Below are 72,089 nucleotides of genomic sequence, written 5' to 3'. Positions count from 1 at the left end.
ATTAAAAGGGTGATAGAATGCAAAACCGATTTTACCCTGTCATAGTTAATAACGACAGTTCAGTGGGTAAAAAGGACATACATATGAGCTCAAAATCCCATTGACACCCCTTTACTATGAAAATCTCATATTTTTAAACTGCCGCTGAAAACGGGCGAATCTCAACAAAGCTAGTTGCTTACGTAAGCATCTCAAAATCCGGAACCTTTGTCACAGCCGTGGGTGTATTAAGAGAACGGTCACGCCCCAACATTTACATAGGCTACACAACTGACCTGAGATCAGGTAGTCTTCTGAATCTAGGTCACGCAGATCTCTGCTATTCCATTACAAAATTCACTTCTGAAACTTTTTTATGCGATAAATCAACGAACATCAATCAATGTAAAGCTCAATAATGGGCCGTTTTACAAAAATGTATGTCTAATTGCACATTTTGTCCGACTGTGTGTGTTCAACGGCCAGTGCTGCCTGGGTTACTGCCTCGCCGCCCGGCCTGCCTTCCTTCACAGACCCCTGCCTGCTGTGAGCTCCGTTACGGCTGGCAACCCACGGCACTTCATACCCGCGCAAAGTCACCGTTTTGTGGGCTAATGGACTACTAAACACCGGTGCTCTGACAGAGCTCCAGGGCCTGCAGTTCCCCTCTTCCTAATGCCAGGTGTGTGTGTGTGTGTGTGTGTGTGAGCGCGGGTCAGCGAGCTTGTCACGCCAGCAATCTCGTACAACAGGTTCCAGTTAATCTTATAATGTGTGTAATTATAACGTGTTGAGTTATTTAAACAAACGATCGGTGAAATACGCCTCTTGTCCGCGAGTCTCATTGATAGAGCCTGCGGCTGGATGTGAAATCAGACACCGTTGTTAGCTTTATAAGACATTTAGTTAGATGTTGTATAACTGGCGTGACAAAATTCAAACTGTAAATATACTCGGAATTACGCCGAAAATGAAGCTAACTATCCGTGATTTGTAGCTACACACAGCTAGGATTGAAGGGACAGTCGCAGCTAACGAAAACCTTAGAGTTCCCAAATATTCATTAACTTGAAATCGGACACCGTTGTTAGCTTTATAAAACATTTAGTTAGATGTTGTATAGGTGGCATGACGAAATTCAAACTGTAAATATACTCGAATTACGACCAAAAATAAAGCTAACTAGCCGCAATCTGTACACATAGGATTGAAGGGACAGTCGCAACGAAACCCTTACAGCTCACAAATATTCATTAACTTGAAATCGGACACCATTGTTAGCTTTATAAGACATTTAGGTATATGTTGTATAGCTAAGTGGCGTGACATTGTGTGTCACATGTGGTAAGAGATTGCTGGTGTAACAAGCTCGCTGACCGCGCTCTCACTCTCACACAACGGGCCATTTGGCTAGCAGGAAGAGGGGAGTTACAGGCCCTGGAGCTGCCATCTCCAGCCGTAACGGAGCTGACAGCAGGCCGGGCTCTGTGAAGGAAAGCAGGCCGGGCGGCGAGGCAGCAGCACCGCCGCTGAAGTCCGACACACAGTCTTACCATATTTGCAATTAGCCATCAATTTTCGTAAAATGGCCCATATTTGAGCTTTATATAGTTGATTTCTCACATAAAAAAGTCTCAGAAGTGAATTTGGTAATGAAACATTGCAGTGTCTGGAATATGAGATTCTGTCGCTTCTCTAATGTGTGTGTATTGGGGATTCGCTCAACCAATCAGCGCGCATCTCTAATGTCTGCGTACCGCAATTCGCTCAACCAATCAGCGTGCAGCTCATCTTAAATATTCACGAGCATACCATATTTGGATGAAAAGCTCTTGTTACAAATAGGGCCAAAACACAGGGATGCATAAGGGCCAATAAAATATCAACCAGGCCATTTTCAGCCCAACCAATGTTACATACCCCATTAGGAGACCATAAGGAACAGTGTGAAATACCCTATATAATCATTCTATCACCCCTTTAAGTTTAGTAACAATTCCCTAGTGTTTTTGATATTGCAGCTTTTTATGACTGAATTGTTAGAAATGTCCAAGTAATGTGTTCAAATTGCTAATAAACTAAGTGGTCGATTCATTATATGTAACTGAAGAAAGAATTGGCAGTTTGTAATCCGTAACCATCTATTCCTTGCTACAGTAAATGGCAATCATCAAAATTGTCATCAAGCAAACTCTAAATGATCAATCAGCGTCTTTTGTTGTTGACGGGTCTCTTATGCTGGTAATAATCATGCGCTCCTGTTTGTCTCTCAGGTATGTGACCCACCTGATGAAGCGCATTCAGCGCGGCCCAGTCCGAGGCATCTCCATCAAGCTGCAGGAGGAGGAGAGAGAGAGGAGGGACAACTACGTCCCAGAGGTCTGTTCACACGCTTTTCTTTCTTGTTTGTGACTTTGTTTCATGAGGCATTAAATACATCACACGCATCTTGCTGTTTTTATCAGTCTGATAATGAATGGTGGAGCCGACAGCGAGAACCCAACACCTTTTTAACTTTCCAAGTTTAATTGAACTTGTTGGAAAAGACACAATTCAGACAGCTAATGTTTTATTTGTTTCTCTCGTCTTTCAGATTTCTGCACTGGACCAGGAGCTAATCGAGGTGGATCCAGACACAAAGGAAATGCTCAAAATGCTGGTAAGTGTATAACACATGTATTTTGCTGCTTTTATTAGTGACAAATACCTTTTCAGTTTTTTTGTTCTAGACCTGAAGATTCTCATTACATGTTAAACATTCTGACTTTATTTAGCACATTCACATATTACATTCAGATAAAACATAACAGGTGTATTGCACAGGGAATTCCATGTGTAACTTATGACATTAATGATGACATGATTCCAGTTACATAAAAGTTCATTTGCTCACCCTCTCTGAAAGCAGAGCAGTACCTATTCTCATTTAAATATATATGAATTAAAGTGGCTAAATGTAACTTTCCGTTTGTGTTGATTCTAGCGGCCGCTTTGGACAAAAGCGGTAGTGTTTTTACCACACCTGCTGTCGTAAAGGTGCTGTGTTGCCCACCGAGTTAGCGTCACGGGGAGGTCATACAGTTGCGATGAATGTTTTGCTCCGACAGAAAATCATTCATTTACAATAAAAGAATAAGTTACAGATGCATCGTTGCATTTCAAGTGTTGGATATTAGTCTACTTTGGATGTCTTGTGAGCTGAACCGGGTAATGTTATCACTGTCACTTAGAGATGCACCAATTATAACTTTCTAGGCCGATTCCGATTTTCTTTGAGTTAGGCCAGCCGATACCAATTTTAGCCGATTCCAATTTCATTTTTTTCTAACCACTTTACAGCACACAAATATTTTTTCTATTTTTTCTTTAATAGAACATTTTGCACAGAACATAGAACATTTTTTGAACAGATAATGGATCACTATGAAATAGAACTATATAAATTACTCCTGGTGTGGGAAATTCACACACATCTAAACTGCAATTTTAGCACCATTTCCTTCTTTTTACATCTGATATCCAACAAAAAAAATGTGATTTTGGTTTTTGGGGTCGTCCCTCCACGCCCTACTTTTTCCATGCAGGTGTTGCATATTGCAAACGTGTTACCTTCTGCACACACGCTGAATTAACATGTTGCAGGTTAATTCACGAGGTTCCCTACATGTGCGAGAATACACCGCGAGTGGGTACGCGCGACACACGGCGGAGAAGTTGAGAGAAAGGAAAAAGAGACTGTGCTGTCGCGTCCGTGTGTGTGCGCGTCCTTGAGAACTGTAACTCGTATAACTTATGTTGTCAGGTGTTACGCCCCAGTCTAGGGGTGCCTAGGACGCAACATGGAAAGGCCCCATCTTCCCCGTCTCCCAAGTAGCCACAAACCCTTACGAGGTTAGATCAACAAATGAATTTATTTTAATAGACAAAAGATATATATGTAACAAATGTATAAAGCTTCAGGGTGGCCTACCATAAAAGTAACAAACAAAACAATCCTAACTGAGAGATAAGCAACTAACCTAACAAACAAATGGGCAAAACAAAAGACAAAAGACTTACCTCCCTAAACTAACAAAAACATGAGAAAACAAGATCGACACACCTGGAGGTCCACCCTTACTTAACAAACAAACAAAACGATATCCAATCTAAACCAAAGAGTACAAAAAGAGTGGCCGGTTGGGAGATCAGGAGGATGAGGAAATGTCTGCTGCCCGCTTACAGCCGCCATCTTGGCTCCTTATATGATAGTGTCCTCAGCTGCAGCCAATCACTGGGTTGGGCCTGAACTTCTCCACCAATAACCTCCGGGCAATGGCACACCTATTTGCATACGAAATTGAAAGACAAGACAAACACAGGACACACACACACACAGGGCACACACACACAGCAGACCAACCAAAATATGACCACGGTCATAACACAGTTAATTGTAGCGTTGACCTGCATGAAATCGGCATATGTCAAACTGACCTGCCGGTCGCCGGTCATGGCCGAGCACGTGAAAAGCGGCCAATTCCGGTCACCGGCCGGTCTATCGGTGCATCTCTACTGTCACTGTGTCGCAACCAAAACATTAAGAGTTTGTTGTAGCAACCAATGTAATGATAACTTAGATTAATATAGCGCATTTCATGAAACCCACGGACGCTTTACAGAAGTAACGTTACAGGGGGACAAGGGAAATGAAAATAGTAAGCCAACACGGACTAAAAGGGTCTGCGCTAAATGGAAAGGGGGTGTAATTTAATGTTGGCTACTGACGTACAACCACATCGCTCATTTTAAAGTTATTTTATGTATGAAATAGACATATTACATACTTGAGGGCCAATTCGGGGTGGGTTTTGAATAATTTACAATCCCATAATTCTCTCATCTCTCATCATCTGTTGACAGCCCAATCGGCTCACGTTATCGCCTCTTCACTTTCCCTTTTCTTGCTTCCTTTTACCTGGTTCAAAAGGCTGGTTACGCTAACAGAGGCTTTCTGGTGTTAGAAAGAAATCTGTGACCCGTCAGAATGTGTTACTGTAACGCCGTTTACCTGCCGCAAACCATTCTGTGACTGCGCGGGGAAAAATCAAACCCGGACAGAGGTCTTACTAAAAACTATATAAAAATAGCGTTCTTTTTACTGTTAGTCTCATTTGCTGTTACAGGTCATTTCAGATCATTGTATGAAAAATGACAGGGCTTCAGAAAAATTAAAACGGTGCATATTGTCACTTTAAGGTATTAACTAGGGGTGTGACGAGACATTCAGCTCACGAGACGATACACGGATATTGCTGCCGGTACCTAACGATACCTTTTTCTTGTTCTTTCCCTCTGTAATAACAAAATAATTTATTTCAGTTGTAAAAAATTATTACCATCCTATTTACTTAGAACATTTTGGTATTTTATTTTACACACCGCACAAAATAAAACCCATCCCTACAACCTATTAAGTCCTTATAAAGTGTTACCAAAATAAATAACCATGACTAATGACTAATGTTCCTTTTTATTTACCTGAATAATTCATTATTTTTCTTCCTCTTGTAGGATTTCAGTGGCCTATCCAACCTTCAAGTCACTCAGCCAACTATTGGAATGAACTTCAAAACACCAAGAGGACTGTAAAATCATGTGTAATAATTCTTCTAATAAAGAGACATAATTATTAATAAGAAGTGTTATTTTTCTTTACTTTTTACCCAGGAAGTGAATTTTTTTTTCCTGAATGATACATTACAGTCGTTACATGAGCCTTCCACAATGTGGTCTCAACCAACCTTGCTCGTTGTCACCTGACAGGCTACCTGTGTAACCTTGACAGACCACAGCGAATCCCACTACATTTTCACAATCACTGTCCCAGCTTCCCAGGTTTCTAAAACTTAAATTGGAACAGAAGGTATGGCTGTAATGAAAAAAATAATTTCATCATTGTATACAGACTGACATTTATGCACCAAATTGAAGAGCTTTGGAAAGGGACAGTTTGATTTGGCAGGAAACTATGGAGCAGTGTTAAACTAATCATTTCTGAAGAATTTAGAAAAGGAAATCTATTTCTTTCTGTCGTTAATTATACATTGTTTAACTGTCTTTGCTTTGCCTGTGATTTCACAGCTATTGTCATTAAATCATGCATTAATAAAAAGAATATAGATAATTTATGCCAATAAAAAAAAGGATTCCTGAAGTTAGGTTTATGGTCATAGTTTAGTATTCTGTGAAAAAGTCCTAGTATAGTATGTCCAAAAACACAAAATGTAGTATGTTGAGAAAAAGTCATACTATATGGTATGTTTAAAAAAATCCTTAAAAAGTCATAGTATAGTATGCTGAAAAAAAAGTCAGAATAGTATGTTGAAGAAAAAGTCATTAAAAATGCATAGTAAAGAATGTCAAAAAAGTCAGAAACAAGTTACTAGTACTAAAAAAAGTCATAATATAGTATGTCGAAAAAATTCACAGTATAATATGTCGGAAAAAAATTGTATGTCGAAAAAAGTTAGAAACAAGTAACTGTATAGTATGTCCAAAAAGTCACAGTAAAGTATATCGAAAAAAAATCATTAAAAACTCATATGTCGAAAAAGTCAGAAACAAGTAATAAAATGTTGAAAAAGTCCTTAAAAAGTAAAAAATACAGTATAGGATGTGGAGAAAAAAAATCATAGTATAGTATGTCAAAGAAGTCACAGTATATTATGTTGAAAAAAGTCAAAGTATAATATGTCAAAAAAATCAAAAAATAAGTCATGGTATAGTATGTTGAAAAACGCCATAGTATTGTATGTCGATAAAAAGTCATAATATAATATAATATGTTGAAAAAGTCATGGTATAGTATGTCGAAGTGATAAAAAACCATAGTATAGTATGTCAAAAAATGAAATAGTATAGTATGTTTAAATAAAAGCCATAGTATGTAGTATGTCGAAAAAAGTGATAAAAACCCATAGTATAGTATTTGGAAAAACGCCATAGTATTATGTCGATAAAAAGTCATAATATAATATGTTGAAAAAGTCATAGTATAGTATGTCGAAAAACGCCATAGTATTGTATGTTGATAAAAAGTCATAATATTATATAATATGTTGTAAAAGTCATAGTATAGTATGTTGAAAAAAGTGATAAAAAGCCATAGTATAGTATGTTGAAAAACGTCATAGTATAGTATGTTTTAAAAAAAGGCATAGTATAGTATGTTGAAAAAAGTCAAAGTATAATATGTCGAAAAAAATCAAAAAATAAGTCATAGTATAGTATGTTGAAAAATGTCCTGAAAAAGACATAGTATAGGATGTCGAAAAAGTCGGAAACAAGTTATAGTATAGTATCAAAAAAAGTACAAAAAAAGTGTGTTGAAATACTATGACTTTTTTTTTCAAAAACTATACCATGACTTTTTAAAATACTATACTATGACTTTTTTCACATACTATACTATGAAATTTTTCTGTTTTTTGTCGACTACTATAGGATGACTTTTTCGACATACTATACTATGACTTTTTATGACTTTTTTCAACATAAAATACTATGACTTTTTTGACATACTATAATATGACTTTTTTTAGGATTGTTTTCAACATACATACTAGGACTTTTTAAATTATTTTTTTCAACTAGTATAAGATGACTTTTTCGACATGCTATCCTATTACTTTTTATGACTTGTCAACTTACTGTACTATGACTTTTTTAGGACATACTATACTATGACTTTTTTGTCATACTATACTATGACTTTTTTATATTAGTATATATAGTATAGTATATACTCCACCGTCGAGAGCATCCTAACGTACTGCATCACGGTGTGGTTCTCACACTGCACCGAGGCAGAATGGAAGAAGCTCCAGAGAGTGGTCAACACCGCTCAGAGGATCATCAGCTGCACCCTCCCCTCCCTGAAGGACAGCAATTCATGCTGCTGCCTCAGCAGAGCTAAGACTGCTCCATCCCTCTGGCAGGCGCTACAGGTCAATCAGGACCAGGACAGACAGACTCAGGAACAGCTTCTTTCCACAAGCCATCACTACACTGAACACACACACTCACTAGCACACCGATCACATGTGCAATAACTAGTTCTTTTAGTGTGTAGCCTATGGTGTTTTTCGACATACTATGGCTTTTTTTAATCACTTTTTTAACATACTATGGCTTTTTTAAAACATACTAAACTATGACTTTTTTTGACATACTATACTATTGCTTGTTTCTGACTTTTTTCGACAATATATTGTATGCCTTTTTTTTTTATAATTTTTTTCGACATATTATACTATGGTATTATTAATACTTTTTTACCACATACTATGTTATGGCTTTTTTTATCACCTTTTTTCGACATACTATACTATGGCTTTTTTTTATAATTATTTAAAAAAAAAACAGAGTATAGTATGTTGAAAAAAGTGATAAAAAGCCATAGTATAGTATGTTGAAAAAAGCGATAAAAAGTCGTATAGTATGTAGAAAAAAAGGGATTAAAAAGCTATGGTATAGTATGTCGAAGAAAGCGATAAAAAGTCGTAGTATAGTATGTAGAAAAAAAGGGATTAAAAAGCTATGGTATAGTATGTCGAAGAAAGCGATAAAAAGTCGTAGTATAGTATGTAGAAAAAAGGCATTGTATAGTATGTCGGGAAAAGTGATAAAAAAAAGCTATAGTATGTCATAAAAAAAGTGATTAAAAAGCCATAGTATAGTATGTCAAAGTAAGTGATAAAAAGCCATAGTATAGTATGTTGAAAAACGCCATAGTATTGTATGTCGATAAAAGTCATAATATAATATGTTGAAAAAGTCATAGTATAGTATGTCGGAAAATGCCATAGTATTGTATGTTGATAAAAAGTTATAATATTATATAATATGTTGTAAAAGTCATAGTATAGTATGTTGAAAAACGTCGTAGTATAGTATGTTTAAAAAAAAGGCACAGTATAGTATGTCAAAAAAAGTGATTAAAAAGCCATGGTATAGTATGTAGAAAAAAGTGATTAAAAAGCCATGGTATAGTATGTCGAAGAAAGCGATAAAAAGTCATAGTATAGTATGTAGAAAAAAAGGGATTAAAAAGCCATAGTATATTAGTTCGAAAAAAGTGATTAAAAAGCCATGGTATAGTATGTCGGGAAAAGTGATAAAAAAGCTATAGTATAGTATGTCTAAAAAGCTATAGTATAGTATGTGTAAAAAAGTCATAGTATAGTATATGTTGATAAAAAGTCATAGTATAGTATGTTGAAAAAAATAGTATTGTATGTATAAAAAGTCATAATATTATATGTTGTAAAAGTCATAGTATAGTAGGTTGAAAAAATGATATATAGTAGTTTAAAAAAAAACGCCATATTATAGTATGTTTAAAAAAAAGGCATAGTATAGTATGTCGAATTAAAAAGCCATAGTATATTAGGTCGAAAAAAAAGTGATAAAAAGTCGTAGTATAATATGTAGAAAAAGGCATTGTATAGTATGTCGGGAAAAGTGATAAAAAAGCTATAGTATAGTATGTCATAAAAAAGGGATTAAAAAGCCATAGTATATTAGGTCGAAAAAAGTGATAAAAAAGCCATAGTATAGTATGTCGAAGTAAGTGATAAAAAGCCATAGTATAGTATGTAGAAAAAAGGCATTATTTAGTATGTTGGGAAAAGTGATAGTATGTAATAAAAAAGGGATTAAAAAGCCATAGTATAATAGTATGTCGAAAAACGCCATAGTATAGTATGTTTTAAAAAAACATTGTATAGTATGTTGAAAAAAGTGATAAAAAGCCATAGTATGTTGAAAAACGCCATAGTATTATATGTCAATAAAAAGTCATAATATAATATAATATGTTGAAAAAGTCATAGTATAGTATGTTGAAAAACGTCATAGTATAGTATGTTTAAAAAAAAGGCATAGTATAGTATGTCAAAAAAAGTGATTAAAAAGCCATGGTATAGTATGTCGAAAAAAGTGATTAAAAAGCCATGGTATAGTATGTCGAAGAAAGCGATAAAAAGTCGTAGTATAGTATGTAGAAAAAAAAGGGATTAAAAAGCCATAGTGTATTAGTTCGAAAAAATTGATAAAAAAGTCATAGTATAGTATGTCAAAAAATGAAATAGTATAGTATGTTTAAATAAAAGCCATAGTATAGTATGTCGAAAAAAGTGATAAAAACCCATAGTATAGTATGTGGAAAAACGCCATAGTATTATATGTCGATAAAAAGTCATAATATAATATGTTGAAAAAGTCATAGTATAGTATGTTTTAAAAAAACATTGTATAGTATGTTGAAAAAAGTGATAAAAAGCATAGTATGTTGAAAAACGCCATAGTATTGTATGTCGATAAAAAGTCATAATATTATATAATATGTTGTAAAAGTCATAGTATAGTATGTTGAAAAACGCCATAGTATTGTATGTCGATAAAAAGTCATAATATTATATAATATGTTGTAAAAGTCATAGTATAGTATGTCGAAAAACGCCATAGTATTGTATGTCGATAAAAAGTCATAATATAATATGTTGAAAAAGTCATGGTATAGTATGTCGAAGTGATAAAAAACCATAGTATAGTATGTCAAAAAATGAAATAGTATAGTATGTTTAAATAAAAGCCATAGTATGTAGTATGTCGAAAAAAGTGATAAAAACCCATAGTATAGTATTTGGAAAAACGCCATAGTATTATATGTCGATAAAAAGTCATAATATAATATGTTGAAAAAGTCATAGTATAGTATGTCGAAAAACGCCATAGTATTGTATGTTGATAAAAAGTCATAATATTATATAATATGTTGTAAAAGTCATAGTATAGTATGTTGAAAAAAGTGATAAAAAGCCATAGTATAGTATGTTTTAAAAAAAGGCATAGTATAGTATGTCGAAAAAAGTGTTTAAAAAGCCATGGTATAGTATGTCGAAAAAAGTGATTAAAAAGCCATGGTATAGTATGTCGAAGAAAGCGATAAAAAGTCGTAGTATAGTATGTAGAAAAAAAAGGGATTAAAAAGCCATAGTATATTAGTTCGAAAAAATTGATAAAAAAGTCATAGTATAGTATGTCGAAGTAAGTGATAAAAAGCCATAGTATAGTATGTGGAAAAACGTTATAGTATTGTTGATAAAAAGTCATAATATAGTATGTTGAAAAACGCCATAGTATGCATGTTTAATAAAAAGAAATAGTATAGTATGTCGAAAAAAAGTGATAAGAAGCCATGGTATAGTATGTCGAAATAAGTGATTAAAAAGCCATGGCATAGTATGTCAAAGAAAGTGATAAAAAGTCGTAGTAAAGTATGTAGAAAAAAGGCATTGTATAGTATGTCGGGAAAAGTGATAAAAAAGCTATAGTATAGTATGTCATAAAAAAGGGATTAAAAAGCCATAGTATAGTATGTCGAAGTAAGTGATAAAAAGTCATAGTATAGTATGTCAAAAAAAAAGACATAGTATAGTATTGTATGTCGATAAAAAGTCATAATATTATATAATATGTTGTAAAAGTCATAGTATAGTATGTTGAAAAAAAATGATATATAAGCCATAGTATAGTATGTTGAAAAACGCCATAGTATAGTATGTTTAAAAAAAAGGCATAGTATAGTATGTCGAAAAAAGTGATTAAAAAGCCATAGTATATTAGGTCGAAAAAAGTGATAAAAAGTCGTAGTATAATATGTAGAAAAAGGCATTGTATAGTATGTCGGGAAAAGTGATAAAAAAGCTATAGTATAGTATGTCATAAAAAAGGGATTAAAAAGCCATAGTATAGTATGTCGAAGTAAGTGATAAAAAGCCATAGTATAGTATGTAGAAAAAAGGCATTATTTAGTATGTTGGGAAAAGTGATAGTATGTAATAAAAAAGGGATTAAAAAGCCATAGTATAATAGTATGTCGAAAAACGCCATAGTATAGTATGTTTTAAAAAAACATTGTATAGTATGTTGAAAAAAGTGATAAAAAGCCATAGTATGTTGAAAAACGCCATAGTATTATATGTCAATAAAAAGTCATAATATAATATAATATGTTGAAAAAGTCGTAGTATAGTATGTTGAAAAACGTCATAGTATAGTATGTTTAAAAAAAAGGCATAGTATAGTATGTCAAAAAAACTGATTAAAAAGCCATGGTATAGTATGTCAAAAAAAGTGATTAAAAAGCCATGGTATAGTATGTCGAAGAAAGCGATAAAAAGTCGTAGTATAGTATGTAGAAAAAAAAGGGATTAAAAAGCCATAGTGTATTAGTTCGAAAAAATTGATAAAAAAGTCATAGTATAGTATGTCAAAAAATGAAATAGTATAGTATGTTTAAATAAAAGCCATAGTATAGTATGTCGAAAAAAGTGATAAAAACCCATAGTATAGTATGTGGAAAAACGCCATAGTATTATATGTCGATAAAAAGTCATAATATAATATGTTGAAAAAGTCATAGTATAGTATGTTTTAAAAAAACATTGTATAGTATGTTGAAAAAAGTGATAAAAAGCATAGTATGTTGAAAAACGCCATAGTATTGTATGTCGATAAAAAGTCATAATATTATATAATATGTTGTAAAAGTCATAGTATAGTATGTTGAAAAACGCCATAGTATTGTATGTCGATAAAAAGTCATAATATTATATAATATGTTGTAAAAGTCATAGTATAGTATGTCGAAAAACGCCATAGTATTGTATGTCGATAAAAAGTCATAATATAATATGTTGAAAAAGTCATGGTATAGTATGTCGAAGTGATAAAAAACCATAGTATAGTATGTCAAAAAATGAAATAGTATAGTATGTTTAAATAAAAGCCATAGTATGTAGTATGTCGAAAAAAGTGATAAAAACCCATAGTATAGTATTTGGAAAAACGCCATAGTATTATATGTCGATAAAAAGTCATAATATAATATGTTGAAAAAGTCATAGTATAGTATGTCGAAAAACGCCATAGTATTGTATGTTGATAAAAAGTCATAATATTATATAATATGTTGTAAAAGTCATAGTATAGTATGTTGAAAAAAGTGATAAAAAGCCATAGTATAGTATGTTTTAAAAAAAGCATAGTATAGTATGTCGAAAAAGTGTTTAAAAAGCCATGGTATAGTATGTCGAAAAAGTGATTAAAAAAGCCATGGTATAGTATGTCGAAGAAAGCGATAAAAAGTCGAGTATAGTATGTATGAAAAAAAAAAGGGATTAAAAAGCCATAGTATATTAGTTCGAAAAAATTGATAAAAAGTCATAGTATAGTATGTCAAGTAAGTGATAAAAAAAAGCCATAGTATAGTATGTGGAAAAAACGTTATAGTATTGTTGATAAAAAGTCATAATATAGTATGTTGAAAAACGCCATAGTATGCATGTTTAATAAAAAGAAATAGTATAGTATGTCGAAAAAAAGTGATAAGAAGCCATGGTATAGTATGTCGAAATAAGTGATTAAAAAGCCATGGCATAGTATGTCAAAGAAAGTGATAAAAAGTCGTAGTAAAGTATGTAGAAAAAAGGCATTGTATAGTATGTCGGGAAAAGTGATAAAAAAGCTATAGTATAGTATGTCATAAAAAAGGGATTAAAAAGCCATAGTATAGTATGTCGAAGTAAGTGATAAAAAGTCATAGTATAGTATGTCAAAAAACGCCATAGTATTGTATGTCGATAAAAAGTCATAATATTATATAATATGTTGTAAAAGTCATAGTATAGTATGTTGAAAAAAAATTATATATAAGCCATAGTATAGTATGTTGAAAAACGCCATAGTATAGTATGTTTAAAAAAAAGGCATAGTATAGTATGTCGAAAAAAGTGATTAAAAAGCCATAGTATATTAGGTCGAAAAAAAGTGATAAAAAGTCGTAGTATAATATGTAGAAAAAGGCATTGTATAGTATGTCGGGAAAAGTGATAAAAAAGCTATAGTATAGTATGTCATAAAAAAGGGATTAAAAAGCCATAGTATAGTATGTCGAAGTAAGTGATAAAAAGCCATAGTATAATATGTAGAAAAAAGGCATTATTTAGTATGTTGGGAAAAGTGATAGTATGTAATAAAAAAGGGATTAAAAAGCCATAGTATAATAGTATGTCGAAAAACGCCATAGTATTATATGTCGATAAAAAGTCATAATATAATATGTTGAAAAAGTCATAGTATAGTATGTCGAAAAACGCCATAGTATTGTATGTCGATAAAAAGTCATAATATTATATAATATGTTGTAAAGGTAATAGTATAGTATGTTGATAAAAGTGATATATAAGCCATAGTATAGTATGTTGAAAAACGCCATAGTATAGTATGTTTAAAAAAAAGGCATAGTATAGTATGTCGAAAAAAGTGATTAAAAAGCCATAGTATATTAGGTCGAAAAAAGTGATAAAAAGTCGTAGTATAATATGTAGAAAAAGGCATTGTATAGTATGTCGGGAAAAGTGATAGTATGTAATAAAAAAGGGATTAAAAAGCCATAGTATATTAGGTCGAAAAAAGTGATAAAAAGTCGTAGTATAGTATGTAGAAAAAGGCATTGTATAGTATGTCGGGAAAAGTGATAAAAAAGCTATAGTATAGTATGTCATAAAAAAGGAATTAAAAAGCCATAGTATATTAGGTCGAAAAAAGTGATAAAAAAGCCATAGTATAGTATGTCGAAGTAAGTGATAAAAAGCCATAGTATAGTATGTAGAAAAAAGGCATTATTTAGTATGTTGGGAAAAGTGATAGTATGTAATAAAAAAGGGATTAAAAAGCCATAGTATAATACTATGTCGAAAAACGCCATAGTATTATATGTCGATAGAAAGTCATAATATAATATGTTGAAAAAGTCATAGTATGTCAAAAAACGCCATAGTATTGTATGTCGATAAAAAGTGATAATATTATATAATATGTTGTAAAGGTAATAGTATAGTATGTTGAAAAAAGTGATATATAAGCCATAGTATAGTATGTTGAAAAACGTCATAGTATAGTATGTTTAAAAAAAGGCATAGTTTTGTTTCCCTGTTTTTGTTATTGATATTATGGTTGTTTGAATTTCTGTTTCCTGTATTTTCCATGGATTGTTATGTTTAGTTTTCCTGTTTGTATTGCGTATTGCTGTTCTTTGATGATTATTTCTGTTTACATCCTGTGTTTTTCCCGCCTTTTTTTGATTACTCTGCCTCTGCTAATGTGCTTCACCTGTTGTATCACCTGTTCCTTGTTTGATCATTACCTCTTGTATTTAGCCTCTTTGTTCCCCTTATCTTACCTTGTCAGATCGTTTTGTGTGTGTTTGTGTGCTTTCTCAGTGTCAGTTCTGGTTGATTTCTATCCTTCCTATATTTCCCTGGTTTTTGTACTCCCTTTGTTTTTTAGATGCCTTTTACTTATTTTGGAATTGGTTTTTGCCTGCTGCTTCTCCCAGGACTCCCTTGGTTAATTTTTGTGTTTTGATTAATAAATACTCGAGCTCAACCTTTCTCCTGCCTGCCTGCCCCTGCATTTGGGTCCTTTAATCCCCTAAATCGTAACATTGAAGAAAGTGATAGAAAAGCCATAGTCAAAAAAAGTCCTAGTTTAGTATGTTGAAAAACGCCATAGTATATTATGTTTAAAGGTCCTATGACATGGTGCTCTTTGGATAAAGTGATAAAAAGCCATAGTATAGAATGTCAAAAAACGCCATGGTATACTACGTTTAAAAAAAGCTATAATATAGTATGTCAAAAAAAGTGATAAAAAAGCCATAGTATAGTATGTCGAAAAACGCCATAGTATAGTAAGTTTAAAAAAATCCATAGTATGTCCTTAAAAAGTCATCAGAATCAGAATCAGAAGAAAGCCATAGTCGAAAAAAAGCCATAGTTTAGTATGTTGAAAAACGCCATAGTTGAAAAAGTGATAAAAAGCCATACTATAGTGATTAGACGGGAAAAGTGATTAAAAAAAAACTATAGTATGTCGTTAAAAAGTAATAAAAAAGCCATAGTATAGTATGCTGAAAAAAAGTTTAAAAAAAAGCTATAGTATATGTCGAAAACAGTCAGAAACAGGTCATACTATACTATGTATTTTTATCACTTCTTTTAGGACATACTATACTATGGTTGTTTTTTAAACATACTATGGCGGATTTCGAAATACTATACTATGGCTTTTTATCACTTTCTTCGACATACTATACTAAGGCGTTTTTTTTCGACATACTCTACTATGACTTTTTCAAACATACTATACTATGGTGTTTCTTGACATACTATACTATGTAGTATACTACAGCTTTTTATCACAAACTTCAACATTGTATACTATGTTTTTTTTATCACTTTCTTCGACATACTATACTATGGCTGTTTTTCAAACATACTATACTATGGTGTTTTTCGACATACTATACTATGTCTTTATTATCACTTTTTTCGGTATACTATATTATAGCTTTTTATCACTTTTCCCGACATACTATACGATGCCTTCTTTCTACATACTATGGCTTTTTTTCACTTTCTTCGACATACTATATTAAGGCGTTTTTTTTCGACATACTCTACTATGACTTTTTCAAACATACTATACTATGGTGTTTTTTGACATACTATACTATGTAGTATACTACAGCTTTTTATCACAAACTTCAACATTGTATACTATGTTTTTTTTTATCACTTTCTTCGACATACTATACTATGTTTCTTTTTTGACATACTATACTATGGCTTTTTTATCACTTTCTTTGATATACTATACTATGGCTTTTTATTAACATTCTTATGATATGGCGGTTTTCGACATACAATACTATGGCTTTTTTATCACATTTTTCAACATACTATACTATGGATTTTTTTATAATTTTTTTCGACATACTATACTATGAATTTTTTATCATTTTTTTCGACATACTATACTATGGCTTTTTTATCACATTTTTCAACATACTATACTATGGATTTTTTATAACTTCTTTTAGGACATACTATACTATGGTTGTTTTATAAACATACTATAATATGGCGGTTTTTGACATACTATACTATGGCTTTTTTTATCACTTTCTTCAACATACTATATTATGTTTTTTTTTTTACATACTATACTATGGCTTTTTATCACCTTTTTCAACATACCATGCTATGGCTTTTTTTCAAACATACTATACTATGGCGTTTTTATCACTTCTTTTAGGACATGCTATACTATGGTTGTTTTTTAAACATACTATACTATGGCGGTTTTCGACATACTATACTATGGCTTTTTTTAATCACTTTTTTTTCAACATGCTTTACTATGGCTTTTTTTTAAACATACTACACTATGGCGTTTTTCAACATACTATAGTATGACTTTTTTTTGACATACAATGACTTTTTTTGACATACTATACTATGGCTTTTTTTAAACATACTATACTATGGTGTTTTTTGACATACTATACTATGGGTTTTCATCAGTTACTTCGACATACTATACTATGGGTTTTTTATCACTATTTTCAACATACTATACTATGGCGTTTTTATCACTTCTTTTAGGACATACTATACTATGGTTGTTTTATAAACATACTATAATATGGCGTTTTTCGACATACTATACTATGTTTTTTTTATCACTTTCTTCAACATACTATACTATGGCTGTTTTTCAAACATGCTATACTATGGTGTTTTTCGACATACTATACTATGTCTTTATTATCACTTTTTTCGGTATACTATATTATAGGTTTTTATCACTTTTCCCGACATACTATACAATGCCTTCTTTCTACATACTATACTATGGCTTTTTTTCACTTTCTTCGACATACTATACTAAGGCGTTTTTTTTCGACATACTCTACTATGACTTTTTCAAACATACTATACTATGGTGTTTTTTGACATACTATACTATGTAGTATACTACAGCTTTTTATCACAAACTTCAACATTGTATACTATGTTTTTTTTTATCACTTTCTTCGACATACTATACTATGGCTGTTTTTCAAACATACTATACTATGGTGTTTTTCGACATACTATACTATGTCTTTATTATCACTTTTTTCGGTATACTATATTATAGCTTTTTATCACTTTTCCCGACATACTATACGATGCCTTCTTTCTACATACTATACTATGGCTTTTTTTCACTTTCTTCGACATACTATACTATGTTTCTTTTTTGACATACTATACTATGGCTTTTTTATCACTTTCTTCGATATACTATACTATGGCTTTTTATTAACATTCTTATGATATGGCGGTTTTCGACATACAATACTATGGCTTTTTTATCACATTTTTCAACATACTATACTATGGATTTTTTATAATTTTTTTCGACATACTATACTATGAATTTTTTATCATTTTTTTCGACATACTATACTATGGCTTTTTTATCACATTTTTCAACATACTATACTATGGATTTTTTATAACTTCTTTTAGGACATACTATACTATGGTTGTTTTATAAACATACTATAATATGGCGGTTTTTGACATACTATACTATGGCTTTTTTTATCACTTTCTTCAACATACTATATTATGTTTTTTTTTTTTACATACTATACTATGGCTTTTTATCACCTTTTTCAACATACCATGCTATGGCTTTTTTTCAAACATACTATACTATGGCGTTTTTATCACTTCTTTTAGGACATACTATACTATGGTTGTTTTATAAACATACTATAATATGGCGTTTTTCGACATACTATACTATGTTTTTTTTATCACTTTCTTCGACATACTATACTATGGCTGTTTTTCAAACATACTATACTATGGTGTTTTTCGACAAACTATACTATGTCTTTATTATCACTTTTTTCGGTATACTATATTATAGCTTTTTATCACTTTTCCCAACATACTATACGATGCCTTCTTTCTACATACTATAATATGGCTTTTTTATCACTTTCTTCGACATACTATACTATAGATTTTTTTTCAACATACTATACTATGGATTTTTTATCACTTTTTTCAACATAAAATGGCATTTTTATTCAACATACTACACTATGGCATTTTTCGATATACTATAGTATGACTTTTTATTGACATACAATGACCTTTTAAACATAATAAACTATAAAAAAATTTCGACATACTGTACTAAGGCTTTTCATCACTTACTTCGACATACTATGGGTTTTTTTATAACTTTTTTTAGGACATACTATACTATGGTTGTTTTATAAACATACTATAATATGGCGGTTTTCGACATACTATACTATGGCTTTTTTATCACTTTTTTTCGATATACTATACTATGGCTTTTTTTAAACATACTATACTATGGTGTTTTTTGACATACTATACTATGGGTTTTCATCAGTTACTTCGACATACTATACTATGGGTTTTTTGTCACTTTTTTCAACATACTATGGCGTTTTTATCACTTCTTTTAGGACATACTATACTATGGTTGTTTTATAAACATACTATAATGTGGCGTTTTTTGACATACTATGGCTTTTTTATCACTTTTTTCGACATACTATACTATGTTTCTTTTTTTACATACTATACTATGGCTTTTTTCGACATACTATACTATGGCTTTTTTTAAATCACTTTTTTGATATACTAAACTATGGCTTTTTTATCACTTTTTTTGATATACTATACTATGGGTTTTCATCAGTTACTTCGACATACTATACTATGGGTTTTTTATCACTTTTTTCAACATACTATACTATGGCATTTTTATCACTTCTTTTAGGACATACTATACTATGGTTGTTTTATAAACATACAATACTATGGCGTTTTTCGACATACTATACTATGGCTTTTTTTCACTTTCTTCGACATACTATACTATGTTTCTTTTTTTACATACTATACTATGGATTTTTTATCACTTTTTTCAACATAAAATGGCATTTTTATTCAACATACTACACTATGGCATTTTTCGATATACTATAGTATGAGTTTTTATTGACATACAATGACCTTTTCGACATAATAAACTATAAAAAAAAATTCGACATACTGTACTAAGGCTTTTCATCACTTACTTCGACATACTATGGGTTTTTTTATCACTTTTTTTAGGACATACTATACTATGGTTGTTTTATAAACATACTATAATATGGCGGTTTTCGACATACTATACTATGGCTTTTTTATCACTTTTTTTCGATATACTATACTATGGCTTTTTTTAAACATACTATACTATGGTGTTTTTTGACATACTATACTATGGGTTTTCATCAGTTACTTCGACATACTATACTATGGCTTTTTTATCACATTTTTCAACATATTATACTATGGATTTTTTATAATTATTTTCGACATACTATACTATGGCGTTTTTATCACTTCTTTTAGGACATACTATGGTTGTTTTATAAACATACTATAATATGGCGGTTTTTGACATACTATACTATGGCTTTTTTTATCACTTTCTTCGACATACTATGTTTTTTTTTTTTTTTTTTTTTACATACTATACTATGGCTTTTTATCACCTTTTTCAACATACCATGCTATGGCTTTTTTTCAAACATACTATACTATGGCGTTTTTATCACTTCTTTTAGGACATGCTATACTATGGTTGTTTTTTAAACATACTATACTATGGCGGTTTTCGACATACTATACTATGGCTTTTTTTCACTTTCTTCGACATACTATACTATGTTTCTTTTTTTACATACTATACTATGGCTTTTTTTAAACATACTATACTATGGTGTTTTTTGACATACTATACTATGGGTTTTCATCAGTTACTTCGACATACTATACTATGGGTTTTTTATCACTTTTTTCAACATACTATACTATGGCGTTTTTATCACTTCTTTTAGGACATACTATACTATGGTTGTTTTATAAACATACTATAATATGGCGGTTTTCGACATACTATACTATGTTTTTTTTATCACTTTCTTCGACACTTTCTTTTTTCAAAACATACTATGGTGTTTTTCGACATACTATACTATGTCTTTATTATCACTTTTCGGTATACTATATTATAGCTTTTTATCACTTTTCCCGACATACTATACGATGCCTTCTTTCTACATACTATACTATGGCTTTTTTATCACTTTCTTCGACATACTATACTATAGATTTTTTTTCAACATACTATACTATGGATTTTTTATCACTTTTTTCAACATAAAATGGCATTTTTATTCAACATACTACACTACGGCATTTTTCGATATACTATAGTATGACTTTTTATTGACATACAATGACCTTTTCGCCTTTTAGCCCATGGGCCCACCACCTGTGGGAGGAACCGTTGGGGTCGGGTGCGATGCCACATGGGTGGCAGTGAAGGTCAGGGGCCTCGACGGACCAGACCCGGGCGGCAGACGCTGGCTCTGGGGGCGTGGAACGTCACCTCTCTGGGGGGAAGGAGCGGAACTGGTGCGGGAGGTGGGCGCTACCGTTAGATCTGGTGGGGCTTACCTCTACGCACAGTCTTGGTTCTGGAACCATACTCCTGGATAGGGGTTGGACTCTTTTCTTCTCCAGAGTTGCCCAGGGTGTGAGGCGCCGGGCGGGTGGGGATACTCACAAGCCCCGGCTGAGCCCGCTGTGTTGGAGTTTACCCCGTGGACGAGAGGGTCGCCTCCCCACGCCTGCGGGTTGTGGGGGAAAACTCTGACTGTTGTTTGTGCATATGCACCAAACAGGAGTTCGGAGTATTCGGCCTTCTTGAGACCTTGACTGGAGTCCTGCATGGGGCTCCAGCGGGGACTCCATTGTTCTGCTGGGGACTTCAACGCACACGTGGGCAATGATGGAGACACCTGGAGGCGTGATTGGGAGGAACGGCCTCCCTGATCTAAACCAGAGTGGTTGTTTGTTGTTGGACTTCTGTGCTAGTCATGGATTGTCTATAACGAACACCATGTTCGAACATAGGGATGCTCATAAGTGTACCTGGTACCAGAGCACCCTAGGGCAAGGTCAATGATCGATTTCATAATCGTTTCATCTGATCTGAGGCCGTATGTTTTGGACACTGGGTGAAGAGAGGGGCAGAGCTGTCAACCGATCACCATCTGGTGGTGAGTTGGGTCAGGGGGTGGGGGAAGACTCTGGACAGACCTGGTAAGCCCAAACGTGTAGTGCGGGTAAATTGGGAACGTCTGGAGGAGGCCCCTGTCCGACAGACTTTCAACTCACACCGCTGGCGGAGCTTTTCGTGCATCCCTGTGGAGGCTGGGGGCATTGAACCCGAGTGGACAATGTTCAAAGTTTCCATTGCTGAAGCTGCGGCGAGGAGCTGTGGTCTTAGGGTCTTAGGTGCCTCAAGGGGCGGTAACCCAAGAACACCGTGGTGGACACCGGTGGTCAGGGAAGCCGTCCGACTGAAGAAGGAGGCTTTCCGGGATATGTTATCCCAGAGGACTCCGGAGGCAGTTGCAGGGTACCGGCGGGGCCGGCGGGCTGCAGCCTCTGCCGTGAAAGAGGCAAAGCAGCGGGTGTGGGAGAAGTTTGGAGAAGACATGGAGAAGGACTTTCGGTCGGCACCAAAGTGCTTCTGGAAAACTGTTCGCCACCTCAGGAGGGGAAGGGGAACCATCCAAGCTGTGTACAGTAAGGATGGGACACTGTTGACCTCAACTGAGGAGGTAATAAGGCGGTGGAAGGAGCACTTTGAGGAACTCCTGAATCCGACTAATACGCCCTCTATGTTAGAGGCAGAGCTGGAGGATAACGGGGATTGTCGCCGATTTCCCAGGCGGAAGTCACGGATGTAGTCAAACAACTACACAGTGGCAAAGCCCCGGGGATTGATGAGATCCGTCCAGAAATGCTCAAGGCTCTGGGTGTGGAGGGGCTGTCCTGGTTGACACGCCTCTTCAACATTGCGTGGAAGTCTGGGACGGTGCCAAAGGAGTGGCAGACTGGGGTGGTGGTTCCCCTTTTAAAAAGGGGACCAGAGGGTGTGTGCCAATTATAGGGGTATCACACTTCTCAGCCTCCCTGGTAAAGTCTACTCCAAGGTGCTGGAAAGGAGGGTTCGGCCGATTGTCGAACCTCGGGTTGAGGAGGAACAATGCGGATTCCGTCCTGGTCGTGGAACAACGGACCAGCTCTTCACTCTCGCAAGGATCCTGGAGGGAGCCTGGGAGTATGCCCAACCGGTCTACATGTGTTTTGTGGATTTGGAGAAGGCGTATGACTGGGTCCCCCGGGAGATACTGTGGGAGGTGCTGCGGGAGTATGGGGTGAGGGGGTCTCTACTCAGGGCCATCCAATCTCTGTATGACCAAAGTGAGAGCTGTGTCCGGGTTCTCGGTAGTAAGTAGCAGGAAACCGATGGAATGCCTTCTCCAGGTAGGGAATGAGTCCTTACCCCAAGTGAAGGAGTTCAAGTACCTTGGGGTTTTGTTCGCGAGTGAGGGGACAATGGAGCGGGAGATTGGTCGGAGAATCGGGCGCAGCGGGTGCGGTATTGCATTCAATCTATCGCACCGTTGTGGACGAAAAAGAGAGCTGAGCCAGAAGGCAAAGCTCTCGATCTACCGGTCGTTTTCGTTCCTATCCTCACCTATGGTCATGAAGGCTGGGTCATGACTGAAAGAACGAGATCCAGGGTACAAGCGGCCGAAATGGGTTTCCTCAGGAGGGTGGCTGGCGTCTCCCTTAGAGATAGGGTGAGAAGCTCAGTCATCCGTGAGGAGCTCGGAGTAGAGCCGCTGCTCCTTTGCGTCGAAAGGAGCCAGTTGAGGTGGTTCGGGCATCTGGTAAGGATGCCCCCTGGGCGCCTCTCTAGGGAGGTGTTCCAGGCACGTCCAGCTGGGAGGAGGCCTCGGGGAAGACCCAGGACTAGGTGGAGGGATTATATCTCCAACCTGGCCTGGGAACGCCTCGGGATCCCCCAGTCGGAGCTGGTTAATGTTGCTTGGGAAAGGGAAGTTTGGGGTCCCCTGCTGGAGCTGCTCCCCCCGCGACCCGACACCGGATAAGCGGACGAAGATGGATGGATGGATGGACAATGACCTTTTCGACATAATAAACTATAAAAAAAATTTGACATACTGTACTAAGGCTTTTCATCACTTACTTCGACATACTATGGGTTTTTTTATCACTTTTTTTAGGACATACTATACTATGGTTGTTTTATAAACATACTATAATATGGCGGTTTTCGACATACTATACTATGGCTTTTTTTATCACTTTTTTTTCAACATGCTTTACTATGGCTTTTTTTTTAAACATAGGCTACTACACTATGGCGTTTTTCAACATACTATAGTATGACTTTTTTTTGACATACAATGACTTTTTTTTGACATACTATAATAAGGCTTTGACATACTATAATAACCTGTTTTCTTTTTCAATTGACAACACTTGAAATAATAAAGGCACTTGCAGATTACAAAGTAGTACAAAATGTAAACCATACCATGGTGTTTCATTTTTACATCTGGCGTTTTTCAACATTTGTGACGAAAAGAGAGCTGAGCCAGAAGGCAAAGCTCTCGATCTACCGGTCAGTTTTCGTTCTTACCCTCACCTATGGTCATGAAGGCTGGGTCATGACCGAAAGAACGAGATCCAGGGTACAAGCGGCCGAAATGGGTTTCCTCACGAGGGTGGCTGGCGTCTCCCTTAGAGATAGGGTGAGAAGCTCAGTCATCCGTGAGGAGCTCGGAGTAGAGCAGCTGCTCCTTCGCGTCGAAAGGAGGCAGTTGAGGTGGTTCGGGCATCTGGTAAGGATGCCCCCTGGGCGCCTCCCTAGGGAGGTGTTCCAGGCACGTCCAGCTGGTAGGAGGCCTCGGGGAAGACCCAGGACTAGGTGGAGGGATTATATCTCCAACCTGGCCTGGGAACGCCTCGGGATCCCCCAATCAGAGCTGGTTAATGTAGCTCGGGAAAGGGAAGTTTGGGGTCCCCTGCTGGAGCTGCTCCCCCCGCGACCCGACACCGGATAAGCGGAAGAAGATGGATGGATGGATGGTTTTTCAACATACTATACTATGGCTTTTTTATCACTTCTTTTAGGATATATAGTGTAATGTTGAAAAAGTCATGGTATAGTATGATGAAAAACGCCATAGTATGTATGTTTAAAAAAAAGCCATAGTATAGTATGTCGAAGTAAGTGATAAAAAGCCATAGTATAGTATGTCGAAAAATGAAATAGTATAGTGTGCTTTAAAAAAGCCATAGTATAGTATGTCAAAAACCGAAATAGTTTAGTATGTTTAAAAAAAAGCCATAGTATAGTAGGTAGAAAAACGCCATAGTATTATATGTCGATAAAAACTCATAATATAATATGTTAAAAAAGTATAGTATGTCGAAAAACGCCATAGTATTGTATGTCGATAAAAAGTCATATTATATAATATGTTGAAAAAGTCATAGTATAGTATGTTGAAAAAAGTGATAAAAAGCCATAGTAGGCCTATAGCCTAGTATTTCGAAAACCACCATAGTAAAGTATGTAAAACAGCCATAAAAAAGCCATAGTATAGGATGTCAAAAAACGCCATATTATAGTATGTTGAAAAAAAGTCATAGTTTAGTATGTCGAAAAAGTAATTGTATGTCGATATAAAGTCATACTATAGTATTTCTAAGAAAGTAATAAAAAAGCTATAGTATAGTATGTTCAATGTTGTGGTGTTTTGTTTCCCTGTTTTTGTTAATGTTATTATGGTTGTTTGAATTTCTGTTTCCTGTATTTTCCATGGATTGTTATGTTTAGTTTTCCTGTCTGTATTGCGTATTCCTGTTCTTTGATGATTATTTCTGTTTCCTGTTTTTCCCGCATTTTTTAGATTACTCTGCCTCTGCTAATGTGCTTCACCTGTTGTATCACCTGTTCCTTGTTTGATCATTACCTCTTGTATTTAGCCTCTTTGTTCCCCTTATCTTACCTTGTCAGATCGTTTTGTGTGTTTTTGTGTGCTTTCTCCGTGTCAGTTCTGGTTGATTTCTATCCTTCCTATATTTCCCTGGTTTTTGTACTCCCTTGGTTTTTTAGATGCCTTTTACTTATTTTGGAATTGGTTTTTGCCTGCTGCTTCTCCCAGGACTCCCTTGGTTAATTTTTGTGTTTTTGTGATTAATAAATCCTCGAGCTCAACCTTTCTCCTGCCTGCCTGCCCCTGCATTTGGGTCCTTTAATCCCCTAAATCGTAACATTGAAGAAAGTGATAGAAAAGCCATAGTCAAAAAAAAGTCCTAGTTTAGTATGTTGAAAAACGCCATAGTATAGTATGTTTAAAGGTCCCATGACATGGTGCTCTTTGGATAAAGTGATAAAAAGCCATAGTATAGAATGTCAAAAAATGCCATGGTATACTATGTTTAAAAAAAGCTATAATATAGTATGTCAAAAAAAGTGATAAAAAAGCCATAGTATAGTATGTGGAAAAACGCCATAGTATAGTAAGTTTAAAAAAATCCATATTATGTCCATAAAAAGTCATCAGAATCAGAATCAGAAGATTTATCATTGTACAAAATTAACAATGAAAATTTTAGCAGCAGTTCACCCCGTATCATAAATCTAAATCTAACAGACAAGAAATAAATAGTAAAACAACAAATTAGAAAGAAACATACACACAAAATGTATATACACACATAATTAGAAAGAAATATATACACAAAAGTAGAAAGAAATATAGGCTACACACTAAAAGAACTAGTTATTGCACATGTGATCGGTGTGCTAGTGAGTGTGTGTGTTCAGTGTAGTGATGGCTTGTGGAAAGAAGCTGTTCCTGAGTCTGTCTGTCCTGGTCCTGATTGACCTGTAGCGCCTGCCAGAGGGATGGAGCAGTCTTAGCTCTGCTGAGGCAGCAGCATGAATTGCTGTCCTTCAGGGAGGGGAGGGTGCAGCTGATGATCCTCTGAGCGGTGTTGACCACTCTCTGGAGCTTCTTCCATTCTGCCTCGGTGCAGTGTGAGAACCACACCGTGATGCAGTACGTTAGGATGCTCTCGACGGTGGAGTATATACTATACTATATATACTAATATAAAAAAGTCATAGTATAGTATGTTGAAACAAGTCAAAGTATGTTGAAAAAAAGTCATAGTATATGGAAAAAAGTCATAGTAAAGTATGTTAAAAATGTATAGTATGACCAAAAAAGTCATAGTACAGTATTTTGTCATAAAAAGTCATTGGATAGCATGTCGAAAAAAAAGTCATCTTATTCTAGTCGAAAAAAATCATAAAAAAACCACATATAGTGTGTCAAAAAGTCATAGTATACTATGTTGAAAAAAATCATAAAAAGTCATAGTATAGTATGTTGAAGAAAGTCATAAAAAGTCATAGTATAGTATATTAAAGAAAGTCATAAAAAGTCATAGTATAGTATATTAAAGAAAGTCATAAAAAGTCATAGTATAGTATATGAAAAAGCCATAGTATAGTATGTCAAAAAAAGTGATAAAAAAGCCATACTACCTCTTATGAGTTTCTCCTGTTAGCAATTGATTTTTATGTAAGTCGAAAAACGCCAAAATATAGTATGTTTAAAAAAAATGCCACAGTATGCTATATGAAACAGTTCATGACAAACTTTTTACAAAATGGTCGCTTATTAAAATAAAAAATAGTATGTCGAAAAAAGTGATAAAAAGCCATAGTATAGTATGTCGGGAAAAGTGATTAAAAAAAGCTATAGTATAGTAGGTTGTTAAAAAGTTATAAAAACGCCATAGTATAGTATGTCAAAGAAAGTGATAAAAAAGCCATAGTATATAGTATGTCGAAAAACGAAATAGTATAGTATGTTTTATAAAAAGTCATAATATAGGATAATATAGAACATACTATAGGCCTACTATGGCTTTTTTATCACTTTTTTCGACATACTATACTATGGTGTTTTTATCACTTCTTTTAGGACACACTATACTATGGTTGTTTTATAAACATACTATAATATGGCGGTTTTCGACGTACTATACTATGGCTTTTTTATCACTTTCTTCGACATACTATACTATGGCTTTTTTATCACTTTTTTCAACATAATATAGCTTTTTTTAAACATACTACAGTATACTATGGCGTTTTTCAACATACTATACTATGGCTTTTTTATCACTTTTTTCAACATACTATAGCTTTTTTTAAACATACTATACTATGGCGTTTTTCAACATACTATACTATGGCGTTTTTCAACATACTATGCTATGGCTTTTTTATCACTAACTTCAACATTGTATACTGTTTTTTTATCACTTTCTTTGACATACTATACTATGGCTTTTTTAATCACTTTTTTTTTTTCCAACATACTATGCTATGGCTTTTTTCGACATACAATACTAAGGCCTTTTTTAAACGTTTGACATACTAACTAGTATAATATGCCATAAAAAAAGTCAGTGTGCCATAAAACAATCATTGTATAGTATGTCATAAAATTCAATTCAATTTTTATAGCATCAAATCATAAAAAACACTTTACAGATAGGTTAGGGCTAGACCACACTTTATAAAGGACCCAACAATTCCAATAATTCCCCAAAGAGCAAGCATTTAGTGAAACAATGGCGAGGAAAAACTTCCTTTTAGGCAGAAACCTCGGACAGACCCAGGCTTTTGGTGGGCGGACATCTGCCGGTGCCGGTTGTGGGTATGTTGAACGGTGGCAAATATAGTAAAAATAAAGATAACACAACTATGACTAGAAATAATAGTTGTAGTAGTTCAGGGCGCAGTAGGCTGTAGCAGGGCGCCGAGCAGGAACACGCCGGCAGCTGCAACCATGATTTAGGTGCCACCCTGATCTAAGGAAAACTGAGTGGAGAAAACCTAAGGACTCCGGGAAATAAGCTCCCTAGAGCCATTAGTAACAATCATTACTGGGACATGAAGAGAGGACAGAAAAGCTCAGTGTGTCAAAGGTAGTCCCCCGGCAGTCTAGACAATGTCATAGTATAGTGGTCATATTTTGTCAAATAAGTCATAGTATTTCTTAATGTCATAATTTATAGTATGTCAAAATAAGTCAAAGTATGCCATAAAAAAGTCAGGACGCACACTATCATCTTGGTTCACTCAAACGCCCGTTGCATAGTTGACTGTCGGAATACTGCGTTGGTCAGTAGTATGCGCACGCTGTATGAAAGTTAAATGTTTTGCAGCATGCTAGGCCAGGCTTAGCTACTTTCTGGTTTCAGTACGTACTGCTTTGCCGATGTATTTAGAAGCTGAATAGTTTAAGGAATATTCCAGTTAAATTGCATCAACAATCTGGCCGCTATGATACACTTTATGGTTGTATTAACACCCTTTTACACTGAGATATATGAAAGATTTGTCATTGATAAAGCACCTGAGACAGGTGTAGTAGTAAACTGGCAAGTACTGCTACAGAAAGTATCACTGTAGTACTCATGACTCATTGAACTGTAAAAATTCCTCTTTTAAGCACAAAGTTAATTTGCAGTCCCGTGTCTAGGTTGAGGAAATGGCTGGAATTTGTGGCCCATGTGCTTTGAAAACTTCACTTACAAATCTCATCCGCAATGAACTGATGCAGGATGACTTAAGGTTAATGAAACTAGGATTTCCAAAAAAAAAAAAAAAAAAAAAAAATCCACACACCCCTCCAAAGTACCACCCCTAAATTAATGAAGAGTCCAGACATGTCCAGTAATGCTTAAACACCTTTATTGTGCCCAATCTGAACATACTCCACAACTGCAAGTAGCAGCAAACTTGGCAGACCACAATGAGGTAGACTTTCAAAACTCTAAAAAGCAGCTGGGCTAAGGGACAACAAGCTCAGCATGACAAACGTAATGGATAAAGAAAAGACACTTGGTCTTTGGCACACAGCTTATTATGAGTTTATGTCCAACTGGAACAAGAAGGCAAAATGGGATTAAGAAAGCGTGGAATCATTTACTGAGTCTACTCAAGCTCTGGATAGATTAAGTTTATCGTCAGCTAAGTGGAAGTTCTTACATTCAACAGGAAACAAGCAGCTGTTCTAACATAGGCGTGTCCCCGTGCTGATGTACAAAAGTGATTAAAAACCACTGCCACCTCTCCACACGTGCAAATTAAAAAGTGCAAAAATCAAACTTAGTACAATCAAATGTTCATTCACTTTCAACAGGATCCATCAGGTGCTTGAGAAACGATGGACTGCCCAGTTGAATCGTACAACTATTACACATTTAATACAACTGGACCAACAAAGCAAGTTAAAGTAGTACTTCCAACATTTTGTGCCCATTTAGCTGAAATTTGGAAGGGCAAATTAAAAAAGAAAAAGCCACGAAAAAAAACAAAAAAAACAGGTATGAGAAAAATGAAAAAATAAAAGAGGGGAGGAGTTTTCCCATAAACAGCCGCCTGGTAGTTCGGTTCAAAATTTTCATGTTATGACTTAAAACCGTTTGTGTACAAATTAGTAAAAAACTGCGTAAAAATGTCTGAAATGCGACTGGTTAAATGAAGCCCAACATTCAACTCCCAAAAGTAAGAAACACCAGTTGGCTTGCACAGGAAAAACCGATGCCAACTGGGGGTAGGGGAGGGAGGGAGCAGGGGGGAGGAAAATAAAAATTTAAAGGCACTGTATGGCATTTGCCAATGAACGGCAATGAGACTTGCGTGATTGCTCTTCACTATGCAACACAAGTAAACAAAAAAAAAAAAAAAAAAAAAAAATTGGCCTTTTCATCCACTTCTTAACCTTAGGCTGACTCACATCTTTCTGTCAGCAAGTCTGTGAAAATGCATAAGTGTGAAGGGCCCCTTGTCTTTCCCAACAAGGTCACTGTGCATAGTGCCACTGTGAACAACAGCAAAAATGTAGCAAGTGCAAAAGTGAACGTTTCCTACAGTGATATCCCCAGTGCCTGGTGGAGTGCCATGGTGCCCTCGTACCGAGGGACATCTGGCACACGTGCTCTCCTTGGCGTGCCGCCTCGCCCCTTCAAGAGGGGCTCTTCCTCTGGCCCTTCAGAGTGTTTGGATCCATCTGCTTTAGCTGGAGTCTCTGTTCTTCTGGTTGCGCATGAGGGGCCGGTGGTTGCTCAAGATGTCCATGGAGTGCTGCCAGTGCCAGCAAGAGCGGCAGTAGTACTTAAAGCAGGCCTGTGTGTCAACAGTTGGAAAATATTTTCAGGTGATCCATTTTAAACTTAACTCACGTACAATATCTTAAAAGCAATTAAAAAAATAAAATATAAGTTAGTCTGGTTTTGTAGCTTTGGCTATTGTGTGCGTTATAATGTACTTGGCAAATATATAAAAAAAAAAATGTAATTTACGTATTGATTCCAATTTATAATTGTTTTTATCCATTTCCATGCCTTATGAAAAGCTATTACTATTGCCACGTATTAAAAAAAACAAACTGCTATACAAAATCATCTTTCCAGACCTATTCATCTTGACAAGCGGACGCAAGTCTGGGAGAAGAGAAATAGAAGTTTTTGGAAATATTAAAAAAGGCAGCGAATCTCCTGATTTTTGTGGTAGGATACAAACAAGGTTGCCTTTTTGGTTTAGATACACTCAGGGAGTCTAACATTTTATACGCTGAACCAGAAATACCAAACTTAATGGCAATCTAAGAGCAAGAAATGGATCTAGTGCAGGACTAGCCACAACCCGCTGCTAGCAGGACAGACATTTGTTGAAGCACAAGTTTCCACTGACCTGGTCTCTGCAGAAAAAAGGCCCAGGTTGGCGAAGGCAAATTTGACACATGGAGTCTTCCAGGTACGGGTCAATCTGCACCTGAGGAGAGAAGCCAAAGCCATCGTACAAAGTTCACAGCAGTCACATTAAGTGTAAAAGTAGATTTAAAAAATAAATAAAAAAACCCTACTGCTGTTAAGTGAGAACTTAATCAGGGGAATATTTATAAGCTTTTCAAAGCATTTACGGTATTTTTACAAGCAGATTTGTAATTCGCGATTTCACTGGCGTTTTAATGAAATAGTCACTCCAAGGTTCCACAACCGGGATGAGTCCGCTCATTTGTCGCATCTACATTTCCTCACACAGCCTCTCTCCTTGTTCGGATGGCAGTATTCGCCTGCTACGAGGACCAGAGGCTGAACCCGCGGCACCACCTACTGCCATCCAAATGAGACGTCAAGGCGGTGTGAGAGGAAATGTAACGCAGCAGACAAGCTGGTACTTTAGCCTTCCTCTAACTGTAGCCAAAAGGGTAATGGCAGCAGCCAATTCATGTTTCTGTAGCTAGCTAGAGCCTTGAACCACAGTACGAGTCAAGCCTTACAAAGCAAACCGTATGAGCACTCTCCTAGAATTGCCGCTATGACGACATTTGGGATAAAATGAATGACTAGTACTTGTAAATGTTACTGTATGAAGCCGGTGCGTGCCCATGCTCGTCTGATGAGAGGGGCTGGATAGAGGGGAGAGCTGCAAGATGAAATCTCCCTCTACTTCATTTTTTTATTTTGCCTCCACAGCTTTAATGTTTGCATCACTTTGTTGCATCTGATGGAAGTGGGGTTATTTTACATATACAGTGGGGGAAATAAGTATTTGACCCCTTGCTGATTTTGCAGGTTTGCCCACTTACAAAGAATGCAAAAATCTACAATTTTAATCATATGTACATTCTAACAGTGAAAGACAGAATCCCAAAGAAAATTCCAGAAAATCACATCATATGAATTTATTAAAATTGATAACCATCTGATGAGGAAAAACAAGTATTTGACCCCCTGGACAAACACCATGTTAATATTTTGTAGAAAAGCCATTATTGGCCAGCACAGATGTCAAACGGTTTTTATAGTTGGTGACAAGGTTTGTGCACATTTTGGCAGGGATGTTGGCCCACTCCTCCCTGCAGACAGCCTCCAAATCATTCAGGTTCCGAGGTTGTCGCCTGGCAACTCGAATTTTAAGCTCCCTCCAAAGATTTTCAATCGGATTCAGGTCTGGAGACTGGCTAGGCCACTCCAGAACCTTGATGTGCTTCTTCTTCAGCCACTCTTTTGTTGCTTTGGCGGTGTGCTTAGGGTCGTTGTCGTGCTGAAACACCCATCCTCGACCCATCTTCAGCTCTCTCACTGAGGGAAGGAGATGTCGGTCCAGAATTCCACGATACATGGCCCCGTCCCATCCTCCCCTCAATACGATGGAGTTGTCCCGTCCCCTGGCTGAAAAGCACCCCCAAAGCACGATGTTGCCACCACCATGCTTGACGGTGGGGATGGTGTTCTTTGGGTTGTACTCGGTGTTCTTTGCCCTCCAAACACGACGAGTTGAGTTGAGGCCAAAAAGTTCTATTTTGGTCTCATCTGACCACATCACCTTCTTCCAGGCCTCTTCTGAGTCGTCCAGGTGGTGAATGGCGAACTTCATGCGGGCCTGTACATGTTTCTTCTTGAGCAGGGGGACCTTTGCGCGCTGCAGGATTTCAATCCATGACGGCGTAGTGTGTTACCAACCGTTTCTTTTTGTAACTGTGGTCCCAGCTGCCTTCAGTTGATTCATCAGTTCCCCTTGTGGTTTTGGGATGATTCCTCACCGTTCGCATGATCAGGGACACCCCACGAGGCAAGATCTTGTGTGGAGGCCCAGACCGAGGAGATTGGCGGTGGTGTGGTGCTTCTTCCATTTCCTGATAACTGCACCGACAGTTGATCTTTTCTCTCAAGTTGCTTTCCGATTCTCTTGTAGCCCATCCCAGCCTTGTGCAGATCAACAATCTTGTCCCTGATGTCCGTAGAAAGCTCTTTGGTCTTGCCCATGGTAGTGATGTTGGATGCTGGTTGTTTGGGTGTTCACAGGTGTCTTTTATACAGGTAACGAGGTGAGGCAGGTATATTTGATGTAGATAATTGGTTCGGATTGGGGCTGTGTCTTAAAGAAAGACTAACTGGCTTGTAGGAGCCAGAATACTTGCTGTTTGTCCAGGGGGTCAAATACTTGTTTTTCCTCATCAGATGGTTATCAATTTTAATAAATTCATATGATGTGATTTTCTGGAATTTTCTTTGGGATTCTGTCTTTCACTGTTAGAATGTACATATGATTAAAATTGTAGATTTTTGCATTCTTTGTAAGTGGGCAAACCTGCAAAATCAGCAAGGGGTCAAATACTTATTTCCCCCACTGTATACTGCCAGGTAGTTTAATCTATACATTTTAATTTTTTAAATTCTAATAAAAATAATCTGCAAACTAAAGTTTAATAAATGCAGTAGAACATTTCCCTCTGAAATTTGGTGCAGTAAGAGTAAAATGTAGCATAAAATAGAAATACTCCAGTACCTCAAAACTGTACTCAATACAGTACATGAGTAAATGCACTTTGTCTTGTACTCTAACAGTGGTGAAAAGTAATTTACTACAGAGTAAATTACTACCTTCTTTGTAAACTTTGGAGTTTTGATCTCCACAAACGCAGCGCACACAGCCTTCAGGTAACTACGCTGATTGTTGAAAGTGACACGTCCAGAGCCTGCAAACAAGAAAAGTCAGGTCGCACATGGCAAAATCATTATGCACAGAAGCTTTTTAAATAAATAATAATAAATAAATAAAACATTTGATAGCTTCCTCAGTGTCCTCAATGGTCAGCACTGTAAATGATCATCATTTACAAATCTTGCATTCATGAGTACAGGGTATACACTGATGGGACATAAGTCACAGGAGCTACTTAACATATTACTCCATTCATTTTGAAAACAATGTTGTCATTAGTATGCCCTTAGTAGCTTACAAGATATCTACAAACTGCATGCACACACACAACACATTTTACCTTTAGCATGTTTCACTTAAAAAAAAAAAAAAAAAAAAAAAAAACACCCGTGGTCTCACCGATGGGGTACTTGTGCTTGTCCGTGTCAATTCCAGCGTACATGACTCCTCCGAAAAGGTCGTTCATGATGCTGGCCAGGGCCTCAGCGTTCAGCATGCCATGCAGCGCGCCAACAAACACCGTCTTACTGGGGTCCAGACGCTGGGCGGGGCAGCGCACGTAGTTACTGTCGGAGATCACCCAGGGGATCACCTGCACCTGAAACCAGAAAGGGGACATAAGTCACAGGAACTATTTGATATATTCCTCAGACAAAAACCTTACCTGATAAATAGTCTAAAACTGGCAAGGTTTGAAATGGTTTTTTTTTTTTTTTTTAAAAAGAACAATTAGATCTACGGCTGCAACAAATTAACATAACCATTGACAATTCTTTTCCAATTAAGACCGAAAAGATTGTGTTTGGATTGTTAGTTGGAGAAAACTTTTCTAAATGTATTTAATTTTACAATGACAAAATAGAAAAGCAGAAAATTCTCTCACTTGAGATGCAGTAAGCCGTGAACGTTTGGTATGACTTGAATTAAATGGATTATAAATTATGCCAGAAATTATTTCAGCGCTAATGGGATTAGAGAACAATGAAACCTAAATCTGATCAGCTTTCAGTCCTGACAGCTCGATTCTTGGTGCTACAGTTCAGAACCATTTCGGTCTATTCAAAGAAGAATTTAATTACAAGAACTAGCTCTACTGTAGGGAGAATCAGGGAGCAACCCACATGTGACAAACCAAAACAATTACGTCAAAATGCTGAAACATTCCGATTAAAATTAGATGCAGTACAGTTTGAACAGGTTTGCGTTTTTGCAGCTACAGTAAACCTCAGATTTTAGATATTCACAAGTTGCCAGTATGTTCGGTACAACAGTCTACAGTAACTGGGGATTTCCACTGGTTGCGTAACAGCTGCGGACCGGCTCCGCTGCGTGCTCCGCCGTCCGTCAATACCCACCGGGTCCGGATTTGTTGCTGAACGGCTGCGGCCGTGATTGACCGCTGTCATCATGAGGACCCACGAGATCTCGCGAATTCACGTAGAATAGAACCACAAAACCAACAGTTTGTTTCCATCCAGAGGAGTAGAGAGGAAACGACTCTGATGTGTTTTAAGGTGTAGTGCAGGGAAATATGATCCACCGTGAGCACGGTGCATTTTATTTTGAAAATTAACCGGATATTTATTTTGTTTCTGTGCTCGACTTCCTGTCTCGCACTATCTGCCGTGTGCTGAATTGCTGCGGAGCTCTCCGTCGTCCGTCAAAAATAGAAGCTCTGCGTATCTGCTGCGGAGGGTTGACGGAACTGGGACAGAGTAGAGACAGACGTTCAACGCAGTCTGTGGAAATACACAGATTGACTTTAATGGAAACTTAAGGACTCCGTCGACGTTCCGCATCCAGTGGAAATTGCCGGTAATACAATAAGTCAGTCCTACAATATATTAGAAGTTCATTCTTGGCATTAATGTAAAAGCAGGAGGTAATTTGTATAGGACTGCAACTCTGTCATGGAATAATCTGCTGAATAGTTTGATAAATGGATACATTTGTAAAAAAAAAAAAAAAAAAAAAAAAAAAAAAAAAAAAAAAAGAAGAATTGGGTAGTCCAAACCTCAAAATTATTAAAAAGTAAAATCCTCAGTTAAGATTGAAACATGAAATGTTTGGCTACTTAACAGTTGTTGCCAATAATTGTCAATTAATTGTTTCAGGTGTACTTTCATATACCATTTGGTAGTTTAAATTATAATATAAGCCTTTCATGTTTTTTGTAAGCAAAAATCTTAATTTTTAAGGATGTCAAATGTAGTGGGAAAAGTAGAAAGTGGCATGAAAAGACTTTCATCTCTAATTTTCTACAATTTTAGTACAGTAAATGTCCTTAGTTACATTCCACTACTGATTGCTGAGAGCATGATCATGCCTTTCATGTTCTACTCACATCCTTGCATCGCATTCTGCGGCTGGACATCTTAAAGTAGTACTCTCTGTTGTCCTCTGGGTGAAACGGGTCTTGGGAGCAGGCATGGAGCAATGCCCGCACAGACTTCTCATTCTCAAACACCAGATAAACGTAGCCTAAAACAGAAATAATACAGAATACTTTTAGGATATAGAAATTTATCTCTTCCCCCTCCCCCCACAGTATCGTGAGAATTCAGACTTTCACAAACTTAACATTAACCACAGATCTAATGTATTATGAAGCAGCTCTTGTTTCGTCTACACCTTTGATCTACCACCATGTTTTATGCTACACTTAAACGCCAGCATCACCATCCAAAGTAGCCCTAAAAACCAACAGCCAAACTCACCAGCATGCCATTTGCTCACCACGGTGCCACCCTGAAGGAGGAAGGAAAAAAAACCAAAAATATTTGCCTACCAGCTTGTTGTTACCTTTAGCAACATTACCTTTGGGAGGACAGCGAGGGTGCTTTCCATCCTTACCAGGCCACTCCACAGTCAGAGGGCCGTAGCCACTGAAGGTGTTGATCAGGCCAGCTGAAATAAAAGATAAGGGATAAACCATTTTACATGTCTTGCAAAAATAGAACTAGTATTTCAATGAGTCTTGCTTCCATAAAAAGAGATTGCATTTCTAGTTTGAATGGGTGCAAAATGTAGGTTTAGGTCATGGTTCATTTTTTGATAGCTTTTCACTGCTTGGAATTTATGGCTAGACATTTGCTGAATCCATCAACTAGGTACTGGTTAACAAAGCTAAAAGGACTATTTTGAGAAAGAAGAAATTCTGTCAAGTCACCAAAAACAAAAAAAACTCCGTAAACTACTGGTGGACATTAAAACCTGACTGAAGCAATTTAGCTCACAACAAACTAACTTGTTTTACAGTGGTTCTCAATGTGATGGCCCATCTTGGCCGTGTTGAATTTGTTCAGAGAAAAGAATTAAGGCTGTAGATGAATAATCTATCCATCCATCCATCCATCCATCCATCCTGGGCGTTCGGCATGTACTACCTGTGCTGCAGTGACAGAGCCGGTTGAAAATCTGCAAAGTTTCACTAAAAAAAAAAAAAAAAAAAAAAAAAAAAAAAAAAACCCAGCTCTCTTTATGACTTCCAGCAGGGGGCAACTGTACCAGTTCATTTTTATGGTCCCATTTGTTTTGAATAGACCATGAAGCAGGGCATGCTCTAGGGCGTGGCTACACCCCAACCTGTGAAACTTGGCAGAGGATTAGCAATGCTAACCCCGGCACTGTACTAGCCCGGGAAAACCCTGATGAACTTTCGGCAAATTTGAGATTTGCCCTCACAACTGCTACCGAAGGGCAGCAACCCGTTGATGCCGCTGCTACGTCACCTGGATCGTTTGATTGGTAGGACTATCCATTGCGCCAGAGGCATTGGACCAGCATCCAATGGCGACGCCCCTTTGGAAATTAGCTGCAAATTAACCTTGCCGAGACCCACTCCGTTACAATTGAGAAGGGTCTGGTGTTAACCAGGCTAACTGTGTACATTAAAATCCACTGGATCACATGTGGCAGTTGAAAATCTGCAGCATTACAACCAGCTGCAACATTACACCCAAATCAGAATTATGGAGATATGGATTTAAGCACATTAAGGGCTGCTCACTTGTTGCAATGTAAGCATTCATATAAAAAATAAAAAAAAATGAGAAGATGTCCAGCACTAAAATTTAAATGAAAGCAGCTGTTACCTTCGGTGATGTCCCAGGGCACGCCACCAAGAAAGACCTTGCAGGAGTACAGAGGATCCTTGTTATTTCTGGGAGGCAGCTGCCCACTCCAGGTGAACGTGGCCTCATTCACAGCTGATCAGTCCAGAAAAGGGGGATAAGACAAAATTCAGAGGTCTCCTCTATCCACAAAGCCACCACAACGTATACCATTAAAAGCTGAGCTATAGGTGATGTGATAAGTCAAATGAATTTTAGATTTACCTGCAGCCTGTCTGTGCAGTCGGGCCTCCCTCTCAATACTGAACGTATCATCCGACTGGTCGAGCAGCTCTGCACCAGGCCAGGGAGAGCCGGTACGCCAGCGGCGGGAAATGGCTGAGGCGGGGCTGGCACTGGATGGTGGAGTCAGAGGAGAGCCGGAGTCCTGGGGGTCCAGACGGGAGCCCAGTCGCAGCAGATCCTTCTGCATGTTTGATGCCAGATAAGGCAGGGGAGGGGAAATCCGCAAAGTTGACTGGACAAAAAGACATGTCCAGACAATTAAACTTAATATGGTTTAGGCATATCAAATGTCAGTCTTATAGAGTTTGAATCATAATTACTACATTTCACTAATCTCATCAGTACAACAGAGTCCTGTCACTTTCCATCTGCTGCTCTTGTCAACAATACAGATATCATCCACTAATGAAGTGAAGCCTGCAAGCTACTTCAGGAATCCAGTTTGAGTCTGCGGTTACTCACATGGTATACTCCTCTCGTTGCAACATAAATTAAAATGCACCTTTACAATCATGGAGGTGTACTGAAGCTGTTGGTGCTCAGTTCACTCTTTCGCTGCACGCCCTGCCACCGTGAAAGCTACGCCGACACTTGCCGCTACTGATGCCGGCAGTACTGCTGCTGTTTGTACAGCATTTCATAAAGCCCCACCTCCTACCCAGCATCAACCTGAAGGCTCAGAGTCTAGCTTTCCTTAAGAGCCTGAGCTAGTGTTTTCTTAAGGGGAACAATTAGGGCTAAGCCTGGACACCAAATATTCTACATTCACATAACCCAGTCTACATCAGCTAGGTGACTGAAATGCCATTGTCTTGCATTTTTTGTAGACTTGCATTTTTTGTAGACCATTGTAAGCTACCGTCATTGAGACTTAAGTCTTCCTCACATTAGGGCTGCACAATTAAATCAAATTTTAAATCACGATTTCCCACGATCAAATTTGCATGATTGAGCGATATTTAAAATGACTCATTCTGTTGATAGAATGCTCCTTATCAAAGTTTCTGATATCTTGAATCTCTGATCACGTGCCTCCATGAGCCAAATCAGAGTTGTTCCCTGCACCGCGCAGCTTAGTTTCTAGATGTAGACCGTCACAGAGGACAGAGTAACATGAGGAAAATTCCACAACAGGTAGCAGTCGGTCATCATAAGCCGGTCACAAGGTTTACCAGTTTACCAGTAAACGCAACATTGTATCCCGTCTGTTTTATTTAACAGCGGTGACCATAGTGCTAGTTTGTGTCTTAGCTCATAGCTTTAGCAGCAGACTGTTTGACGTCCCGCTGTTGGAATCCTGTCACACTACACCGTTTAGCTGTCAGCATTTTAGCTGCGTTTATTCCAGTTACTACCCTGGCTAACAGTAGGCCAACATTACCTGCGGTGTAACAAATTAGTGTTTACTAGCGTGACATGCAGCAATGTTTGTTGCCTCTAACATGGGTTTTGGAGCATCAGAGCGCAACACAGACAAGTGGCAGTGTAGTAAGCCACCGAAATCCGTGTTACTATTTCGTCTGGTAGATACCTTAGGGCAAACGTGCATGTATGGAAAGTGGTCGGACAACAGCTGAAATGGCATACTCCTTCACAGTATCCTTCAATAAAAGGTGGAATGTAGCACAATATGGATGTATTAACAGGAATGTAGCACAATATGGATGTATTAGCAGGAATGTAGCACAATATGGATGTAAAAGCGGTTATAATTAGCCTATGTGACAATAAAATTTGTTTTGGTTAAAATCAACAAATAATCGTGATAATTAATCGTTATCTCAATATTGATCAAAATAATTGTGATTATCATTTTGGCCATAATCATGCAGCCCTACCTCACATTAAAAGTCTAGCTCTTAGAGCCACTTTAAAAAGGATGTGTTGAGTTTTATTGACAGAAGCTTAACCGAAAAAAGAACCCAATATTTCTGTAAGCACAACTCAGACCAACACAGTGGTGATTATAGCATGACAGGATGTAGTATATGTATTGTAGTGATTGAGTTAGTGCTGTGGAAATGTGCATTATCCTGAATTTATCAAGAGAACAGGTAAATTTCATTTGAATTAAAACTGGATCAGAAAAGAGCAAGATGTTTGACTAAAATATACTTACAGGGAAAATTAGGAATACAGGTCCATCTATAATAAAAACTTGTTTTAAATAAAAAGGCCCAAGCCACTATTCGATCATTTATGGCATATACAGGTTAGCATATTGTGACCTGGCCATCAATCCATATTGCCTCAATATTTGGTTTTTAATAGTAAAGCCTATCTAGGTTTTAGACAAATACTTCCCACCTGACTGATTCTCTCCCCCCCAAACAACCTTAGACCTAAAAAACAGAAGACTCATGCAAGTATCCTAAGCCTTACCAGCATGTCACAGAGGTGGTCTGAGCCAGAGCTGAACCCACTGGTCTCGGAGTCCTCGGGACTGCTGGAGCGAGAATCCAAAAAGGAACTTGAGTCCAGACGGTTTGAGATGCGAGCCATGCTGGGGAACTTCTCCAGGAAGTCCGCAGTCATGCTCATGGACTCAGGGGGCATGTAGCCTGGGGGCTTCCCAAGGATGCTACTGAAGGGGCTGTTCAGTATACCAAGCACTGGAGAAAAAAAAAAAAAAAAAAAAAAAAAGGACAATTACACCATTTACAGTGTTAGTGAGATGATTCAGCCATTTGAGAGTGGTCTGTACAAGTAGCCATGGTGATATTACCCCTTAGCTTGTTTGATGTAGTCTGTTTTGTAAGTGGATGAGCAAACTGAAGCTGGGACGCGTGTGCTGAATCTACAGAGCCATATCGATTTGTCAGTAGGCACGCAGGCATTGCAAATTTCCAAAAAAATTAAATTCTTTGCTTATTCAGTTGCAAAACAGGTTCCCATAAAAGAGCTAAGTAAAGATTGGGTTTGTGTGCTGAATCTACAGAACCACATTGGTTTTCAGAGAACTCTCCCAAATTTGCATGTAGAAGAGGATACTTGATGGGCAAGTAAGACAAAATGCTTAAGTCAATGCTTGAAGCATTTTAAAAAATGTTTTACTTTCAATTATTTGTAACTTGGCAACTAACCTGAAACACAATCTTGTCACATAAGCTTAACGCCTTTCCCTTCAGCAAACTGGAGGCCAATTCATCCGACACCTTTCCCAAACAAAGTATAGTGCCTGTTTAGCAGCAATTGCCCAATTGCCAGCAGCTTCTTTTCCCTTAAAAACGAAAGTGAGTCAGGTGGCAACTGACAGACATGTACCATGGCCTGTAACCGTGAACATGAGGCTCCGAGGGAATTATTCAACTGTAGGCCACATTCAAAGCTCTGCATCACTTTGTTATTCGGCCCAGTTTAGAGAGCTTTAAATTAAGTTATGCCTGGTTGTTTGGAACTATAGCACTACAAATGGTCAGGACAAGTTATGACCTGAGACACCTCTCCAAAGACAGACACTCATCTCAGAACTGTCTGACCGCTTAAATAGCATTTACATAATCTGTGTTCACACATGTTAAACTGCTAACTGGCACAGTTAGTCTTGTTTGTATCCTAGCTAAATCTATGCACTCTGCCTGAAAAATCTGTCAGTTTGATCCAACAGGTACTTCAATATTTAGAAAATTACTTCTAAAATAAATCTTACACGCTGTAGGTGTGGGTGAAAAGAAAAGTAGCTTCACCGGATTGTTTGTGCCTGCTGTATTGCTAGAGATGCAGCAAAGCAAAACTGCCACATCATCCTCCCTAGTGAGCTACAGCCAATGTTCCCACACACAGACAGCTGTTAATAACCAACCACCACACATTTCAATACAAATGAGGGCAACACAAATGGCCAAGGCACACAACCTCAAAAGGTTACAATATCCTCCCTCAAATAAACTGGGTCATGGAGAGAGCTAACACACTCCTGGGAAAACAATCAACCACACTCTGGGGACATTATGTGGTATAAAAACATAGAAGATAGACAGCTGCAGGTTTTGTAGTTATTCCTAAATACAGTCCGGTAAACAAAAGATTTGGTACTTACTGGAGGGTGAGCTGGTCTGAACCTTGGAGGGAGAGGTGTGGTTGTCTGTCTCCTGGCTGCTCCAAGGTCTGTCCCAGCCGGACAGCCGCAGAGACTGGAGGCCCAGGCCCAGGTCTGTGACACCCGGTGGGCCCCTGGATGAAGGCATCTCCTGGGAGCTGGGTATGCCACCACAGTTGGGGAAGAGCATCCTCCTGCTGCCCACTGCAGCCAGCTCCGACTCTTTCCGATCCAAGATCCAGTTCAGGGATTTAGAAGAGAGAGAGGGGAGAGTAAGTGTTAAGACAGCTAAAAAGGACTGTTATTAACCTGCGTTACATAGAAAAGGGCAGGGAGAGACTCGTCACACAAAACTGTAAAGAGAGAGCTCATTTAAAAACACAAACTTCCCTGATCACCACATCTCCCCCTACCCTGGTTGACAGGGGAGCTAACCTGCTGCCTCTGTGCCTGGTGCAACTGCCATGCATCTCCGTCCGCATCACTGACCCATCTAGCAGCATGTGACATGGCTGCTGATGCACTCGCACACCCTTGCTAATGACATCAGCTTTCCCCCACCTTCCTGCTTCCTTGCCTAACAACTGTGTAATGAAAAATTCCTGTCCGAGCTATTGGCTTGTTGATCGAAGTACTCCCCTCTCTGGTAGGCACAGCACGTCTCGAATCGTTAGAGAAGGACAGCTGCTGCTGCCACTGTTACTGCTGCAGCTTACTCGGTCTAGCCTTGTATCCTGAGCTGACAGAGGCGGGAGGGAGAGAGGGAGGCAAGGGGCCGAGCTACAGCGGCATGGTGGGAGGCAGCATGGGAGATGGGAGTGAATGACTCAGCAGACTGGATTTAAAAACAAACGGGGTTGAGGATGCTCAATAAGCTATCAGAAAACGATTTAAATAACTTAAAAATCGCACACACTGATTTGGGGTTTTCTTCCATTTTTTGCACACAAAACAGTGAACAAACACTGCATGCAGAGCCACTCCGTAGCAGCTCACTGATCAGAGGACAGAGCAATTTGCACCTCCAGCTCCTCCCTTCCCCAGGCCTGGAAAGCATCCAGCTGCAGCCCTGATTCAGCAACACCAAGCTGGGGTGGTGGGGCAGTGAGGCCACAGCAGAAGTTTAGCTCAGTTTGCATCAAGATACAATTCACTTTCGCATCACTAAGATTCTACAGAACATAAGTGTTGTACTGCAGCTTATGTCAAGCGGAGTGAAAGCTATATCATCTGTAACAAGACTGCGGACATGCCTTAAGCAAATTAACAATTCAAAAAGGAAACGTGCTGAGCTTAAATCTTGGCAAATCTCAAGCTTAAAAAAAAAAAAAAAAAAAAAAAACACACACACACTTCAAAGCACTGCAATGCTGCAGACCATCTATGCAGCATGAATCAGCTGTTGGCACCCAAATGATAATGACGAGGTGAAGGAGGTTTAACAGATGGCAATTCTGGTTGACAAAGTAAAGTAGCTTATTCTTTTGGTGCGGATGAAACTTAAGACTTTTAAAAAAATAAACCTCTCGTTAAAAATTAAGTAGTGGTATTGTAACTTCCATTTAAGATAATCTTACGGTTTCTAGTCTAAATGTGTCGCTACAACAAACATGCAAATCACAAAACAGCAGCAGGAAAATCCAACATCAGATTCAGTAGCTACTACTGAGGACACTGAGGTTGTGTGCTGTGTTTAAAGTTTTTAGGAAACTGGGATTTACATACAACTGAAACTTACACATGTAGGTATTTTCAGGCTGATTCAAGCATTTTTAGAATGTGAAAAATATAAAAATGTAGCACTGGTTACTGGAGCTGAAACGTTTAGCAAATTCATTAACCAAAATTAATTTAAGAAATGCCAAACGGTCTCCATTTTCAGCTTCTCAAAAGTTTGTTCATTATCATTGTAAATTAAATCTGATTTTTGGACTGCTGGTCCGACAAGCCAGAAACTCGAGTAGAGGTCACCTGGGTCTTCTGATAAATTGTGACATTTTATAGGCTAAATGATTAATCCATTAAACATAGTTGATAACCTTTGGACAAAGAGTTAAAAAAATATTTAAAAAATAATAATTTAAAAGTTAATTTAGTGTTCAGGGTTAGTGTCAAAATTGTATTCATGGCTTTCAAACAGCAGAAAACACAACTTTCCCAATTAAATGACTAAATAAAATAAAAAAAGGAAAAAAAAAAAAACACTTTATAAAACTATTTATTTTTTTATGTCTGCTCAACTTTGTTCAGGAGGGGTAAGGTTCAGTGTATGGAGATGGATTCACTTCAGGGTTTCTTTAAAATGTTGGTTTATACACCAGCAGTGTACCAAGAACGACATTTTCCCTTTGCAGCCAAGTCGACCTGCTGCACAGTGGAATATACTAAACAGACTTTACCACACAGCAGGTCTGGCTTTCCCTTGGTGTTAGGTGTGGTGCACACACCGCTGAAATCCAGAGCGTTGCCTAGCATGGTGTTCATCCTTCGGAAGATGTCCGCGTTGCTGCAGGTGGACAGGGCCGGTGACTCGGAGTCCGGGCTGTCCGGCCTGCGGGGATCATTTCTCTGCAAGAGGGAAAACAGCAGAGGGGGTACATTAATCTCTGCATCCATGCTAAAAGTTAAGCTCGAGGTTAGGATACATTTGGCGGACTGAAAACCAGTTTTCGACCGTTATTAAAAACCGCTCTAGGGAGTTATTTGAGGTAGGAATTAAAATGTACGCCTAAAAGAGATGTCGGTGGTAGTTTAATGTTACACAAAAGGTCAAATGTTAACGTTTAATTCGCCAATTTAATTTCGTTTTTAACTCACCAGGGAAAACGCCATGTTGTGGACTGATAGCATATAAGAAATGTCACAATAATAATCTTTGGCAGCAACAAAATGTCATATTTATGAAGTCTGCTCGCCAGCTAATTAGTCCAAATTTAGTAAACGTGCGCTCGGCGAATGAACTGAACCTGAAGCCACTGCCTCGAGGGCCTCGCAGTCTGGTCACGTGACAAACATCAAAGAGCACCCCGGACAAAATAAAAATCACGTGTCAATATCATGGCCAATATAAATTATAATTTGAAAAGAGATAATTATGGATGTTTTGGATTTTATTATTAATGTTTTCTGAATGGACAACATATATGTATACCTGCAGCTCATCAGGTTATTATGGAAAAAAACAAATACTCCAAGTATCCAAATGTCCTACCCAATGTATTTTGGAACGTGTCCCAGTATTTATAACAAATGCTATGATATACCATACAATAAATACTAATATAATGTACAAGTAAACTGTTTTTTTTCTGCACCATATTATTATTAAAATATAAAAGTATATTAATAAATATTTTAAAAGCCATGTTTGCATTTTATGACACCTGCTAATAAAGGCTTTTCCCTTCAATAATCAGGCTGAATTTCCATTTAAAACACTTCATTCATTTATTTAAATCAATGAACAAAACTAAGATGTGTTCGTTCGATTCAGGTCTGAAACCAGGTTAGTTAATCTTACTGTTGAGATTTCTAATTGATTAATTGCAATCCAGGTAATATGGAGGTGTATCTAGGGCCTACAGCATGCTTTTTTTTTTTCATAATCTTTACTGAAAGCTGAGATTTCTTTCACTGTGACTAAGGTCACTTGACTTTGGAGATATCTCGTTTAGATTTACAAAGGTGCTGCCATTGAAGGGTGATGGTTAATCACGGCTCTGTGCCAGGTTTCGGGTCTGTGAGTGTAGAAGATGAGATAACTACTTTCTCCACTTCTAAAAAGATCAACAAAAAGGGTTTCTAGCTGTCCTTTAAGAAGCTCCCATTTGAATGTGCTTCTTCCTCTGACAGTTTTCATGTCTGGTGGGTATGTTGTTGATGCCACTTTGTTTTTGGCTGCTGTTTTGAATGGCTCATTGGTCAGGTTTTTTTGAACGAGAGTTCAAAAAACAAAATGCCTGCTGCTACTACTACTGTATAGCTGTGACATGCTACAGTTAGCTGCCACTAATTACAACTGCCACAGTGGGTTTCCAACGGTCACTGTTTGACCTCAGCTCAAATGGCTTATCGGAGTTATTCTTGGTCTATTTGTAACACCTGAACACACAACTAATATTTAAGGTTTTCAACATTCCAGGGGTGTTGTGTATGTAGGTCTACTCACTCCCTTTATAGTATCAGTTGTTTAAACAATAAGCCCATTGCACTCATTGCAACCTCAATAGCACGGCCACTCACTCAGTCACCACCTCATCCACGTCTCCTAAAGTCTTAATCTTGAATCTTGATTTTCCTCTTGATTAGTCTTGTTACACTTTCTTTGGGGAATTTTCTTGTTTTTTCTCTTGTCCAGTTTGACTTCCCTGTAATGTCCTTGATCTTTAAGTTGTCCAATTTTTTATTGTGCTCTTCTCAATTTAAAATGACAAAATATATACAAATCTAGGAGCACTTGTAGTAAATGCCTTCCCTCATTTAAATTAAGACGGTCAAGACAGATGGCTGCCCAAATAATGAATTTTTTTAGGTTTCTTCACGTTATAGGGAAGTTTTTCCTTGCCGCAGTTGCCAAGTGCTTGCTCATGAGGGAATGTTGGGTCTCTGTAAATAAAAGAGTAGCCTACACTATAGTCTAGACCTGCGCTTCATTAAAACGAGATATCTTCTGTTTTCAATGCAGGACTCTAACTAGTAGCAGCGTATTTTACAGTGTTGTACTAGTACGTTTACTAAAGGGTCTGAATTTCCTCCACCAAAGTGCTAGGTGCTGAAGAGGTGCCAGTTAACCTTCTGGGCACTGCCAATGTACCACTCAGCAAGGCCCCAAACCACCACCACCACCTCCTCCTTTACTTCCTCTTCCTCCTCCTTGGTCATGTTGACGTTAGGTCAGAAGAGGGCGACAAAGTCCTGCATAAAAAAATCTCCAGGCCTCCTTGTTTTATTTCTGATCAAAAGATCTTTTTTTTTTTTTTTTTCAACCTTATTCAAACACATCAAGTTTACATAATTATAACATTTTTATTTCAACACAGATAGTTCTTCTTCATATAACACTATAACAATGACATGAAGCACAATTGCAAAAAGTTAAACATGTATTAATTTACACGAGAAACCGTTATGTACATCTATGTACATATATTGTAAATAAATGTTACAGAATTCTGTCAGAATTACATTTTTGAAATAAGAAGGCAAAAGGAAATGCTTCTTTCCCCACACGCATCTCTCTGAAATCTACAGTAAGGACACACAATGATCACAACTGTATTATCATTCTACAAATTATGAATGCTTAAGATTGTATTGCACATTACACCAGGACCCTCTTCTTAGAAGATATTGGTTGTGAGCACTCTTGTTTTTAAGAGACTGAGGGCTTCATCCATTTACAGAAATGACAGAGAAACAATGAAATGCCAACATACAGTATTCATTAGGCTACATAAATAGCAACATTTGTCACTTAAATTGTTGATTTACACAATGGGATTGCCTTCATGTTGACCCACTGCAGCCAGTTGTAAATAAAGACTAGCATAAATACAAATATAACAAGTATTGGAAAATGTGTTGTATACAGAACATGGCATACGGTGCAAACTTTCTTGTACGCCATTAACAATTCCGAGTTACAATACATCTTAAATATTCACAGTGGGGCTAGTGTATGTTTGTGTAGGTTTATATCTGATCCTGGCATACAGCTTGTGTCTGCAGATGAAAACCGCATTGAAAAGGAAATGTTGTAGCATCCCTGTCTTTCCACTCTGTATTGACTTCATGTCAATTCAAATATTCTGTGTGAAAGTGATGTTAACTGACCCGTTTTTTTCCATAAAAGGGCAAATAGCCATTCCTTGAGAGAATTATTTGCTTCTTCTGAACAGTCCATTCAGGTTTTAACCCTATACATTTAAATGATCAGTTCTCCATTAGACCCTTTAGGGCTGCAATTGTCATTTTCAATTAATCTGTTGGTTTTTCTGATGGTTAAGAAAATGTCCAAAAATAGTGAAAATTTCCATTAGTTTCTCAGCTCAGGGTGGAGTCTTAAAGGGTCTTGTTTAGTCATTTTAAAACCTAAATATATTCAGTCTACAATGATATAAACAGAAAAGCAGCAAATCCTCACATTTGAGAAACAGCAAAATGTTGACAGTTTCACTTAGAATATACATAGATTACAGGTTATAGATTAGTAGCTCCCTGGTAAAGATTTTCAACATGTTATAACTTTTGAATACGTTTTAAACTGGGCAATAAAGCTGAAGTCTTAAAAACCTAAATTTGAGCATATACTGCTAAATGAATGGAGCCAGTCAGAATGTAAAGACCGCTCCTTGTAATCCTACTTTTGATGGGGTTTCATTCAAATTTGTCCCAAACTGCTTTGCTGACCCACGTTCACTGGAAATATGCTAAAAGGCGGCATTCCTAAAAAGCAAAAAGATGCAAAGCAACAGAATAATGACGTTCTACATACATTTTACCGAAAAGCATTCAGATGCAATTTATAATTACACACCATTACATGTAACTAGCTACCCCACCACAGTTGGCCCTTGTCCCTTTTGTTCACCAATCTTGATTTTGGAAAAAAAAAAAAACAGAAATAAATACATTTCAAATCAAAATAACCTCAACGCTAACACTGCAGTCTAAACTCATAGTATGCCATGCTGTCTTTTAACTCCATGGACGCCAATTTAAAAAGTCTAAATGTGACACAGATGACTATCGCTGGGTCCTGTATATACCTTAATTGGCACAATATGGACAAATATTTGTGATTAACCACCAGCACTACAATTAGGCAGCTGCTCGTACAGAGAACAGTCACTTAAGAGTCCCTCCAGGAGCCGTCATAGTTGGTTGAGCAGAGCATCTTATCAGCTTGTAAGGGCTGAGTGTGGAGGTCAGCATGATGCAAAGTGACACTAATGCAATGGTGCATTACAAATGAAAAGTTGGCATGAATTATTGATGTCAACATCTGATGTCCACTGAGTTCAATTCTTGGGAGTTCATACAGTGTGAGAGCGTTTGTTACCTACGATTGGCTGCTGACTAGTGATAAATGACAGATGCCGAAAAGGAAATGCATTCACTTCTTTTATTATTCATAAGATGGGAATATTTTTTACAACTTATGCACAGCAGATACAAAGACAAACATGTTTCTAAACCACAAACTAAATTCCTCCATCACTCTAATCCCATTTCAAAATGGCCCCCCAGAAAGATCCACCTTTTAAGTTTGTAGTACAGTTTCACATTCTGAAAGATCGTTTTACAGCAATCTCATTTTAGCAGAATGGCACAAGCCACGTTCAGAACACTTCCATTTTTTGACAGATACCCATTTCCCCCTAAACAAATTGCACTTTTTTCTTCTTTAAAACTACATCAACAGGATTATAGGATCAAAAAGTAACACCAAAAAGATGACTAAACATCCAACTTATACACAGGTTCATTATTTTAGTTGCACAAAAATGCATAAATAGACATTACGCAAAAAAGTACAAAATTAGTACTTTCCTTTGCTCAAATAATGACAGACATTGATATGATCATAAGGGCTGGGGTTGTCATAGAACGTAGGGATGCATTCACAAGGTCCATGCGAGATTAGCCATTTACACAACAGCCTAACTTTCACAGAGGTAAGACCAAGGTTCTACTGGAAAACAAAACATTTCGCTGTCTAGGCCAAAAGGCAAAGAGGCAACACAAACACTAAGAAAATTAGGATACACAGAACTCTGCGTTCTAAATTCATGCCAAAAAGACTAACATGCAAGGACTCTTAATGCCTCTAAACCTCCCAGGAGCTGCGGTAAACCATGGAAGGACTAGCTTAACAGTAACTTCAATGCGTCAATTTTCCTCAGCAATTATGATCCATGGAGTTTTGACTGGGCTAAGATGGTACCGCAATAGTTGCCGAGGATAAGCTCAGATTGTCGACAGCAAGATGGTTTCAACTCAGACTCCCCCCAGAGACATCGAGAGGAGATATAAATACGGTTTGTTTATAATAATGCACATTTGTCCATTAAATAAACCTGATTAAATTAATGAAGAGCTTGGCAAACCTCACTTGAGCTGGACAAAGGTGTGGTTTCCAGAGGCCTAGATAAAACCGGGAAAACAAGAGTTAGTGTAAACAAGCCAATACAGCACTCCCTAAAATAAAGTGAAAAAGAGCTGGTCTTTTTCTATAGTCTGTCAATCAATGAAAAGAACCAAAACAATGTGTTGTCTAACAAATCAGCAGCTCTCAGCTCAAAGCCAATTTGTTCCTAATAAATATGTAAATAATTAAACAAGCCACAAATGTAAATCCATTAAATATTTTGTTGACTTTTCAACTGCAGATTACACAATTTGGTGTGCTTGTAAGAGTTTCGTGGCAACAGGATGGTGAATGTGGAGAACTATAGCGCCCCACTTGTGAAACACTGCGACTCAAGATGTGTTTAATAGTTTCCCAACAACGGACGTCTGTCAGAGGTATAAAGGAGATATCAGAAAAAGCTTCCATTAGAATATCAACAGCCTAAAAAAGGAATAGTCTGGGGATTTTTCCTCATTAAATCTCATGAAAATACCAAAAAACTGTGTATACCACGCCTCACAGCTTATTCCTCTTCCATTGTCAACAATTACATATTAAGCCACACCGTTGCATCGGATGACATGTTCATTTATTATAATGAACATAGGCACTGTAATTTACTGCGCGTCAATTCAAATGTGTATTAATCTGCAGCTGTAAATAGTCCAACAACAAGCAATTTACTCCTGCTTGAGTTAATGTCCGATTTACAAAATATACTTTAGGAAAGCATTTAGCATAAAGAATTAACTGTGTTCATGACCCATTTTCAAAGATGTATGTCAACTAGTGGACTTGGGGCTGAGTGCCAGAGACCGGTTGGACGGTTGGTTTTAAACTTTCCATGGGATTTGTTAACAAATACTCATCAGTTAACACTAAATCAATTAAGTTTGAAGCCATTTTCATCTACATTCTGCAGTTTTCAGTCAAACATGGTGTTAGTCTCATTATGCAGGTTTTAGTTTGCATGGCATCAGAGATCGATAGAAGATTGTGGATAAGGGTTTGCAAATCTTTGAAAAAACAAAAAACAAAAACTGTTTTAACAAAGGTTACTCACTAAATATCTAACAAAACTGCCGGGACTTCCATCCAGGCTGGGAAGTCTCAGAGGGAGTAGGGTACCAGCGCATCTGAAGAAACACAAAAATAGTCATGTACAATAGACCAACACCAGGCTCCAGTGCTTCAATCCTGCCAATCAATTAACACTTTGACATTTACTTTTGACAAGCAGGTTTAGAAGGACGGTCCCTTTAAGACCTAGTCACTGAAGCCATGGGAATGTGGGTCACGTAGTTGCTCATTGAGGACAATAGTCCTTGAGTAATTAACAGGCATGGAAACGTGGAGAGTTGAACCTCTCCACGTGTTAAACATTTCCACAGGGTAAGAGCCAGTACCTTTCCATACCTGTGACTTAAACCTGTATCAGAATGAGGCCCCACATCTCTCACACACACACGGTTATCAACAAACACTTGATGTTACACTTCTGTTGTACATTCAACACTAACAAGGCCAAGAGTCAGTGGGAAGAGAACTCAGGGCATTTAAGGGATCCTTCATCAGATTGTAATTAAAAAGGCTCCCCCCCCACCCCCCCCACAGGAACGTAGACACTAAGTTGGCACCTCCAGAGAAGGGCATCAAGTCTGACAATTCTTTCAAGCAAATACCTCACATTCCTCTTATGCCCGACATAATGGTCTATGTAATAGCTGTCCACTTTGCAGTGTAGCACTCCCCCGTGCCCGTACATTGCAGGAGGAAGTAAGATCACAATGAAAATTTTAAATGACCCAACAAGGGAAATATTTTCCATTGCTATTGTTACCGAAAGGCCTGCCCACTGCATTGTAGTGAGCTACACAATTGCTGTAGCATTTAGACCGCAATTAGCTGCAACGTAGTCACTTTGCACACCCATTTGTCCCCCATTTTGTTAATTCCAATTTTCAGCAGACATGATATAACTTTTATTAAGTTTAAAATTAATATTTTCAAAACCAGATCCAAACATTGAATAAATGTTTTAAATAGATTTAATGTCTAAATGCAGTGCAGTCGTAGTTGGGATCAAACCTCATCTTAAGGCTCAAAGTTGTTTTTTCAAATTATTAATCTTTGGGTCCACGCTGTCCAAAACATGGGTGTTTTATGGAGGGTAGGTTTTATCCTGCAGCACACCGATGGGACAGTAATGCACTAAGCTTCATTAAAAAAGCCAAAAAAGGAAGCCATGGGCCAAAATCAGCCAGATGACAACCACAAAAATAGATTTAGGCTAAGTGTGTGGTATTGTGAGGCTACACTACAGAATGCACATGTCACTTAGGTTTTTCCATTTCAAAATGACATTACAATATAACTCATGATTTTAACTTCCACTTAATATAAAGACAAGTTGTGCTACGACTTGCAGACTTGACATCTGGGTTGACTTCAGCAACACAAGTCTTTGTGCTGTTATTGCAATACCTCCGAGGACCACTGGGATGGTTTCAAGAATCAACCCCTGCTTTAAAAGTGCACCATGTTGCACTACCAATTGCAGTGGTGCATCCTTAATCATCTAACTTTAAGTTTTAGAATTAGGAATGCACCTGGTTGGAGGCATTCATTCTGCATCTCTACAAAAAAGGTTCCTTGTATTATGCTGAGTGTGTACTAGACAATACTCAGGAAAATAGGAGAAACACACACCGGTTGGTCCCTCACCTGGGCGTGGAGGGCTGCAGCAGCGGCAGCAGCCGCCGGGTAAGTGAAGGCTGCGTGAGGGAGGCCTGGGGTCAGCTCCGTGGTGTACAGCGGGTAAGGAGTCCAGGCATCTGGCGATGCTGGGATCAGTGCTGCCCCTGTCAGATCATCTGGGGAAGCACAGGGCGGGAGGAAACAAAGCTGACTGACCTACCCTTCAACATACAGACTTGTCATGTAAGCTATCAGTACAGAGGCTAAATAAGAAAATGAGTCATCAAAACATGCTGCAAAAAAGGGGTTTTGTTGTGTCGTCATGATGTGGCTTTTAAGTTTACTGCTGACGAATCTTACTGTAGTAATTACTTGAACGGTCACTAAAATATAAAAGAACTTTGACAACCCTAAAAAGGTGCAGTCAGACCTGATTTCACTCCCCATTCATTTCTACGTGGAATAGGCCTGGACACATTCGCTTCTAGTTGAGAATTGACCGCCTTTTTCCCTTCCCACAGTTCAAAATCAGACTGGACTTGCATAATTGCGAGGCTTTCCAAATATCTAGTCTGAGAGCAGGTGGAGCAGATCGGACTATATTCGTTATTCTTGTTTTATAACTGCACGGTGAAATACAAGCAGCAGAGAAAAAAAAAAAAAATGCCGTTTAGCTGCAGTGAGTGCAAGGCCCTAGTATACTTTTATGAACTGTGATTTTCCCACATTTTGTTCACAACCCACGTGGTTTCCTGTCCCCTCCTGCTTTTTGTCACAACACACGAGTAAATTCTGCCCATGAAATCTGGTCTGAATGCAGTTTAAAAACTGTTATCCATCACCTGTCAAACTACTGAATCAAGCCGGTGTTTTGAGAAAGAGAGATGAGACAACTTCTGACTAAACCCTGTGAGAGTGGAATTTCCTAGCTGTACAGAAGCAAAGCGGCTGTCTTAAAGAGTCGAGATGACATGCATGTGGAGGTGAGTTAGTCTTTAATTGGTTAGATACTGTTTTTAACCACTGCTCGTTTGTCTTTAATACCACAATATCCTGAGACAGACTTTTTTTTTTTTTTTTTTTTTTTTTTTTTTTTTTTAAAGGGTTACAAGGGCAATTAAGTACTGGCATTGCCAAAGTGAGAGTGGATGAGAGAGCCTAGAGTGGTGCAGCCGTACAACTTACATGGGTCCCGTGCAATGAAGTGTGCTCCTAGAGCAGGGTGGATATTTGTGGGGTTCGGTGTGGCCATCAGCTTACTCTTTGCCATCTTCGTGTTGGCTTTAGCAAACTCTAAGCGCAGGGTCTGGGGACTTTCGGGGTCAAAACGGATACCCTGGGGGAGAGACGGAGGAGGAGGGACATAGTATCGTAAGGGAGGTGGGCTGAGTTTGAGGGGCTGTAAGCTCAGTCGTCTCGCACACTGCCTCCTTTCCTAAAGCGGTGTTCAAATACTCGGGATGTATCCTTCAATCTTCCCTTGAGCTAAACACTGTTCTTAAAATGTTCAGAACAAGGTCACGTCTTCAAAATAAAAAACACCAGACTGAAGGATACACTCCTGAAATATTTCAACATGCTTGCATCTCTTTTTCCTCATGACAAAATCAAGAGCACATGCGGCTGAAGGAGTCAGGAGGAGAGGGAGATGAGGAAAAGGGTCGATGGCGAGACTTTGTAGAATGCTTGTGTTCTTGTGCCCTAAGCGTTGTGCCCACATGCAGGTGAGTAGTATTTTGGTGTGTATGTGTGTCTGTCTGCTGGTGTGTCTAAGAGGTGATGCTCATGAGGAAGGCTAGGGTATGAGAGCAAAGTGTTAGATACTGCCAGATACGTGGGCTACTTGGTGACAAAATAAGAGGTTACACTACTTAAGATGTGTCCAAATAACACTACACATGTGGCTACAGAACAAGTATTACAATAAGCAGTGATATGCAAAATTGGGAAAGCTATACCAGACTAAGAAGGGTTGTGTATCAAGGTCAAAGTAAACTACCGTAAGGCTACGGGATTCTGGCCTCTTTCCAAAAATGGCCCTGCCATTGAATTGTAGAAGACACAATGGGTAGACTTTGAGAGATTCTTATGGGGGAAACAAAAGTTTAAAGCTCCCAATCTTTTTTTTTATTTTTATTTTTTTTTTTAGGTTTAAGCAAAGGTTAGAACAAATTTAAGAAATACAAAAGCAACATATTTAAAGATTTAAAAAAAGGGGAAAATCAAAACTGCAAAAAGGAAATAAAAACAAGGCAATGCTTACATTTAGAGCATTTTTTGCAGCTTCAGCTCCAGTACGACTGTCAAAGGTTACAAACCCAACAGGCTGGAAGGCAAAAGGGAAGAAACACTGTGACAACCAACATTAATTGAGGACTATGTTAATACGCAAGAACCTGAATTTGTCAAATATTGATTATTAAATGTTATCTTCTGTTATGGGTCTAACAAATCCGCAAGAAAAGAGGACAAGTCTGTAAGTCCAAAGCTAAAGTTACAAAGAGACTGCCTGGACATTCGTTTAGTATTTTAGTACAGCATTAAAGCAGTTCTTTTTATGATGGAAGGCATCTCACCTGTTTTGATGTTAACTTAATCAGTGACCCTTCATAACCCTGCGGGGAAGAAAGATAGCCAATTATCCACCCTGGAGTCACATGCAGGAAGTCAGGCATGAACGCTTCTTGCTATAAAGAGAAACCTGCTTGCGTGCACCTTCAGTTTGAGCTCGAGAGCAGGCCTTCACGGGTCCCTTCTGTGAAAGTGTTGTACTTCCACTTGTTGTGGTGAAATAAAAAGGTGAAATGTGCACATTTTCAACAAAAGCACCACTTATTGATTTGACTACAGAAAGCCTCAAAGCTAAAAAGAAAATGAAAACCCATGTTTAGTTTAAAAAGGAGCAAACACATCAGATGTGCAAGGGTTCCTCTTACGCACGAGATTAAGCAAAGATTGAGCATGACTTCCAAATAAAGTCACTGTTTTTAAACCAGGTTAAAAATAGCACAAGGGTTGGTTAAAGCAGGAGCAAATTCCTGAGAAATGAAGGGGATTTTTGCCTGACCACAGTATTGATAGATGGGATCCCTTCTGATCCTGATTTACAACCATGGAAATTTAAACAACTTTCACCAGCTGTCATAAATCCTTAGCAACAATCCAAACCAGATTTAGCTTGAGTAATTCGCAGGAGGAAAACAAGTGGGAGAATACAGTCAATATTAAAATGGTTTCTCTTGAGGAAAAAAAAAAAAAAAAAAAAAAAAAAAAGTTTTTAATGTGGATCAAATGTAAACCTTCAATGAATCAGATTGAACACTATTTGCACACATGTACTGCAGAAGCCAAAAGTAAAGAGTTACAATGACATGGAGATAACATGTCAGTGGTTTCACAATGTCTGAATGTTACAAGGAATAAAACTGTTCCCTACACGGTGGGCGAGCTGGGTCAGCGAGGCTGGTTGGCCAATCGCGAGCTCTACTCATTTACACATTCCAGAAGATCATCCATGTGCGAGGGATACCACTTCCAATTTAGTTAGTTAGGACATGGGTGGGAGGGGTGTTTATGGAACTGGAGTCCAGTCAAAACCAGAGCAATGGACAAACAATGCTGTGGCCTCATTTCCATATATGCAAATCACTCATCAACAGAAGGGATTGTTTGACTCAACTAAAAAGGAGCACTAATAAGGTTCTGCTGTGTGAGCTACAGGCAGGAATATTTATATATAATATTAATTTTTTTTAAAGAATAAATTGCACACTGGATTACAGTTGCTTCCTTAATACTTGAATGAATAGTTTAAACTCCTCATTCTTGAGTGTGCAGATGATCCTTTTAGAAACTCTTTTCCAGCACCTGGCACACGATCAGCTTTAGGTGAGAAGTAGATTGCATTTATATACCCCAAATCACAGCAATTTAAAAATCTGTACAACATGCATCGCCCTCTTTCCTAAGAAAAACCTCATGTTGTAACTTACCTTAAAAGGTCTGAAGAGAAGGTAAAGTTCCCGTGGTTTGATATCAACTGGTAGGCCACTGACAAACAGTGTTCGTACCTGCAAACAAAAAGCAAACCTTTATTTGGCCAGCTGGAGGTGACCCATTATTTGGAGTTCTCATTCCCTAGAAAGAGCAGCATGAGTGATAACTGGGTGGCACAAATAGATCTACAAATGTTTGGCCATGGTCCAACACCTCTCATTCTTCCTTACTAACCAACACACACAAGGATGGATATTTTGATGTATGAATTGATGTACAAAATGTTCTTCATACTACAAGTGTTGCTGGAGATTCAACCCTTTAAGCCTCTGGTTCCCAACCTTTTTGGCCTGTGACCCCTTTAAACAAACCCCACATCTTCTTGCGACCCCTCATCAGTTTGCACAGATCGTGAGCACTTCCAACAAAAGAGTGATTATTCCCTCCAAGACTGTTACCTCTGCCAAGGAGGTTATGTTTTCAGTTGGGTTTGTCTTGTCAGCAGGATTACAGGAAAAATGACTTTTTTCATGACACTTGGTGGAAGGGTGTAGCATGGGCCATGACCCATTAAATTCTGGAGGATCCGAATCACGGGGTAAATGTACAGAAAAAATGTTTTCACTTTCATTAACATTGCTGAAATAAGGGACGGCCATGGCAAAGGTCTGCGCTCTCCGAGTGCCTTCTAGTTTTATTTAAAAAAAAAGGTAAGAGGCCTGAGAAGAGGCAAAATGATCTAGTCATTAAAGCCAAGATTCGAAGAAAAAGTCTGGAAAAGAAACCTAAATTTGCACATATATACATTTTCTTTAGCCAGTTTTACTATTCTTTTAACCATCTTGTGACCTCTCATATTTATTAAGTGACCCATTGGCTGGACCTGACCCACCCGTAAAGCCCTTTTAAAGCCCCTGTCAAGACCCAAACAATCCCTTAATATTTGTCTCATTAACAAACGTGAACAATGGTCTATGAACAAAACCTGTGATCCTCCCAACGTGTAACGAGATGGTCTTCATCGTGCCGGGGATCCCTGGATCCCGTTCAAGGACCCCTGGGCTTGCCCTGACCAGACATTGAGAGCCGATGCGGTGTACAGTCCAGTGTGGGCCGGGAGAAATAAACAGTGCAGTGCGAGGCCCATTAGTTTCCAGCCAGTGGGGAGGCCATCACTACTACAATGGGCCTGCCAGACGAACAGCACTGGACAACAGTGCACAGCGTGGTACCATTTCCTTCCTCTGACCCGTGGCCCCAACCCTCCGGCATTTTTCAAGTGCCGCACAGCAGCAATTCTCAGCCCTTTTACAAGTCAGCACATAGAGCGACTGAAGGCCGGCTCAGCTGGACACAAACTCAAATGGAGAGGTTTTAATTTGTCCACCGGCTTCTCGTTGACTGAGTGCATGAACCTCAAGCGCTCTATTATAGCTTTTAATAAAATCTTAAATGCATCAGTTACATACTCGGGTGATATATTTTAAGTAAAACTATTGTGACAAGACAATGACATTACTGACAAGCTTCTGTATCCTGATGATTCAACACCTCTCTAAACAGACATTTTGGGGCTTCTAAATAAATTTCTCATCAGTTTGTTTAATCTTTGCTCTCAATTCCAAGGGGGGTAAACATACAAAAGAAAATCAGGCTAGGAAAAGTCAAGTGGCCACACATGGCTTTGTTGTAAGATAATGGGAACAAAAGGAGGGCCAACAAAAGGCCCAGCGCTCCCTTCAGTGCGCCTCCATAAGAAGTCATTAAAGAGGAAATATAGCTGGCCACACAGAACTGAAGAGTCCCAGTTGGAAAAAGTCAACATGGATCATTTGGGTGGTCATTTAATTAATCAAGGTTTATTTGAAAATTATTCTGATTTAAAATTATATATTTAGAGTTCCAAATTGCAGATAAGGATGTCATTAACAGTTGACATTTATTTTAGGTTTCAGTTTTATGGTGACTGGGAACCTCTTTACAAATAAAAATACCGAGATGTGAAACCTGCAGCGTTTGTGTGACGCATCTGATTTTGTTTGTCACCTGAAGGCAAACAAAATGTCACCGCAACACACTGTGTGCTGAGGAAGAGAGAGAACAAGTAAATTGATAATTGGAAAATTAGGAGAATCCATTTAATTGTATGACTTTCCAATCCAGACAAGCTTGCTGAGTGTACTCATTTAAAGCCCGTTTTCAATATAAAACCTTTTTTTTATTAAATAGGAGGCCTACATTTTTTTTCAACACACATTTAAAGGCTAACCAAAAGCCTCATGACCCTTTTTTGTAGTAAGTCACAAAGAAACATGAAGGAGGCTTAAATACGAAAAATTACATGGTCAGTTTAGAGCTTAATAGGTTAATTTACGTGTTTTTTGTGTGCAGTAATTAGGATTCAACAGCTGGTGATAGGCTACACACTTTAATCTGTTAAAAAAAAAAAAAAAAAAAAAAACGACGACGTCATTGCAAGTTTAAGAAATAAAAAAAAAAAACTCATTTTGAAATCAAATTTGGGATTATATTCCTAACCTATGCCAACTTTCACTGGACGGGTTTTGTCCCTTTAAAATTACGCCTTCCTTACTTTTAAACTGCTCCAGGAGAGCGAAATGCCACTATAAACTGAACTAAAGGAATTTCAGCCAACACACAACTCGCAAAAAGGTCTGTAGCCCCCCATTTGTGGCCGGAAACACTTTTTTCGGCTGTCATTGAACATGAACACCCGGGTCAAAGTCCGGAGCAGCAGAGAAATAAAAAAATAAAAATAAAAATAAAGTTGCTGAACTGAACTCACCTCCTCTTCGATGGAAACGTTGTTATTCGGCTCCGCGTCAGCTTTCAGGCTCATGTTGGCGGTCGCTTCTGCGGCTGCTGCACAAAATATCAAGTTTTTCTTCGCCGTGTGATATTTCCCCCAAGTGCGTCTGAAGCTGCAGTGAAAGTCTTGGTGGCGCTTGAACTTGAGAGAAGATGTGCCGAGGTGAGGTCGTGCAGACGAGGACGGCGGCGTATCCGAAGATATCTTAGTAGAAGAAGTGTTGCGAGAGAGAATCATTCATTAAAAAGGGAGGGAAAAAGAAATGAAAGAAAAAGAAATGCAAGACACGCGCCAAACTAAAGGTGAGAAGGTGGATTTGTGCTCCGTGTGTGGTGGTGAAAGACGGGGGGAAAGAAGTGCGCGTAAAAAACAGAAAGCCTCTGCGTTCACATTAATGCCCTCAGCTGTGGGATTGTGCGGAGGAAGAACAAGTAAACTTTTCTCATTGGAGCGCGTCTCTCTCTCTCTCTCTCTCTCTCTCCTCTCCTGTCCTGTCCGTGAGTATGCGCGCGACCCCCCCACCTCCCCTCTCTCGCTCATCCTCCTCCTGCTTTTCAATTAGGTCATCAATTATGTTGGAGTCCGCTGTAATCAAGCTGCTGATCCGCCTCAGCTGTTGCAGGAAGACCCGGCCCCTCCGCCGCTGCATCACCGTTACTATGGGACCCGGAGAGCCAATGGTAATTTCCCCAAAAGCTCTCCAACGTAGGCTATATTAGCCAATATAATACAAAATAAAAATAGTATTGTTCATTTATGGTTCATTTATTTTTGTTGTAAATTTTATTTTTGTATGTCTGTATCTGACCTCTGACTTCCTTCACCCCCCCAACAAATAAAAATGGGGAAACAATCAAAAAGAAAAGTGTCTTACCACAGAATTAAACTAGAAATAATGTGCCTATAATATTGGATCCTCTACTGTTTTGTGACACCATGGCTTCATATTGACAACACGTTCAATTTATATATATATATATATATATATATAAAAATTTTTTATCTCCTAGGCTATATTCTGTGGCAAAACATTTATGAGCACCCACGTAATAACCAAAAATATAAAGGCTATAGGCCTAGTTAAAGGGCAATTTAATGGTACAGTACACATTTCATTACAGGTAAATGTGCTTTACGTTAAAGCAACAAGGATTACTATTGATGAAAGGGTTATAATTAAATGTTGACATGCAGTTATGTCTGACAAATTTACATTATGGCTGAGTCATTGTCATATGTCAAAGTAAAATAAAACAGACATTTATGTGTTAGTAGTTCAATACATTGTACAGCTATTTGAATTAGTTTGAGAAGATCTACACATTGATAATCGACATGGATAAGCCTTGTTGACAGATATATAATGTCTTTATTTGTGCCATTACACATCTAAACCAACACATTCAAGAACAATAATAATTATAATGACAATGCCTGTGTGTGTGTGTGTGTGTTTTAATGATTTGGATCAAGGCTGATGTAAGAGTGGCGTGGGTGGAGAAACGGCATGTGTTGTATATCGAGGCTCGGCCCTGGACGTGAGCCCAGCATGCAGTGCGTTTCCTCACAACAAAACAGCTCTCAGAGGCCACAGAGTTTCCTGACTTTGTATAAGAACACAATCAGGCCCTGCGGGGCGAGGAGGGGGGGGCGGCCGAGTGGACGGACGTAGTCTCGCTGTACTTCTTCACTGGTGTGATCTAAAAATAGTGGAGCTCTGCTGATTTTTCAGTGTGCTTCTCTACCCACTGAACCCAAGTGGTAAATATATACATAGCCTATATATGTGAGAGGAAACACAGGCAGATGTTAGCACAAAGCTTCGGAGACAGGTAGGATAAGAAAGTAGTGGAAAAAAACATGTATTTAGCTCATTGTTGTGTGACCAATAAGTGACCTGTAATTGTATTTAAATGCAGCAGTAACATGTAGCCTACATTATGACAAGGCACTGGTTACATGTATAAACAGTTGAAACGATAGTTGATTAAACGATAATCATTCAGAATCGGAATCTATTATTTATTGCCAAGTAAGTAACACTTACAAGGAATATGCCTTGGTGGTTGGTGCGTATACATAAACAAACCTATTGAACATCTTTCAAGAAATAAAATGCTAAACATTCAGCTGGTTCCAGCTTCTCAAATGAAAATATTTGCTTTTCTCTGTTTTAAATCATTATAACCTGAATATCTTTGGGATTTGGGCAAAATAAGACAGTTTTTACAACAACACAATTTTATAGAACAACCAGTTTAATCGATTAATGGAGAAAATGATTGGCTGAGTCATCAATAATTAAAATAATCATTAATTGCAGCCCTATGTTAATTCAAGGGAAAATAGCAACTCTTTGCTAAATAATTGAACACATTTTACAATGAAATACAATTCTGAATGATTTAATAAGACAAAATCTCCTTGAATGTGGGAAATTAATCACTAGATTTGAATTAAAAATGACCAAAGGCCTCTTTTAGGAGCCAGTGTGCTGGTGCTCAGGTGGGTGACAATGATGATGTTTTAATCAGGTTGGATGATGATGGCTGGATATACTCCAGGTTTTCTGTTGTTATTTACATTGTTTTATATGAGCGTGTGTGGTGTTTTTTTTTTTTTTTTTTAGCAAGTTTTACATATTGTTTTATATGATTTGTGTATGTTGCTGTGTTTTATGTTCAAGTCTGTGCGTGTTATGTACGATAAACCAGAATACAGTAGACATGCTGAAATGTGGCACCTATATATACCGCTTCAGTCAGCAGCTGTTTAGTTTTGAGAATGTTAAGGAATCAACATATATTACGCTCCGTTTGCCATTGTAGTAACACTCGCTGCCTATGAAATATTGACCGTACAGTCTGTACCATGGGGTTTTCATGCACAGGAGGCCACCATCTTTATGCACCTTGTCCACAGATTCAGGACATATTACATCAAACCTCATCCACTCTCCTTACAATTTACAAAAAAGATGACACATGTATGCACATGGTACGATCATAAAGCTGCATCCTTCTCAGTTTTGCAGGGGTGGCCAATTCAATATTATCTTTATTGTGACGATATTATCTTATCATCATATCTACATTTCTGTTCAAATGGATAGTTCTTTGTGACTTTTTGCTTATGCACATAAATAGTTTAATGTTGTGTAATGTATAACAGTGAAACATAGATCATTGCTTTAAATATCAGTTTGATTATTTAATAATTGTGTACATTTGCCATATATATATATATATATATATATATATATATATATAGTTATTAATTTTGGGATCATTTTGAGACTATTTATTGAATCACCAAAACTGTTATTTAAAGCACATTCTTTTTCATTTTTTTATGGCTTTGTTTTGTGTCATGTCCTCTCTCTCTCTCTCTCTCTCTCCTTCATCCCACAACTCTTTAATGCAGCTGTCAAAAAATGATTCCTAAAAAAATAATCACGGATTGGAAAACCTGGACCACTGGCAAACAATGGGTTAACAAGCAAGATATGAGTCACTGAGGCTCGGAACCTTTTATGCCCAAAGATGTCACTGCCATCTTCACTGCCAAAGATAGCTTTGTGTAGATGTACTGCGCAAACAATGTCTTATTTATATGTTTCTTCGGTTGGATTTAAAGGAATGCTTGACGTAGTTTGGAGCTAAACTCACAGACCTCTTCCCCCTAAGTGTTGAGGCTTTACATAATTTAGGGCTGAGACTTTTATAGTTAAACTTATCAAGAGGTGTTTATTTTTTTTAAACTACATAAATTGTTTCAGAACCTTGGGGGCCGCAAATCCTCGCTGCTTCTCATTAATTGAAGAAGCGGGAGAAGACTGTCTTCTGGTTTTATATCACAACTAGTCCCACATGTCTCAGACTAAACAGTGTCAGTTCAAAAAGCTGTCATGTCCATAAAATTGCATGAGAAATATTCTTTTGCAGGCTCTCTTTCAATTGACAAAAATATAACTTGATCTGAACCAAACAATGATTTTGTCCTTCTAAGATTGCTAGATTTGAATAATTTTAGAGGCACAAACAGGTGAAACTAATCTATCATTTCAAAATAAAATGAAGCAAAAGCCAAATATGAGAAGAAAGTCTCAAAAAAATCAACATCATTTTGTGGAGCAGAATGTACCTTTTTGTTTCCTTTTTTTTGTAATTAGCTCATACCCACTTAGATTGGTCTTGTGAGCCCTTGGAGGTGACCCAAGTACCGCTACTACATATGTTGTAATGTATGATTCTTCTCTAAATGATCAGATAATACCTATTACCTATTACTGCAAAAAGAAATGTCCTATTCAGTGGTCTACTCCTTTAAGCCATCCTGCATTGGTATCTTTTATACTTTTACATGCTTTTATAAATTCAACAAAATATAAAGAAGTTCTTTCGACATTTTACCAGACAGAAGAAGTATGTATAACTAAGGCTGGGCGATATGGAGAAAGTCAGATATCATGATATTCTTGACCATATACCAATACCTCGATACAGATATTGTTGCAATATTCTGTTCTTATGGAGCTTTAACAAAATATCTTCACACTTCGATTTCAGATAAATAATCAACAGTAATATGGACATAATGTCTAAGTGGGGAAAACAGCTATAACAGTCTGGTAACACTTATGTCATATCATGATATTACGATATCCAAAATCTAAGACTATATCTAGTCTCATATCACGATATCGATATAATATCGATATATTGCCCAGCCCTAAATGTAACCCCTTAAACCCTACTGTCTCGCTGGTGGGCTGCTGTTCAAAGCACAAAACGTTATATCAAATTCTAGTGCAGATCTCAGAATTTCCAAAGATATAAATATGTTAAACTAAATTTGGTGGGAAATGATGCATGATACATAATATAGAATATTTCCATTTGCTGAAAACAGTGCATAAAAACACAAAGTCTTGGGTTTCATTTACAATTTAGAATTAGAGGATTTTAACGGCATTAAAGCTACTCAAGAGGACATTAAAGTGGAAAACTGGATGTTAAGGAGTTAATAGGATTCCGAGCATTACCAAAAACACAATATGTTTCACCGAATTACCCCTCATTGTATCCACCAGATAATCCAAACAGTTCAGGAGCATTAAATCAGATTTCCCCCCTCTCTTTCTACACCTGACAGAAACCAAGACTGCACAGCTCAAAGGCTCTGGATAAGCCCTCATGTTTTATTTGCGAAAAGCGGCCCCATTGTCCCATAAGTCACCTCGCACAGCACTCTTCTGCTTCACGCCACACTGAGCCTGTCCTACTGCGTTAGCATCACCCGCTGCTAAAGCACTTAGCTTGTGTTCTGCGTGTCCTCTGTGGTTCAGCCAAACATCCATTTGGAGGTCCTAGGAAACTTTGAAGCCTTTCCGCCCGCACAGTGAGCGAGGGAGGCGCTGGGTGCATTTGTGACGTTTTCGTGAATACTTTGTCAAATAAATAGCCCTCTTCACGAACACATTAAAGTGAATCACGGGCATGAATGTAGTTGCAGCCCAAACAGAATGATGGGTATGGAATTTGTTTCCATCAACTGAAGGATTTTATTGATAGAGTCTAACCCAATAATATTTGAAATAGCCTACTAGCGAGTGATAGCACCAGTTATCCATGTGGTTGCCACGTTTTATCTGTTGCCTTTTTTTTTTCTAACACTTGTCAGACATTGTCACACATGCTGCGAGAGCCAACAAGGACAGGAGGAGGGCGGAGAAGCTTCCACGTCTGCTGGAAATCAATCCACCCTTCAGATACACGCATCAAACATACGCCTGTTTGTTTTTATTGGTAGATAGTATATTCAAATGCTACGGTGATGTGATTTGTGTCACAGCAGTAAGTGAATTTCCACTAAAGGGAGTTTAGTGGAATTGAAGAGTGGAGACAGTTGTTCCAGCAGACAACATTGATAACACTTTAATGCTTCGCTTTCATTTGATGTCACAGCTGCACTCTAAAGCAGTTTCCCAGCTGCCATTTTTCATCAGCTTTCTTGTAGACAAAGTTATTAGGAAGGAATTTTCACAGGAGGCGTATTTTTAATAGATGATTGTGGAAGAAGTTGAAGAACAAGTTGTTTCATTAGCAAGCTAGATGTGATTCTCAACAAGCAAACTCATTGCACCAATACTTTAAAGGGACAGTTCACCCCAAAATCAGAAAAACATATTTTAAACATATATTAAGGCCCTGACACACCAACCCGACAGCCGACCGTCAGGAAGAAAGGCAGTCGGACTGCTCAGTCTCCCCGAGTTGGTCAAAAAAGTTCCTCGGAACACAACAAAGCGACACCAACTCGAGTGTACGTTCTGCGCGTGCGCGAGACGTAATGCGTCTCCATAACAGCAGGCGGCGCTAATCTGTATTGTCGCCCCCAAAAAATTTAAACCGGCAGCTGATTGGACAAACGCGTCAAGTGGGTCTGGCTGCTCCCGGATTTTACAACCAAGCATAATGGCAGCTCATTCAGAATACGATCTCGTATTTTACGAAAATAGTTCACCGAAACGTGTTTCTGAAAACATTTTAAGCGAGAAATAGGCCATGCAGTTGCTGAATCTGTCTTCATTTCTGATCGACAAAGGTCAGTTTTAAAGATTTTCGTCAGAATTTGAGAGCCGTTCGTCACGCTAACATAAGTGCACTGATTCGCTAGTCAAGGGCTATAACTCCACCAATCAGATTGGTCACTGAATCCGACTGCCGGCCATCTGACCCAGCAAGTCAGGTTGGCCAAAATGGAGGCCGACGGCCCCTCCGACGGACGACGGCACGAAACACACCGAACAGACTCGAGTCACCGACCTCGCCAGACTGTCCGACGGCCGATTATCGGCTTGGTGTGTTGGGGCCTTGAACTGTAGATTTGTCAGTCTAGTTTGCATGGTGTGAGTTGCCCAGTGTTGGACATATCGGTTGTAGAGATGTCTGCCTTCGCTCGAATATAATGAAACTAGATGTGGCACTCGGCCGGACAAAAGGCTCATCCTTCTCGTCTGAACTTTACCTGCGGCTAACCAATACTGCTCGCTCACCTGAGCTAGGTAATGTTATAGCTCAGCCGAGGAAGATGCCATGGATGTTTAATTCTCACGCTGTCACGAGTATGAGCCTCTCGTCCATGAGTATGCTTCCTTTTGCGCGGTCATACGGTTAGCGGGTGTTGTTCTGTAGAAAGAAAAAAGTTCCACCATGAAACTGCTCACAACCAGGTCTGTGAAGATTATCTTGAGTAACCAGGTCATGAATTCTAAAAAGAGACATTGCTGTGGAGTTTTTCAAATGTATTTTTGGTGCTTTGAGCACCACAAGCCAAGTGGCATCTAGTTTCATTATAATGGAGAGAAGGCAGACTAGCCTAGAAATCTAGACACACCCCTAGCGGCAGCAAATGTAATTTGCAGCCAGGGTCAGTCTAGCAACTCTCCGTTGGCTTGCGAGCTGGAAAAACCAAATTCTGATCAGGCCAATCACATCGTTTATAGAGTCTGTGGGCGGGCTTAACATAATGACGGCAGAGTTGTGACAGTTCCGCATGAATTCCCTGCTACTTGAAATCAAAGAAGATGGCATGCTACTGGCAAACAGCGGTCTTTGGAATCGGCTTTGGCCACTGCAAGACTTGGGAGTTAAGCACTCAAGTCATTCTTAAAAATGGAAGATGTGTTCGGAGTTTTGCCGACCGGATATGGCAAAAGTTGAATCTATCAACTAGCGTTGCTCTGGTTGGCTATGAGTGCAGAGGGAATTTGAAAGACAACCGTTTATCCCGCCCCTTGGATTGAGCCCTGCCAATGGTGAGTTCCCAGACCCAACATCTTGATGTGGGTCTGGCTTGTCAGGCTAAAGGAAGACCTCTCTACGACAGATATCTCCAACACTGGGCAACTCACACCAAAACAATCTAGATTGATAAATAGCACTACAGCTAAGTGGACAAATTTATTTTTTATTTTTGGGTGAACTGTCCCTAAAATCTTATTAGTTAAACCTGTGCATTGTCTGCTCTGACACGTCAAAATACCTGCTTTGAACATTACAATCCAATAGAGTAACGGAAGAATGTAAACTTTACAAAACTTCCATGAACACAATGTTGTTCTCATTTTTAGCTTTAGATACCAAAGAAACTACAGTGATCTAATCCTTAATGATCTGAACTGGCATTCATAACCTCTGCACAGCAGCTGGAGCAAACTATTTCCTTTCTCAATCACCTCCTGGTCCAGATGTGCACCACTGACCACATCTATCAGCCCTCACTATGAGAAAAGTCAATGAGAAATTGTTCACAGCTTTACTGCGGAGGCCTTTAGGTGAAAGTTTCTCACTGACGCTGGTGATGTAAACCATCCAATGCGTCGAAGCAGGCTGTGTTTGTGTTTTGCACGTCATCGTTACTCATTTTGTAAGAAGAAGAAAAAAAAGGTCTCAGCCACATCAGAACTTCAAGGCTACAACACAACAAAAACATATTCAGTCTGCCGTTCGCCGTCCTAACGTTTGTTGAACACAGTAACCCCAGTTCATTGCCTCCACCTCTCCTGGATCTCAGGACTGTTATGTTTCCTACAATGACAACAAAGTCAGTGCCTCCAGCAACTGTGTTTATTGTTTCGCACAAAGCATAAAACAAAACTATGGGCCCAAAAATGTTCCAAAAGATTTGCCAGATCAACTACTGTGAGATTGCGTGTTACATATTGTTCAGATATGAAAACAAATCTTGTTTTCTGGCCGTCTCGCTGTTTTTCTCACACACATCTTTTTGGGGGATCTTGAAAAAGCGACAGAGATGATCTTGTTCTTGATCTTATAACTGGTTAAAACACACTTAATATCAAAGTGTTTCCTATTACACTGAAACACTCCCACTCTGAGCATTCCTCACAAGAGGAAATGCTGCCGAAACAACCCACCGGGACCATTTAAATAGCCATTTTCTCATGAAGTGAAACTGGCAGATAAAAAACCAACTCCACTGAGCCTGTCTGAATCACAATCCTAAAGCACTATTCATGCAAAATAAAAATGTATTTGTTTAAAGATATTTGAAGTGGCTATAACTAAATGAACACAACAAACCAACTGATTTCTTCACATTTCAGAGGTGGTGTGGTTTGAAATGCAAAAACAACTGTGAACTTGGTGAAAAATAAACACTTTCACAACATCCTCTCTCGGCAATAAGGTCTTCACTTCCTGTTTGTGTATGGAATATGGGACACAGAGGGTTATGCTATTTAAACCAAAGGGCAGCAGATTCCCAGCTAGCAGAGTGTAGTGGGATCTGAAAGTCTGCTGCCAGCTTCTCAAGGGGACGTGAAATGGGTGGGAAAAGGCAGGAAGCAAACAAGATAATGATGCAAACGAGGATGCAGAGGATAATTAAACAGGGATGGTTGAGGATGTGGGTCATGCAACTGTGAGGTAGAAGACACAGCATGATATCAGATCTTTACAATTTTAGATTAAGATGTTTGCACACATGCAGGCCACATCAAAAATAATATAATATTATACACATTACACACACACACACACACAGGCCCAAAATACACACACTCAAACAGGACCTATACACATGCATTAAATGAGGAGACTTCTCCAGCTACCAGTCCACACTCCGTACTTGGTCTGTACAGAGACTTGAACCGGCGACCCTTCGGTTCCCAGCTACTGCTGCAGTCGCCACAGCAGTCAGGATGTGGTTAGCCTAGCTTGGCATAAAGACTGAATCAGAGGGAAACAGCTAGCCTGGCTAGTTCAGGCAAAATAAAGTGCCTATAACACCTCTCATTAACTGTTGTGTCTTGCTTTTTGAATCCATCAACAAACAGAAGGGTAAAAGTGGCTGGTTCTACATAAATAAATAAAAATAAAAACATTGTTGCGATCAACAACCTTTTTTAAGTGGGAACAACTTCACAAATTAGGTAAATACAACTAAATGTTAAGTAAACTTAACAAGTAGAAAGTAAAGTAGACATAACATTAGACTAATAGTTATATTTACTTATCTTTTTCCAAGGCAATCGGTTTCCTACATTGTTTTCAATAAGATCAACTTTTCAGATTTCCAGGTTTGGTGCCACCACACTCTAATAGACAACAAAACCAAAACGTGTGCTCACTGGCTGTATCTGGCAGCACATAACTTCCCCTGCCAACAAAAGTTGTCATTTCAGTTTCTAGAACAGATTAAACAATTGATGAACTATCCGTCTAACATGTTAGTGTATGTGCTTTAGAGGCATATTGTTTGACTTAGCTAAGCTAGCTGATTTGTCTGGTCCATAGTTAACACACAAACATAAGATCGGTATTAATCTTTTCATCTTATTCTCAGAAAGTATTTCCCCAAATTGTCAAATCTTTAAATACATAGACTTATCTAAAAAAAAAGTACTCGGCCGAGGCTGAGCAATCCCCTAAATTTCTCTTAGAAAGTGTTTCAAAGGCAAACATGGAGCAAGTGTGATTTCTTTTGTTTAAGAAATTGCAAATAGAAAACAGCAGCAACATTTTTCTCAAAAAGTGTCTCACAATCTCATCCTGTAACGTAATTCTAAACTATCCAGATCTGCACCAAAAAACTAAAACCACTTGTTTCTTGTCCTATTACCTAACTCTCTCTACAATCTGTAAACACGAGCTGTTTTGAGATGTTCGGATAAATGAAAAAAAAAAACATAAACATATGGGACCTTTAGTGGAGATAAGTGAACGAAGACAAATTATGTAAAAAGTAGACCTCAGTGCTGAACCTGCAGACAGAGGAAAGACATGTTTAACTCAACCTCTTTGTTGCTTCCTCAATCCAGGATTCCTGGCCCTGTAAATAAAGTAGATGCACTTGATAAAACGGAAATCAAGACAAAATTGAAAAGAGGAAAAACTGTCCGATTTCTCTTTCTGGATGGTTTACTGTGAGTGCTCTATGTTATTGTGTTTGCATGTAGCTGTAATACCTAAACCCATTATGAGGATAGTGTGTAGCAGCTTGTAGATATTCAACCATTGCATGGATTTTCAAAGACAGGAAGGCCTTTTGATAACAATCAGACCCACCAGTGCCTGTAACGCCCTCCGCCTGCAGGCACTTTCCGCGGCACCCAAACAGAGCAGACGATCTCCTGCAGCAAATTTAAACAATGTTTGGACACTTTTAGCTCAGCTGTGAGACGCGGTCATGTTCTGGTTTTGGGCAGCGTCTCTGGAATGTAAACTCCCCACTAACCCCCTCAAGAACACAGAAGACTTCATAACAACTAATGAAATACAGCGGAGAGCTCCATTTTCACATCATTACATCATCACATGCCTAATAAATCTAATTGAACCATACATGATTTAGACTCAACTAGAGCTGCAAAGATTAGTTTAGTTTTTATTTAATCGCCAACTATAATCGATTAATCGGTTTGAGTTTATTTTTTATGGATTTGATCGCAGCTTTGTAATTGTGATTATGTTCTAGTTTCCTCTCTCCTTTATGACAGTATACTGAATATCATTTTTAGACCAAAGAATGAATCGATTAATCAAGAAAAGAATGGCTAGT

At 38.0% G+C, this 72,089-nt stretch overlaps 3 protein-coding genes across 8 annotated transcripts in view; 1 reads left to right on the top strand and 2 right to left on the bottom strand.

Moving 5' to 3' along the window:
* The window catches only part of LOC114560254 (40S ribosomal protein S17), a 9,095-nt gene extending 3,438 nt beyond the window's left edge, over window positions 1–5,657 (top strand). For both annotated transcript variants that reach the window (XM_028585528.1, XM_028585520.1), the window contains exons 3-5: window positions 2,253–2,358; window positions 2,573–2,638; window positions 5,533–5,657. In XM_028585528.1, coding sequence (XP_028441329.1) covers window positions 2,253–2,358; window positions 2,573–2,638; window positions 5,533–5,610 — 250 coding nt within the window. In that variant the 3' untranslated portion in view covers window positions 5,611–5,657. The remainder of the gene's footprint in view (window positions 1–2,252; window positions 2,359–2,572; window positions 2,639–5,532) is intronic.
* Window positions 5,658–29,674: 24,017 nt separating this feature from the next.
* cpeb1b (cytoplasmic polyadenylation element binding protein 1b) lies at window positions 29,675–45,838 on the bottom strand. 4 transcript variants are annotated; one of them, XM_028582253.1, is made up of 12 exons: window positions 45,667–45,838; window positions 45,249–45,417; window positions 42,850–43,071; window positions 41,193–41,422; window positions 38,790–39,042; window positions 38,547–38,660; window positions 37,255–37,359; window positions 36,797–36,933; window positions 34,852–35,050; window positions 34,392–34,486; window positions 31,696–31,776; window positions 29,675–31,128 (listed from the first exon to the last, which is right to left on the bottom strand). In XM_028582253.1, exons 1-12 carry the CDS (start codon window positions 45,697–45,699, stop codon window positions 31,018–31,020), a joined length of 1,749 nt encoding a protein of 582 aa, XP_028438054.1. In that variant the 5' UTR covers window positions 45,700–45,838; the 3' UTR covers window positions 29,675–31,017. The 4 variants fall into 4 exon arrangements, with proteins under 4 accessions (XP_028438054.1, XP_028438065.1, XP_028438074.1 ...); XM_028582264.1 differs by having other exon boundaries at window positions 37,270–37,359; XM_028582273.1 differs by having other exon boundaries at window positions 45,297–45,417.
* Window positions 45,839–49,958: 4,120 nt separating this feature from the next.
* LOC114552202 (RNA-binding protein with multiple splicing 2) lies at window positions 49,959–61,001 on the bottom strand. Of its 2 annotated transcripts, none has more exons than XM_028572835.1 (8): window positions 60,480–61,001; window positions 57,670–57,747; window positions 56,254–56,292; window positions 55,941–56,003; window positions 54,863–55,013; window positions 53,690–53,853; window positions 52,044–52,116; window positions 49,959–50,994 (listed from the first exon to the last, which is right to left on the bottom strand). In XM_028572835.1, exons 1-7 carry the CDS (start codon window positions 60,738–60,740, stop codon window positions 52,051–52,053), a joined length of 822 nt encoding a protein of 273 aa, XP_028428636.1. In that variant the 5' UTR covers window positions 60,741–61,001; the 3' UTR covers window positions 49,959–50,994; window positions 52,044–52,050. The 2 variants fall into 2 exon arrangements, with proteins under 2 accessions (XP_028428636.1, XP_028428645.1); XM_028572844.1 differs by having other exon boundaries at window positions 53,705–53,853; window positions 60,480–61,000.
* Between the last annotated feature and the right edge of the window lie 11,088 nt (window positions 61,002–72,089).

The sequence above is a fragment of the Perca flavescens genome, chromosome 1 (genome assembly GCF_004354835.1).
Source record: "Perca flavescens isolate YP-PL-M2 chromosome 1, PFLA_1.0, whole genome shotgun sequence".
Lineage (NCBI taxonomy): Eukaryota > Metazoa > Chordata > Actinopteri > Perciformes > Percidae > Perca > Perca flavescens.
This window is presented reverse-complemented; position numbering and strand designations above follow the sequence as displayed.

Bases quoted from the DNA above. Each gene is read 5' to 3' on its own strand.
- LOC114552202 (XM_028572835.1), bottom strand. From the start codon at position 60,740: ATGATTCTCTCTCGCAACACTTCTTCTACTAAGATATCTTCGGATACG. The intron at 55,014-55,940 runs GTAAGCATTGCC...TCTCTCCCCCAG, and splicing joins CTGCAAAAAATGCTCTAAAT to GGTATCCGTTTTGACCCCGA. The intron at 53,854-54,862 runs GTAAGTTGTACG...GTGCTTCCCCAG, and splicing joins CTTCATTGCACGGGACCCAT to ATGATCTGACAGGGGCAGCA.
- cpeb1b (XM_028582253.1), bottom strand. From the start codon at position 45,699: ATGCTATCAGTCCACAACATGGCGTTTTCCCTG. The intron at 37,360-38,546 runs GTAACAGCTGCT...CTTTTATTTCAG, and splicing joins GCCCTGGGACATCACCGAAG to CTGGCCTGATCAACACCTTC. The intron at 35,051-36,796 runs GTGAGTAGAACA...TTCTGGTTTCAG, and splicing joins GCAGAATGCGATGCAAGGAT to GTGCAGGTGATCCCCTGGGT.